The sequence below is a fragment of the Oncorhynchus keta genome, chromosome 30 (assembly GCF_023373465.1).
Source record: "Oncorhynchus keta strain PuntledgeMale-10-30-2019 chromosome 30, Oket_V2, whole genome shotgun sequence".
In the NCBI taxonomy this organism is placed as follows: Eukaryota; Metazoa; Chordata; class Actinopteri; order Salmoniformes; family Salmonidae; genus Oncorhynchus; species Oncorhynchus keta.
Window position 1 is genome coordinate 50,463,555 of NC_068450.1, and position 72,089 is coordinate 50,535,643.

Sequence of the window (72,089 nt, forward strand, 5' to 3'; positions counted from 1 at the left end):
GGTAGTCACCTGGAATGCATTTCAATTAACAGGTGTGCCTTCTCAAAAGTTAATTTGTGGAATTTCTTTCCTTAATGCGTTTGAGCCAATCAGTTGTGTTGTGACAAGGTAGGGGTGGTGTACAAAAAACAGCCCTATTTGGTAAAAGACCAAGTCCATATTATGGCAAGAACAGCTCAAATAAACAAAGAGAAACAACATGAAGCTCAGACAATCTGGTAAATGTCAATTACTTTGAACGTTTCTTCAAGTGCAGTCACAATAACCATCAAGTGCTATGATGAAACTGGCTCTCATGAGGACCGCCGCAGGAAAGGAAGACCCACAGTTACCTCTGCTGCAGAGGATAAGTTCATTTGAGTTAACTGCACCTCAAATTGCAGCCCAAATAAATGCTTCACAGAGTTCAAGTAACACGCATTTCAACATCAACTGTTCAGAGGAGTTTACATGAATCAGGCCTTCATGGTCGAATTGCTGCAAAGAAACCACTACTAAAGGACACCAATAAGAAGAAGACTTGCTTGGGCCAATAAACACGAGTTTGGAGTAATGGACACAAGACCGGTGGAAATCGGTCCTTTGGTCTGATGAGTCCAAGTTTGAGATTTTTGGTTCCAACTGCCGTGTCTTTGTGAGACTCAGAGCAGGTGAACAGGTACTCTCTGCTTGTGTAGTTCCCATCGTGAAGCATGGAGGACGAGGTGTGATGGTGTGGGGGCACGTTGCAGGTGACACTGTCAGTGATTTATTTAGAATTCAAGGCACACTTAACCAGCATGGCTACGACAGTATTCTGCAGGGATATGGCATCCCATCTGGTTTACTCCTAGAGGGACTATCCTTCTTTTTCAACAGGACAATGACCCAAGACACCTCCAGGCTGTGTAAGGGCTATTTGACCAAGAAGGAGACTGATGGAGTGGTGGATCAGATGACCTGGCCCTCACAATCACCTGACCTCAACCCAATTGAGATGGTTTGGGATGAGTTGGACCACCGAGTGAAGGAAAAGCAGCCAACAAGTGCTCACCAAATGTTGGAAGACCTTCAAGACTGTTGGAAAAGCATTCCAGGTGAAGCTGGTTGATGGATTGTCAAGTGTGCAAATTAATAAAAATTAAAAACATATATTTAACCTTTATTTAACTAGGCAAGTCAGACAATTCTTATTGACAATGACGACCTACCCTGGGGAAACCCGGACGGCGCTGGGCCAATTGTGCGCCACCCTATGGGACTCCCAATCACGGCCGGTTGTTATACAGCCTGGATTCGAACCAGGACTGTAGTGACGCCTTTTGCACTGAGATGCAGTGCCTTAGACCGGGAGGTGACCAAGAAACCAATAGTCACTCTGACAGAGTTCCTCTGTGGAACCTTCCAGAAGGACAACCATTTCTGCAGCACTCCACCAATCAGGCCTTTATGGTGGGGTGGCCAGACAGAAGCCACCCCTCAGTAAAGGGCACTTGGAGTTTGCCAAAAGGCACCTAAAGGACTCTCAGTCCATGAGAAACAAGATTCTCTTGTCTGATGAAACCAAGATTGAGATATTTGGCCTGAATGCGTCAAGAGGAAACCTGGCACCATGTTTTTTTTATCGTCGGGTACTGGGTGTTACGTTCCCCAGTTTCTGTGTTGTAGTTTGTGTATTTGAGGGTGTGTTTCAGGAGATGGCTTCCTGAAATTCCCCAAGCAGCTGATTGGTCGACTCCACGGCTAATTGGAGCTGACCCCACCCCCTCGTAAAGTTACAGCTGTATCCCATTAGACTCGTTCTCCAGTTATAAAAGCCAGTGTTCTGTTGTTTAGGAGAGAGATCATTGCTGGGAGGACATTGCTGGTTGGTTGTTTCTCAGGCAGTTGGTATGTTCTTTGTGAGTTTGTTGCTCAGTCAGAGCCTATTTGATGTCCTGTGTTTCTCAGTGTGTTTGTGAAATTGTTAATAATATTCTGTTTAATTTGTTCCCAGGGGGTAAGGGGAAGGCACCTAGGGAGTGCTTAGGCAAGAGGCCCGCGGGCATACATATACCCATAGTATATTCACAGTCTAGGCAGACTAGGAAAGACCTGGGCGGACCACCCTCTGTGTCTTGGTTAGCACACCACGTGGTGCTAAGTTTGGTAAGAGGTGGGTAAGACGGGTAAGGTAGGAGAGGGGGCTTTGATATTTACTTTCTTTGCTTTGGTTCCATCCAGACCCTTTTCCCCATATTACCGTGTGAAGGAATACATTCCTAGTAAACGGTAACTTCTCTGCTTTTTGTCATCCTTACTTGCACCTACAGTCCCATACCTCTTTCACTTCACGGAGAGTTGAGTTGTAGCAGGGTGTTGCGTTCTCTCTTCAGAGGCGTACATAACATAATGGGGGCTCATCCGGGATCATTCCATTAAACCCACCGGACCCTGCTGCACTGAGCTCTCTGTGATTAGTGATTGAGGTGTGATGGTGGGTTGTGAGTTTGGATGACTTGTTTAGTTTTTGTGTGTCCAGTAAATTGCTGTGTACAAGATGGCTGCCTCCGCCATCTCCAAGTTTTTTTTGAAGCGCCCTCTATTGATTGTTTGGTGAGGTTTCATAAAGTAGACCTTTTAGCTGTAGCTGCCCATTATGGATTCGTTATCCCTGAGAAATCCCTAAAGGCTGAGCTTTTGGTGCTAGTCAGGGAGGGTTTAGTGAGAGAACGAATTCTCTCGTTGCAAGGAGAGGAGATGGATAGACCTTCCGATGCCAAGTCGGAGGACAGGGCGGAGGAAGGGGTTGATCGTACCCCCTTTACATTGCCCCGATTTTACCCTTTATCTTCTGCTTCTGGTCGTTCAGGCGGGACCACTAGGCTGAAGGTCAGGCTGGCTCGGTTAGAAATGGAGCAAAAAAATAAAGAGAGACAGATGCAGTTTGAAATTGAAATTAGGAAAATAGAAGCTGACAAGGAGGTGAGGATCCGACAACTGGAGCTAGACGCTGGCTCCAGTGCGACTCCACAAGCTGCTCATCATCAAGCCCACTTCGATGTGAGTGAACATATTGCTTTAGTCCCTCCATTTCGAGAGTCGGATGTTGATTCCTATTTCTCTGCGTTTGAGCGTGTGGCAGCTGCGCTGCATTGGCCACTCAAGGTTTGACCGCTCTTGTTACAATGTAAATTGTCTGGGAAAGCCCAGGAAGTAGTAGCTGCTCTCTCCCTGGAAGACAGTATACACTACGATATGAGTTGGTGCCTGAAGCTTATAGACAGCGCTTCAGGAACCACAAGACAAGTCAGGATGGAGGGAAAGATTCAGAACAGAGCAAAGTACAGAGAGATCCTTCATGAAAACCTGGGGGCGAAGGTTCACCTTCCATCAGGACAATGACCCTAAACACACAGCCAAAACAATGCAGGAGTGGCTTTGGGACAAGTCTGAATGTCCTTGAGTGGCCCAGCCAGAGCTCGGACTTCAACCCGATCAAACGTCTCTGGAATGACCATCCAAACTCACTGAGCTTGAGAGGATCTGCAGAGAAGAATGGGAGAAACTTCCCAAATACAGGTGTGCCAAGCTTGTAGCGTCATAACCAAGAAGACTCCAGGCTGTAATCGCTGCCAAATGTGCTTCAACAAAGTACTGATTAAAAGGTCTGAATACTTATTTAAATGTGATTTCATTTTTTTTTTATATTTTTTTTACATTTGCTAAAATTTCTAAACCAGTTTTTGCATTGCCATTAAGGGGTATTGTGTGTAGATTGATGAGAGAAGGGAAAGAACAATTTAATCGATTTTAAAATAAGGCTGTAACATAACAAACTGTGGAAAAACTCAAGGAGTCGGAATAGTTTCCGAATGCTAACAACCCAACGCGCAGCCGTGGATGCATCATTTATCAGTAGACTGTACTGTAGTGTCTGTCAGCATGGGGGTTTAGGGTCTGCAGAGCCTCAAGCTTTGCCCGAAGCAAACATTTAATGTACGCTGTTTAGAATCATTAAGGAGATGGTGTCATTTTAAAGAGAGAGGTAACAAACAACCTCTAAATTGTCAAACGCCTGTTCTCTTTGCTACCGAACGGCAAGCAGTACTAGTGCACCAAGTCTGGAACCAACAGGACCCTGAACAGCTTCTACCCCCAAGACATAAAACTGCTACATAGCTAATCAAATGGCTACCCAGACTACCTGCATTGACCCTTTTTTGCATCAACTCTCTTGTGCTGACTCTGCGCACACACACTGGATCCTACCCACACACTCACACATACTTACACTGAAACCCCAACACACACTACCCCAATACACATGTATACTGATGCCAGGTCATTCCAAAGGGTTCACCACATACTTTTTCTTGCCACTGTATGTGCATAGCTCCTTCAATGAACTCGTATCCCTGCGCATCGACTCTGTACTGGTACTCCCTTTATATAGCCATGCTATTTTTACTCGTTATTGTTATTCATTATTCACTGTGTATTTATTCCTCATGTCACTATTTACTTTTTCTTTTTAAAAATCTTTATCCTAACTCTGCATGTGAGAGAAAAGGACCCGTCAGTAAGTAAGCATTTGACTGTTCGTCTACACCTGTTTTGCAAAGCATATGGCAAATAAAATGTTATTTTATTTGAAAGTTAGAGGGAGATTGTGATAGAGGAAAGAGAGAGGGATGGGAAAATAATAGATTGACTGCAATGAAGGGAATGAGTCAGACATAGAGAGGGGGAAAAAGGGGAGGATAATTAGCCACAGTCTAGCAAGCTTGACAGATCAGTTAGACTCCTCTCCTCTAACTGGCCACTTAATTACTCCACCATTCTGTTCTTCTTTCCTCTTCCCTCATTCTTTCTATTTCTCCCTCTCGCTTCCCTTTTTCCTTTTCTCTCTCTCTTTGTCTCTGCCTCTTTCTCCCTGCCTCTCTTTCTCCCTGCTCGACTACAGCAGCATAATCTGAACGCTCCATATTCTACTGACATGTGTAATGGAAGACTAACAAGCAACAGCGTAACATGATCAACTTATTCTGGTTGGAATTGACTGTATGATAGTTTAGTTACACCACATGGTCCTGTGTTCCAACCACACACACACATTTACAGACTTACAACACACATCTGCTTGCGAAACGCACCCATTCATTGATTCATTCATGCATATGGACACACAGCTTTGCCGACACACACTCAAACCCGCTCAGTGCTTTTGCTGCGAAGCCTTTTTGTAACCTAGCAACACTCCAGTCTAGAATCCAATGCTGCTGAATTATAGTGTGTGTGTGTGATGTGCACATGCTCAGTAGTGATGCGTTCTCCTCCCCCCTCACCTGTCAGAGAGGAGCAAGTTGATTATTAGGACTTCGATGGCAGGTGCGTCCATGGATTCGGTGTCACATTTGATTACAGCGACACTAGGGGCGGACCTGTGTAGAAAAACGCTTGTCAAATATTATTAGAGAAAAGGTCATCTAGTCTCTCCACAGACCAGGGAAAGGGAGGAGAGGGAGGAAAGAGGGAACAAAAAATAGTCACCTGAGGAGTTTCTTATAAAGCCATGTATCGTATTTCAATGTAGTTAAATAAAAAATATGAATGTCGGAATACAGAATGTACAGTTGAAGTCAGAAGTTTACATACACATTAGGTTGGAGTCAATAAACTCGTTTTTCAACCACTCCACAAATTTCTTGTTAACAAACTATAGTTTTGGCAGGTCGGTTAGGACATCTACTGTGTGCATGACACAAGTCATTTCTCCAACAATTGCTACAGACAGATTATTATTTAACCCAGTGGGTCAGAAGTTTACATACACTAAATTGACTGTGCCTTTAAACAGCCTTAAAAATTCCAGAAAATTATGTAATGGCTTTAGAAGCTTCTGATAAGCTAATTGACATCATTTGAGTCAGTTGGAGGTGTACCTGTGGATTTATTTCAAGGCCTACCTTCAAACTCAATGCCTCTTTGCTTGACAATATGGGAAAATCAAAAGAAATCAGCCAAGACCTCAGAAAAAAAATCTAGTCTGGTTCGTCCTTGGGAGCAATTTCCAAATGCCTGAAGGTACAACGTTCATCTGTACAGACAATAGTACGCCATGGGACTGTGCAGCCATCATACCGCTCAGGAAGGAGATGCGTTTTGTCTCCTCAAGATGAACGTACTTTGGTGAGAACTGCAAATCAATCCCAGAACAACAGTAAAGGACCTTGTGAAGATGCTGGAGGAAACTGGTACAAAAGTATCTATAGACACAGTAAAACCAGTCCTATATTGACATAACCTGAAAGGCCGCTCTGCAAGGGAGAAGCCACTGCTCCAAAACCGCCATAAAAAAGCCAGACTGGTTTGCTGCTGGAGGGACTGGTGCACTTCACAAAATAGATGGCATCACGAGGAAGGGAAATTATGTGGATTTATTGAAGCAACATCTCAAGACATTAAAGCTTGGTCGCAAATGGGTCTTCCAAATGGACAATGACCCCAAGCATACTTCCAAAGATGTGGCAAAATGGCTTAAGGTCAAGGCATTAGAGTGGCCATCACAAAGCCCTGACCTCAATCCCATAGAAAATTAGTGGACAGAATTGAAAAATTGTGTGAGCGAAGAAAGGAGGCCTACAAACCTGACTCAGTTACACCAGCTCTGTCAGGAGGAATGGGGCAAAATTTACCCAACTTAGTGGGACACTTGTGGAAGTCTACCGAAAGGATTTGACCCAAGTTAAACAATTTAAAGGCTATGCTACCATATGCCAATTAAGTGCATGTAAACTTCTGACCCACTGGGAATGTGATGACAGAAATAAAAGCTTAAATAAATCACTCTACTATTATTCTGACATTTCACATTCTTAAAATAAAGTGGTGATCCTAACTGACCTAAGACAGGACATTTTTACTGGGATTAAATGTCAGGAATTGTAAAAAACTGAATTTAAATGTATTTGGCTAAGGTGTATTTTAACATCCAACTTCAACTGTATATAGCCCTAATCCTAGACACTAGTCCATCTGCAACCTATAAGGACAGTATGCACTAGTGGTTTCAGTAGGAAAGACGGGGAAATGGTGTGGTTGGAGTTCTCCAGAACTATGCTGACTGACTCGTTGCACCATTGCCCTCTCAGCCACCATAATTGCAACGTTCCTCAACGGATGGTCAATACAGCACCAATTCGGTTTACTTAAACTTTCCTTCATTCTGTCCTGTCTTCTCTTTGATGTGGCCAGTCAGAGACAGTCCGAGTCCCAGTGGCCCTAGTTCAATGGCCAAGTCTCCCTAATTAGCCCTCCTGAGGTTGGACACATACACACACAGGTTTGACAAACATCCCTGAGACCAAAGGGAATGGAAGGTTCTGAAAGTTCTGGCTCCCACATCCCTCCCCCTGGATAAGAGGAAAAATAAATATCTTTACCCTTTACTGAACTTTCCACTGGTGCTCTGGGCTCCCTGGTGTCTGGGTGGCAAACGATGGGAAATTAGCTTCTGATGACAACCTGGTTTCGATGCGCACGCACACACACACACACACACACACGTGCCTGCATAGACATGGTGCATTTGGGTGTACCTGACCTCAAAGGCCAGCTGAATCACCAATTCTCTAATCTTAGTATTTCTGCTTTCTGCCTAAAGTGTATGCTTAATGGAGGAGTTATAACCTCCCACATTATACTGAAATGTTTGTATTCTGTTAAAAAGTTGACTGAAGTAAAGAACCCTCTGCCCAGTTCCCCACTAGGGTTAAATATTATTGACAATTGTTCCATCCCGAGAATAAATCACTTTTCTCCCAGATAACCTGGTATTTCCCGCCAAAACTGGAATTGTCCTTCAATTGTAAAGCATAAGAATAGGCAGATGTCCAGATTTGATTAGAGATTTGATCGAAATTCAAGCCTGACGCTACCTGAGCCTTATGAGCCCTACATTAGACATTTAATGAGGCCTTTAATGAGGCCAAGCCCAAATGATTGTGCCATTATCCAATATATATATTATATATGGCTACTGCACATTACACACAACAGGAAAAACCTAAAAGCCCATAGATGGAGCAAGCTATATGTTCTCTTGGGTAAACATTTTTATTAGGTCCAGGAGTCTCTCTCTCTCATATATATATATATATAAAATATTGTCAATCTAGAACAGGATTATTTAGTGTGGATGCAATTTGAATGCAGTTGATGGAGAGAGAAAGACTGTGTGAGTGCTCACGCGTGCACTGATATTCAAGCTGCAATAAAAATGTAAAATAAATTTGTATATATCATCTTTACAATTAATAAATAAGGTGACCCCGAAAGCCATATAGAGATGGGTAAATCAGACACGCATTCCGTCTTTATATTACTGCATAGACCATGCTGCAGAAAATGCAGGCCAACCGGTCACAAAAAAAGTAAGTTACCATGATGAGATGATCGGTCTAATGTACATGCATTGTGAACTGCGCTCCATACTGAGATGGGTTGTCTGTCCCCACCCTGAGCCTGATGATTCATCATGCAGAGGCCATAGAGAAGCCAGATTTAGACATTGCATGTAATTTAACAGTTCCATTTCACGCCATGTGTTCATATAAATAATTTACCCGTACCTCGCAGTTATTTGTCCTGTGAAAAGGGAGTGGTTTTGGGTGGCAAATCCCGGTTAATCTCGGTAGCTGGGTTCTCGCCATTCAACCATAGTGCTCTCTCTCCCCCTTGATACTTCCAGTAGCAGTATAGGTGCACTGACTTGTTTGGAATTGAAAACTGGTATGGAGAAATGCTGGATGCAAGAACAATATATTTAAGTGTCTTATTTATTTATTTATTTTTTACCCCCTCAATTTCGTGGTATCCAATTGTCTTAGTAGCTACTATCTTGTCTCATCACTACAACTCCCGTACGGGCTCGGGAGAGACGAAGGTTGAAAGTCATGCATCCTCCGATACACAACCCAACCAAGCCGCACTGCTTCTTACCACAGCGCGCATCCAACCCAGAAGCCAGCCGCACCATTGTGCCGAAGGAAACACTTGGCAACCTTGGTTAGCGCGCACTGCACCCGGCCCGCCACAGGGGTTACTGGTGCGTGATGAGACAAGGACATCCCTACCGGCCAATCCCTCCCTAACCCAGACGACGCTAGGCCAAATGTGCATCGCCCCAAGGACCTCCCGATCGCGGCCGGTTACGACAGAGCCTGGGCGCGAACCCAGAGTCTCTGATGGCACAGCTGTCGATGCAGTACAGCGCCCTTAACCACTGCGCCACCCAGGAGGCCGATTGTGCTTTATTAAACAAATTGTGAATAGGGACACCAAACTTCACTTCTGCAAGGTTTGTAATAATCTGTCACCCTCTAGATGGTGGAGCTCCCGAATGGCGCAGCTGCCTAAGGCACTGCATCTCAGTGCAGTGTCACATCCAGATGTGATTGGGAGTCCCATAGGGCGGTGCACAATTGGTCCAGCATTGTACGGGTTAGGCTGGGGTAGTAAATACTTGCCAAGTCAAATAAAGTTTTTTAATTTTTTTAATTAAGTTGTCACTCCACCCTTGTAGTTCATTGATAAATTAAGATCACTAATTAGTAAGGAACTCCCCTCGACTGGTTGTCTCGGGCTTAATTGAAAGGAACAACCAAAAACCCGCTGACACTCGCACTCCAAAACATGACATCAAGGCTGGGACCTGGGGGTTAAATAGACATTTGAACCGCCTTAATCACTTAACGACACCCATTACCGATTTTATGGCTCAGGGGCCCAGATGCCAATTACAAAGACTTGCTTTATAGTAACCTCTGACCCTAGAGATCAAATAGGTCCTAGATCATCAAAATAGGGTTCTTAAAACCTTTCTAGCGCAGGGGTTCCGCTAGCGGAACACCTCGACAACATTCTGCTGAAAAGAGGCAGTGCGCGAAATCCAAAAATATTTTTGAAAAAATATGTAACTTTCACACATGGACAAGTCCAATACAGCAAATGAAAGATAAACATCTTGTTAATCTACCCATTGTGTCCGATTTCAAAAATGCTTTACAGCTAAAGCACAACATATGATTGTTAGATCACCACCAAGTCGAAAAAAACACAGCCATTTTTCCAGCCAAAGATAGGAGTCACAAAAAGCAGAAATGATTACACTCATAGGACATCACGTTACACAATACATGTATGTTTTGTTCGATAATGTGCATATTTATATCCAAAAATCTGTTTACATTGGCGCCTTACGTGCAGGAATGTTTTGATGCCAAAACATCCAGTGATTTTGCAGAAATACTCATAATAAGCATTGCTAAAATATACTAGTGTTATTCACAGAATTAAAGATGGACTTCTCCTTAATGCAACCGCTGTGTCAGATTTCAAAAAATCTTTACGGAAAAAGCATAATCTGAGAACAGCGCTCAGAACCCAAAACAGCCAGAGGAATATCCGCCATTTTGGATTCAACAAAGTTAGAAACAACACCATAAATATTCACTTACCTTTGATCTTCATCAGAAGGCACTCCCAGGAATCCCAGTTTGACAATAAATGACTGATTTGTTCCATAAAGTTCCATCATTTATGTCCAAATAGCCACTTGTTAGCATGTTCAGCCCAGTAATCCATCTTCATGAGGCGCAGGCACTTCATCCAGACAAAGTCCTTTAGAAACATGTCAAACGAAAAAGCACTGGAACGAGAAGTAACTCTGTCGGGAGCGCACGTCATGAGCCCAAGGCTCTCTGCCAGACCACTGACTGAGGTCTTATGAGCCCCTCCTTTATAGTAGAATCCTCAAACCAGTTTCTAAAGACGGTATGAGACAATCTAGTGGAAGCCCTAGGAAGTGCAGCCTCATCCATATCTCAATGCCCGCTTTGAGGACAAAACAATGCCACTGACACGGCTCGCAACCAAAACATGCGGACTCTCCTTCACTGCAGCCGACGTCAGTAAAACATTTAAACGTGTTAACCCTCGCAAGGCTGCAGGCCCAGATGGCATCCCCAGCCGCGCCCTCAGAGCATGCGCAGACCAGCTGGCTGGTGTGTTTACGGACATATTCAATCAATCCTTATCCCAGTCTGCTGTTCCCACATGCTTCAAGAGGGCCACCATTGTTCCTGTTCCCAAGAACGCTAAGGTAACTGAGCTAAACGACTACCGCCCCGTAGCACTCACTTCCGTCATCATGAAGTGCTTTGAGAGACTAGTCAAGGACCATATCACCTCCACACTACCTGACACCCTAGAACCACTCCAATTTGCTTACCGCCCAAATAGGTACACAGACGATGCAATCTCAACCACACTGCACACTGCCCTAACCCATCTGGACAAGAGGAATACCTATGTGAGAATGCTGTTCATCGACTACAGCTCAGCATTTAACACCATAGTACCCTCCAAACTCGTCATCAAGCTCGAGATCCTGGGTCTCGACCCCACCCTGTGCAACTGGGTACTGGACTTCCTGACGGGCCGCCCCCAGGTGGTGAGGGTAGGTAACAACATCTCCACCCCGCTGATCCTCAACACTAGGGCCCCACAAGGGTGCGTTCTGAGCCCTCTCCTGTACTCCCTGTTCACCCACGACTGTGTGGCCATGCAAGCCTCCAACTCAATCATCAAGTTTGCGGACGACACTACAGTGGTAGGCTTGATTACCAACAACGAAGAGACTGCGACGTGAGGGCCCTCGGAGTGTGGTGTGAGGAAAATAACCTCACACTCAACGTCAACAAAACTAAGGAGATTATTGTGGACTTCAGGAAACAGCAGAGGGAACACCCCCCTATCCACATTGATGGAACAGTAGTGGAGAGGGTAGTAAGTTTTAAGTTCCTCGGCGTACACATCACAGACAAACTGAATTGGTCCACCCACACAGACAGCATTGTGAAGAAGGCGCAGCAGCGCCGATTCAACCTCAGGAGGCTGAAGAAATTTGGCTTGTCACCAAAAGCTCTCAAACTTCTACAGATGCACAATCGAGAGCATCCTGTCGGGCTGTATCACCGCCTGGTACGGCAACTGCTCCGCCCACAACCGTAAGGCTCTCCAGAGGGTAGTGAGGTCTGCACAACGCATCACCGGGGGCAAACTACCTGCCCTCCAGGACACCTACACCACCCGATGTCACAGGAAGGCCATAAAGATCATCAAGGACAACAACCACCCGAGCCACTGCCTGTTCACCCCGCTATCATCCAGAAGGCGAGGTCAAAATGGGTGCATCAAAGCAGGGACTGAGAGACTGAAAAACAGCCTCTATCTCAAGGCCATCAGACAGACTGTTAAACAGCCACCGCTAACATTGAGTGGCTGCTGCCAACACACTGACTCAACTCCAGCCACTTTAATAATGGGAATTGATGGATATTGATGTAAAATATATCACTAGCCACTTTAAACAATGCTACTTAATATGTTTACGTACCCTACATTATTCATCTCATATATATATATATATATATATATATATATATATATATATATATATATATACTGTACTCTTTCATCTACTGCATCTTTATGTAATACATGTATCACTAGCCACTTTAAACTATGCCACTTTGTTTACATACCCTACATTACTCATCTCATATGTATATACTGTACTCGATACCATCTACTGCATCTTGCCTATGCCGTTCTGTACCATCACTCATTCATATCTTTATGTACATATTCTTTATCCCTTTACACTTGTGGTAGTTTTGGAATTGTTAGGTTAGATTACTCGTTGGTTATTACTGCATTGTCGGAACTAGAAGCACAAGCATTTCGCTACACTCGCATTAACCTCTTGCTCCTATCTGACACGCAGGCGTCCCATCTAGACATTTGGAAATGCAAATGCGCTACGCTAAATGCTAATAGTACTAGTTAAAAGTCAAACGTTCATTAAAATACACATGCAGGGTATTGAATTAAAGCTACACTCGTTGTGAATCCAGGCAACAAGTCAGATTTTTAAAATGCTTTTGTGCGAAAGCATGAGAAGCTATTATCTGATAGCATGTAACACCCCAAAAGACCCGCAGGGGACGTAAACAAAATAATTAGCATAGTCGTCGCTACACAAACCGCACAAATAAAATATAAAACATTCACTACCTTTGACCATCTTCTTTGTTGGCACTCCTAGATGTCCCATAATCACTATTGGGTCTTTTTTTTCCGATGAAACCGGTCCATATATAGCCTAGATATCGATCTATGAAGACTGTGTGATAAACGGAAAAAAATAGCGTCTTATAACGTAACGTCATTTTTTAAAATTAAAAAAGTTGACGATAAACTTTCACAAAACACTTCAAATACTTTTGTAATGCAACTTTAGGTATTAGTAAACGTTAATAAGCGATCAAATTGATCACGAGGCGAAGTATATTCTTTAGCTGTCCGTCGGGAAATAATGTCCGGGTAAATCTCAACCAAAATATCCGGTCGGAGACTTGAACAAATGGCTTGTCTCTTCTTTGTTTGACCAAGAAACAAAGCCTAGGCAAATGACAATACTGTTGACATCGTGTGGAAGCTGTAGGTATTGCAACCTCAGCCCCATTTATTGTGGTTCGCCTTTATCAATGGGTTGAAGTGGCGGATGGATATATATTTCCATTTTCAGTGATCAGATTTTCCTGCGCTTTTCGATGAAACGCACGTTCTGTTATAGTCACAGCCGTGATTTAACCAGTTTTATAAACGTCTGAGTGTTTTCTATCCACACATACTAATCATATGCATATACTATATTCCTGGCATGAGCAGCAGGGCGCTGAAATGTTGCGAGATTTTTAACAGAATGTTCGAAAAAGTAGGGGGTAGGAGTAACAGGTTAACATCTGCTAACCATGTGTATGTGACAAATACATTTGATTTGATTTGTACTCGATAGGCCAAGCTTTGAAAAACGAAAACCTCAATGTCCCACTTCCTGGTTGGATTTTTCTCAGGTTTTCGCCTGCCATATGAGTTCTGTTATACTCAGACATCATTCAAACAATTTTAGAAACTTCAGAGTGTTTTCTATCCAATACTAGTAATAATATGCATATATTCCCATCTGGGACAGAGTAGAAGGCAGTTCAATCTGGGCACGCTATTCATCCAAAAGTGAAAATGCTGCCCCCTATCCCAAAAAGGTTAACAGAATGAATGGGGAGTCATTTAGTAGGTATGTGCTGAACCTTCACATGGACTGTGTCTAAATTGGCACCACCCTAGTCCCTAAAAGAAGTGCTCTTCATAATGCAGGGCTGCTCAACCCTGGAGAGCTACCCTCCTGTAGGTTTTCGCTCTATCCCCAGTTGCAACTAACATGAGCTTATCAACCAGTTAATTGTTAGAATCAGGTGTGCGAGATTAGGTTGGAGCAATAATTGGAATAATTCATTTTTTTAAATTCATTACGAGAGACGACATGCATGCTCAATCAAGATGGCAGCCCTAATGATGGTCCGAAGACCGCATGAATGGGTTTTTGAAAATGTCTTTATTTCTCTGCCCTGAATGTCCCTGCTCAGCTGCTGTAGCTACTGGGGTAGAAGGGGGATGGATGGAGGGGGGAGTTGAGTTGGTGATGGATGAAAGGATTGGTCCATATTTTAAACAGTGAAGTCCTCAATTTCAAAACAAATGACATCAACGATGCTACGTGAAGACCAAGGGTTAGTCTTCACGTATTCTTTTAGCACCGTGTTCTAATTTGGCCCTATTGTAAATTGCGCATTTAAATCAATGGAAGAATTAGGCGAGAACTCGAGTTATGCGCCTAAATTTCAAGTTGGTATTAGTCCCTGAGTGGCGGTAGCTGCAGGGTATTGCGTTTTGTGTGTGTGTCTGTTTTTGATTGTGTGGCAGGTGAGGGACTGCAGCTCTGTCTGTCAGTCTGTTCCTCTGTGTATTCGGCTGGGTTGGGTAGAGAGAAGACTCTGCATATCAATGGATGTCTGCCTCAGTCTGTCCCCATTGACAGGAGGTAGGACGATTTAGAGCAACGCATACACATCCTCTTGTCAGCGCACCACCAGAGCACCAGCCAGGCCTGCTAATTAAGGCCACGGTCATTAAAGGAACTTCTAGCATTTATGCCTGTGCTGGTTCCCCTCTAATGAAGCTCTCACTCCTGCCCCAGAATCAATACCTGCCTTGGGTCACATCATTAGTATGAGTGGGAGAGGTTGGGAGTCTAGTTTGTTTGTGGGTATGTGTGTGGGTATGTATGCATAAATTTGTATATTTGTGTGTGTGTGTGGGTTACCAAACTTGGTGAACTCCTGCTCTTTCTCTCGCTCATCTTATATTGGTCTGTCGTCTCTTTCCGTGTAATGCAGAGTGCATTCTACATATATGGTTCCTGTGTTGTATGGTTCCTGTGTCTTCCTTGATTTTATTGGAGCTCTATCAATTCAATTCAATTCAATTCAAGGGCTTTATTGGCATGGGAAACATGTGTTAACATTGCCAAAGCAAGTGAGGTAGATAATATATAAAGTGAAATCTCTCTCTCTCTCTTTTTGTTTCTCTTGCTCTCAGTGAGCGTGACCAGAAGCTCAGGAGAGAGCTCCAGCAGGCCTGTGCTGCGCCCGCTTACTAAGAGTTAGGGGTCATACGCCGCAGAGCCCTTGACCCACCACGAGTGAGTGTGGGGGCGTGCGTGTGCACGCACATGTGTGCTCGGACACATTATGCATCTGTGTGGGTGCTTGAATGTATGAGTGTGGACATGAATGTGTGTGTGTCCTCACTTGGAGTCCTCTGGCTCGCCTCCTGCTGTGCCTACGCAGATCACAGCGACTAGATTAACCACCACAAGTGGTTTACGCGCATCATCTCAGCAGAACATGGAGATTAAACTCCATGATAATCCATACTTCGAGTCCCTGCCCACTGCCTAGAGATATCAAGTGTCTATCTGCTTGCTTCCCAAATGGCACTCTATTCCTTAGAAAGTGCTCTTCTTTGGACCAGAGCCCGAGCTTGGGTGCCATTTGGGACAAACACACCCTGGCTCTGAGAGAAAGGAGATCCTAAGCACTCTATATACTGAGGGTACAAAACATGTCTCTTTCCATGACAAAGACTGACCAGGTGAAAGCTATGATCCCCTGTTGATGTCAACTGTTAAATCCACTTCAATCAGTGTAGATGTGGCTAGTATGTGTTAGACAGGTTTAAGCCTTGAGACAATTGAGACATGGATTGTGTATGTGTGCCATTTAGAGGGTGAATGGGCAAGACAAAATATTTAAGTGCCTTAGAACGGGGTATGGTAGTAGGTGCCAGGCGCACCGGTTTGAGGGTGTGAGGAACTGCAATGCTGCTGGGTTTTTCACGCTCAACCGTTTCTCCTGTGTATCAAAATGGTCCACCACCCTAGGGACATCCAGCCAACTTGACACAACTGTGGGAAGTGTTGGAGTGAACATGGACCAGCATCCCTGTGGAACGATTTCAACACATTGTAGGGTCCAAGCAGCGAAAGAATTGAAGCTGTTCTGAGGGCAAAAGGGAGTGCATCGATCCATTTTTTTTTTCTTAGAGCCTGCCTGGCTGTTTTATTTGTAGCTCTCTCTTGTTAGGATTAAGTGTTCTACAGTTGCCTCTTTCTCTCTCTATTTCTCTCTCTTTAAGTAAATAACCATTAAGGTGGTGACATTTTCATATGATCTTTTTAGCTCTACTGCTCAGCCCGAAACAAACATGCTCTCTTTCACTTTCCTCTCTTGCTCACTTCTGGCTGCGTGAGTGGAACCGTCTTATAACGTTATCCAACGTTATCCAAACACTGAGACAATTAAACCATCCTCATGCTCCCCGATTCTGTTTGATCCGTCAAAGAACATTATTCACACGCTGAAACAGCCTAACGATGCCTCTTGGAATCGGTTGTTGTGTGTTCCTTCGAATAGCCTTGTTCAAACACAATTAGGAGGCAGTGAGTGTGAGGCAACTCGCCATCCTCTCATTGTTAGTTGCTGTGGAAACACACCACGTCAAACAGCACAGCTGTAGGTGCTTCCCCTGAGGCAGCTGCTTATGGAACATTATCATTTAAACAGAGACTCCAATGAAATCACAGGCAGAGACCGAAAGCATCTTGAGACCTTATAGAAGAAGCATGTTAAACCTATTTACTGTATAGCCTATGTGGAATGTGTGAGGTAAACCTTGAGAACAAAATGTAAATACTGTAAGTTAAATGGGAAGAGACAGCAGACCAATCGTCACAATGTATACACAGAGAGAGAGAGAGAGAGTAAATCAAAATGTTTCAACGTTTCATTCACTCTGGCAATTGTTGCGCTCGTGTCTCCTATATTGTGCCTTCCTTTCAGCTGTCTGTCTTTGCTCTTTTCAGCAACCTAGTTTGGTAGCCTTGAATGTTTTAAGATTTAATGACACTTGAGTATTGCGCTGCTCATACGAGGTCACACAAGGCCCATTCTTCTGTTGTGCCTCATAGAGCGCTGGGAAAAATGTTTAATTGAAAAGAATATAGAGGAGCGTGTAGCATTTCGCCATCTTTAAATATATATATATCTACAGTGGGGCAAAAAAGTATTTAGTCAGCCACCAATTGTGCAAGTTCTCCCACTTAAAAAGATGAGAGAGAACTGTAATTTTCATCATAGGCACACTTCAACTATGACAGACAAAATGAGGGAAAAAAATCCAGAAAATCACAGTAGGATTTGTAATGAATTTATTTGCAAATTATGGTGGAAAATAAGCATTTGGTCAATAACTAAAGTTTATCTCAATACTTTGTTATATACCTTTTTTGTTGGCAATGACAGAGGTCAAACGTTTTCTGTAAGTCTTCACAAGGTTTTCACACACTGTTGCTGGTAGTTTGGCCCATTCCTCCATGCAGATCTCCTCTAGAGCAGTGATGTTTTGGGGCTGTTGCTGGGCAACACGGACTTTCAACTCCCTCCAAAGATTTTCGATGGGGTTGAGATCTGGAGACTGGCTAGGCCACTCCAGGACCTTGAAATGCTTCTTACGAAGCCACTCCTTCGTTGCCCGGGCAATGTGTTTGGGATCATTGTCATGCTGAAAGACCCAGCCACGTTTCATCTTCAATGCCCTTGCTGATGGAAGGAGGTTTTCACTCAAAATCTCACGATACGTGGCCCCATTCTTTCCTTTACACGGATCAGTCATCCTGGTCCCTTTGCAGAAAAACAGCCCCAAAGCATGATGTTTCCACCCCCATGCTTCACAGTAGGTATGGTGTTCTTTGGATGCAACTCAGCATTCTTTGTCCTCCAAACACGACAAGTTGAGTTTTTACCAAAATGTTCTATTTTGGTTTCATCTGACCATATGACATTCTCCCAATCTTCTTCTGGATCATCCAAATGCTCTCTAGCAAACTTCAGATGGGCCTGGACATGTACTGGCTTAAACAGGGGGACACGTCTGGCACTGCAGAATTTGAGTTACTGGCGGCGTAGTGTGTTACTGATGGTAGGCTTTGTTACATTGGTCCCAGCTCTCTGCAGGTCATTCACTAGGTCCCCCCGTGTGGTTCTGGGATTTTTGCTCACCATTCTTGTGATCATTTTGACCCCACAGGGTGAGATCTTGCGTGGAGCCCCAGATCGAGGGAGATTATCAGTGGTTTTATGTCTTCAGTTTCCTAATAATTGCTCCCACAGTTGATTTCTTCAAACCAAGCTGCTTACCTATTGCAGATTCAGTCTTCCCAGCCTGGTGCAGGTCTACAATTTTGTTTCTGGTGTCCTTTGACAGCTCTTTGGTCTTGGCCACAGTGGAGTTTGGAGTGTGACTGTTTGAGGTTGTGGACAGGTGTCTTTTATACTGATAACAAGTTCAAACAGGTGCCATTAATACAGGTAACAAGTGGAGGACAGAGGAGCCTCTTTAAGAAGAAGTTACAGGTCTGTGACAGCCAGAAATCTTGATTGTTTGTAGGTGACCAAATACTTAGTTTCCACCATAATTTGCAAATAAATTCATAAAAAATCCTGCAATGTGATTTTCTGGATTTTTTTTCTTCTCATTTTGTCTGTCATAGTTGAAGTGTACCTATGATGAAAATTACAGGCCTCTCATCTTTTTAACTGGGAGAACTTGCACAATTGGTGGCTGACTAAATACTTTTTTGCCCCACTGTACGTATATTTAGACATTTTCACAAACGTACAATAACAGCAAACATAAAATACAATAAGGGTACGTTTTTCTGTGTCCTTTCTGTTTAATTGTTTTTCACTGTTGTCTTTTAATGGTAGAAAGGGAGTACACAATCCTGCTTCGTTTACTCCTCAATAAAACATATTTGAGGCATAAAATACAATAAGGGAATTTAACCAACAAGATATTGTACCCCCTCCATCCCTGGCTAAAATATCTCCCAACTTATCTCAATAACATTCCACAGCTCTTTGAGGAGAAAAGCGCAGATTGTGAATTGGTGCTTCGTTCAAACCCTTTATCCACACATATATGAATATAGGTGTGTGTGTGATCCTTTTCTCGTCTTTTCTTGTTTGTGACTCCTGTATGCTCTCTCGTGTTCCCTCTCCTTTTCATCACATGTTCCCCTTTCTCTCTAGATTTGTCTTGACCAGTCAGTCTCAGTACAGACGTCAGTCTCAGTACACTCAGTACAGACGTCAGTCTCGCTACACTCAGTGCAGACGTCAGTCTCGCTACACTCAGTGCAGACGTCAGTCTCGCTACACTCAGTGCAGACGTCAGTCTCGCTACACTCAGTGCAGACGTCAGTCTCGCTACACTCAGTGCAGACGTCAGTCTCGCTACACTCAGTGCAGACGTCAGTCTCGCTACACTCAGTGCAGACGTCAGTCTCGCTACACTCAGTGCAGACGTCAGTCTCGCTACACTACAGCATACAGTTGAAGTCGGAAGTTTACATACTTAGCTTGGAGTCATTAAAACTTGTTTTTCAACAACCCCACAGATTTCTTGTTAACAAACTATAGTTTTGGCAAGTCGGTTAGGACGTCTACTTTGTGCATGACACAAGTCCTTTTTCCAAAAATTGTTTACAGACAGATTATTTCACTTATAATTCACCTTATCACAATTCCAGCGGGTTAGAAGTTTACATACACTAAGTTGACTGTGCCTTTAAACAGCTTGAAAAATTCCAGAAAATTATGTTTTAGAAGCTTCTGATAGGCTAATTGACACCATTTGAGTTAGTTGGAGGTGTATCTGTGGATGTATTTCAAGGCCTACCTTCAAACTCAGTGCCTCTTTGCTTGACATCATGGGAAAATCAAAAGAAATCAGCCAAGACCTCAGAAAAAAATCTAGTCTGGTTCATCCTTGGGAGCAATTTCCAAATGCCTGAAGGTACAACGTTCATCTGTACAGATAATAGTACGCCATGGGACTGTGCAGCCATCAGACCCCACAGGAAGGAGACACATTCTGTCTCCTAGAGATGAACGTACTTTGGTGTGAAAAGTGCAAATCAATCCCAGAACAACAGCAAAGGACCTTGTGAAGATGCTGGAGGAAACCGATACAAAAGTATCTATATCCACAGTAAAATGAGTCCTATATCGACATAACCTGAAAGGCCGCTCAGCAAGGAAGAAGGCACTGCCCCAAAACCGCCATAAACAACCCAGACTACGGTTTGCAACTGCACATGGGGAACAAAGATCGTTCTTTTTGGATAAATGTGCTCTGGTATAATGAAACAAAAATAGAACTGTTTGGCCATAATGACCATCTTTATGTTTGGAGGAAAAAGGGGGAATCTTGCAAGCCGTAGAACACTATCCCAACCATGACGCATGGGGGTGGCAGCATCATGTTGTGGGGGTACTTGGCTGCAGAAGTGACTGGTGCACTTCACAAAATAGATGGCATCATGAGGTAGGAAAATGATGTGGATATATTGAAGCAACATTTCAACACATCAGTCAGGAAGTTAAAGCTTGGCCGCAAATGGGTCTTTCAAATTAACAATGACCCCAATCATGCTTCCAAAGTTGTGGCAAAATGGCTTAAGGACAACAAAGTCAAGGTATTGGAGTGGCCATCACAAAGCCCTGACCTAAATCCTATAAAACATTTGTGGCCAGAACTGAAAAAGTGTGTGAGAGGAGGCCTGCAAGGTGGCCGACAAACCTGACTCAGTTACACCAGCTGTCAGGAGGAATTGGCCAAAATTCACCCAACTTATTGTGGGAAGCTTGTGGAAGGCTACCTGAACTGTTTGACCCAAGTTAAACTATTTAAAGGCAATGCTACCAAATACAAATTGAGTGTATATTAACTTCTGACCCACTGGGAATGTGATTAAAGAAATAAAAGCTGAAATAAATCATTCTCTGTACTATAATTCTGACATTTAACATTCTTAAAATAAAGTGGTGATTCTAACTGACCTAAAACAGGGAATCTTTACTAGGATTAAATTGTGAAAAACGGATTTTAAATGTATGTAAACTTCCGACTTCAGCCGTACCATCTGTCCAAGTACAGGGGCTACGTCCCAAATAACACCCTATTCTCAAAATAGCTCACTACTTTTGACCAGGCCCCTATGGGGAAAGAGGATACCTAGTCAGTTGTAAAACTAATTGCATTCTACCGAAATGTGGCTTCCGCATTTAACGCAACCCTTCTGAATCAGAGAGGTCCGGGGGACTGCCTTAATCGAAGTTCACACCATCTGTGCCCGGGGAGCACTTGTTTTTAGGGGTTAACTGCCTTGCTTAAGGGTTGTGCATTATATAGGGAATACTGTGCCATTTGGGACAATGCTCAAGAGCTTTTTATCCTTTCGAGACATGATAATGATTGTGTATATGATGTCATGTCGCCTCTTGGGCCTCCGTGTACAGACTGGCCAGTTTCTGGTATTTTTAGATGTGGCTGTCTATTTGCCTGCCACAGTAGCTGGCAGTGATGTCCCCTACCCAGTAAGCCACATGCATCTGGCAGCCATTTTGGAGCTCCGCTCTACCACAAGCATGTGGTATAGGCAAGGGAAGGGTGTGTCCAAAATGAGTCCTGGTTAAAAGGAGTGCACTATTTGGGGAATAGGGAGGCAGCCATACTTGGTCAAATCCAGACATCTTTGGTATTCGGTGAATGTCTAACCGACTGTAAAACACCCAACTAAATTAAATAGAATTAAGTGTTTTACAAGTCCTTTTCTGAAACGTCCATGTACCGAAGATTGCGATTTACAGCGGAAAATGGTCTTGACCATGGAAGATGGATAGAAGACACATTAGCTTTGGTCAAAAGCAGAGCACCATATAGGGAATAAGTTGCCATTTGGGATAAAACCATAATTGAAGTCATGAAGGGAGGAAAAATGAAGGAATGAGGAAGTGAACTGGCTACAAGAGACTGAAACTTGGATATCAGGGAGGGCGCTGGCGGGGCCGATAGCGCAGGAGGAATATAATCAACACCCTATCTCCAACGCATTACCCTGGGAATCACACACACAGGGGCAGTGTGAGTGGCACATTAACGAACACAAGTCACAGACAAGCACACGCGCACACACTCTATCAAATACACACCTACTCTATCGCACAAATACACATACTACCCACACTCCACCCTCCCACACACTCCACAAAAGATAGGACCCACCTCCTCCGGAGCAGCCCCCCCCCCCTCCCTCTGTTGTCGGGTGGACATCGATCACATTGATGATGTTTTAATGTCAGCTCCTGGGGGCAGATGATGCGAGCTGTGGCGGGCGGGCGTCGCTTCATAAACACCCTCCACATCATTAAGTAAACAAAAACCACCGCTGTCACAGTGATGGATGGCTAGCGTGCCTCTCGTCTGATGGTGATGGTCTACTCTACCCCCAGGAGCGCTGTGGGAGTGTGGGACGCCCAGGGGGCAAGAGAACCCCTAGAGCCACGCAGATGCCCAGGCATAACCATAATTGTGTGTGGTGGGTGTGTAGAGCCTAGTCTTTTTGAGCATGATGAGGGGTGGACGGGGCAACTCAGGGCCACGGTAACGGCAGGCTTTTGTTCAGGCCTAAGCACTAACAACTCAAACAGTGACTCGATCGTGTGCCCGTTCAATTTAGACCCCAATAAGTTTGAATAGAAATGTTATTAGAGCTGAGCTGGAGCAAAAGCCGACTCTACGGCCCTCCAGGACCGGAGATACCCGCCCATCCCCTACTGGAGTCTAGATTATCCCTGCTAGCAATAGTCGGACCATTATTTATTATCTAGTATATCAAAGCCTCATAGGAGGGAGCTAATGCTGTACTACAGAGAAGTGACCTGTGTTGTGTTTAGATCAGTGACTGATCTACCACTGACCAGAGATCAGTCTTGTTTGGGCTGACAGCCCAGCAGCACCAACACAAAAGGTGTAATGGATGAGCTGGTGTGCTTCTCCTGATGTGTGTGTGTGTGTGTGCTTACTGTGGGGGGTTGCTTACATACTGTAGCACAGTGGGTAGCCTACCACATAATTATATTGTGGACTGGAGGAGAGAGAGGGGAGGAGGCTGAGAGGGAGGGGGTAGAATGATGGGAAGCAGAGAGGGGGGAGAGAGATGAAAAGAAAGGCTGCTTTGTGGAGAAACTGGTGAAGAACAGGAAGGTGTAGCGAGAGGGAGAAAAGGGAGGTTTATTAACAGTGAGAGAAAAGGTAGAAGAGTCACCCCATGTCATTTCAGCAAGCCATGACACCCACAATCTTAGATTGTTATAAAATAATCATTTCTGTAGTTAGACACAGGTGAGATTAGCATTCCTGAAACATATTTCTTTTTGATCTCAGAGAAATTAACCTTATTGATTGCACTAATATTGTCCATTATAAATTACAGTGGGGCAAAAAAGTATTTGGTCAACCACCAATTGTGCAAGTTCTCCCACTTAAAAAGACAAGAGAGGCCTGTAATTTTCATCATAGGTACACTTCAACTATGACAGAAAAAAATTAGAAGAAAAAAAATCCAGAAAATCACATTGCAGGATTTTTTTATGAATTTATTTGCAAATTATGGTGGAAAATAAGTATTTGGTTTTGGGGCTGGGCAACACAGTTTTGCTGGGCAACACGGACTTTCAACTCCCTCCAAAGATTTTCTATGGGGTTGAGATCTGGAGACTGGCTAGGCCACTCCAGGACCTTGAAATGCTTCTTACGAAGCCACTCCTTCATTGCCCAGGCGGTGTGTTTGGGATCATTGTCATGCTGAAAGACCCAGCCACGTTTCATCTTCAATGCCCTTACTGGTGGAAGGAGGTTTTCACTCAAAATCTCACGATTAATTATTTCCTTTACACGGATCAGTCGTCCTGGTCCCTTTGCAGAAAAACAGCCCCAAAGCATGATGTTTCCACCCCCATGCTTCACAGTAGGTATGGTGTTCTTTGGATGCAACTCAGCATTCTTTGTCCTTGAGTTGAGTTTTTACCAAAAAGTTATATTTTGGTTTCATCTGACCATATGACATTCTCCCAATCTTCTTCTGGATCATCCAAATGCTCTCTAGCAAACTTCAGACGGGCCTGGACATGTACTGGCTGCGTAGTGTGTTACTGATGGTAGGCTTTGTTACTTTGGTCCCAGCTCTCTACAGGTCATTCACTAGGTCCCCCCGTGTGGTTCTGGGATTTTTGCTCACCGTTCTTGTGATCATTTTGACCCCACGGGGTGAGATCTTGCATGGAGCCCCAGATCGAGGGAGATTATCAGTGGTCTTGTATGTCTTCCATTTCCTAATAATTGCTCCCACAGTTGATTTCTTCAAACCAAGCTGCTTACCTATTGCAGATTCAGTCTTCCCAGCCTGGTGCAGGTCTAACATGTTGTTTCTGGTGTCCTTTGACAGCTCTTTGGTCTTGGCCATAGTGGAGTTTGGAGTGTGACTGTTTGAGGTTGTGGACAGGTGTCTTTTATACTGATAAGTTGAAACAGGTGCCATTAATACAGGTAACGAGTGGAGGACAGAGGAGCCTCTTAAAGAATAAGTTACAGGTCTGTGAGAGCCAGAAATCTTGCTTGTTTGTAGGTGACCAAATACTTATTTCCCACCATAATTTGCAAATAAATTCATTAAAAATCCTACAATGTGATTTTCTGATTTTTTTTTCTTATTTTGTCTGTCATAGTTGAAGTGTACCTATGATGAAAATTACAGGCCTCTCTTGTCTTTTTAAGTGGGAGAACTTGCACAATTGGTGGCTGACTAAATACTTTTTTCCCCCCACTGGATTCAGATAATATTCAATAAATAAACCCAACATCCGATTTGGACCAAACTTTCAGGAATGATAATCGTGTCTTTTCTGAAATCGTTTCTGTAGTTAGTAACAATCTGAAATTATGGGTTTCGAAATCCTCTTTTGCTTTTTGAGGTGGATTGGCCCAGAAGGGAGAAAAGGGAGGTTTATCAAGAGAGGGAGAATGTAGAAGTTAGTAGATTTCTGTAAAATATGAATCCCTTAATTTCAATACCGGAAATCATTCATATTTATTTTGAGTCCTTGGAAAAACTGCCAAACTCGGAAGTGCATATATAAAGTGTTTAAAATCAAGATATAGCTACTATGCAAGGGATCTCCCAAAAAAATTATGACTCTCAGGACGCACGCCAAGTAGGCGATAGCATTGTCGAATCGCACAAATTTTCTAATCATACAAACGACAGTCAAACGACAGTCAAACGACAGTCAAGATCTATTAACGGGGACCCGACTCTGTTTAAGAAAATATCCATATCTACTCTCCTACCGTTGATCACACATTCTCTACTCATGCGAAACAGGAGTTAGGATTTTGGGTGTCAGTGGGATTGGGACTGGGTAGGAAAATAGCCAAGGCTCTATATAAGCCTTCTATGTTTGTGCAGCAATGGATCAATTAACCTCTTGCTCCTACCTGACACGCAGGCGTCCCATCTAGACATCTGGAAATGCAAATGCGCTACGCTAAATGCTAATAGTACTAGTTAAAACTCAAACGTTCATTAAAATACACATTTAGGGTATTGAATTAAAGCTACACTCGTTGTGAATCCAGGCAACTAGTCAGATTTTTTAAATGCTTTTCGGCAAAAGCATGAGAAGCTATTATCTGATAGCATGTAACACCCCAAAAGACCCGCAGGGGACGTAAACAAAATAATTAGCATAGTCGTCGCTACACAAACCGCACAAATAAAATATAAAACATTCATTACCTTTGACCATCTTCTTTGTTGGCACTCCTAGATGTCCCATAATCACTATTGGGTCTTTTTTTTCCGATTAAATCGGTCCATATATAGCCTAGATATCGATCTATGAAGACTGTGTGAGCAACGAAAAAAAATAGCGTTTTATAACGTAACGTAATTTTTTTAATTTAAAAAAGTTGACGATAAACTTTCACAAAACACTTCGAAATACTTTTGTAATGCAACTTTAGGTATTAGTAAACGTTAATAAGCGATCAAATTGATCACGAGGCGATGTATATTCTATAGCTGTACGTCTGGAAATAATGTCTGGGTAAATCTCAACCAAAATATCCGATCGGAGACCTGAAGAAATGGGCTGTCTCTTCTTCGTTTGACCAAGAAACAAAGCCTAGGCAAATGACAAGACTGTTGACATCGTGTGGAAGCTGTAGGAATTGCAATCTCGGCTCCAGGTAATTTGCTTTCCCATAGACAATATATGCAAGTGGCGCATTGATATATTTTCCAAATTTCAGTGATCAGATTTTCCTGCGCTTTTCGATGAAACGCACGTTCTGTTATAGTCACAGCCGTGATTTAACCAGTTTTATAAACGTCTGAGTGTTTTCTATCCACACATACTAATCATATGCATATACTATATTCCTGGCATGAGCGCTGAAATGTTGAGCGATTTTTAACAGAATGTTCGAAAAAGTAGGGGGTAGGAGTAACAGGTTAACCAAATATACAGACAGACTCCGCTCACAAAATCACAATGATTGAGTAGCTAAGTGAATATTTTATAATAAAAATAGAATTATTTATGACAATATACACACTTTTTTGGACAATTACCATACTTCAACAGCCTAGTTTTTTGTGATGGGTCGTTCATGAACCGAATCGCATCAGTGAAAGAGCTGTTAATTTGGCTCCCTGATTTGCATACTGTTGCTACTGCTTTTTGAGCTCAAAACAATGTTTTTCTGCAGATAATTTACAAAATAATTATCTAAAGAGGGTTAATCCTCACTGCAGAAACAAATAGTGGGGGTAACATATGGAATTGTTTTAAGGTGGTCATACCAAGGATCATTTTGATATTTGAATTTTAGCACCCCTTCAGATATAAAAAATATATATATATTTGATGAAACATTGAATTTGGCCTTACTGCTATTAGCCCATAGAAATGCATTGAATACCAGATTCATACATGGATAAACATAGTCAAAAGAAAATCTAAAGAACCTTTGTTTTGAAGTGTCTGTCCTATATCTGAGAGGTATATGAGAAGATCAGGAAGCTGTCAGAACAGCCTAAATTCGTGGGGGCATGGCCTCTACGAGGTGTCAAACGTTCCACACGGATGCTGGCCCATGTTGACTACAATGCTTCACATAGTTGTGTCAAGTTGGCTGGATGTCCTTTGGGTGGTGGACAGCTTGATACACATGGGAAACTGTTGAGCGTGACAAAACCAGCAGCGTTGCAGTTCTTCACACAAACCGGTGTGACTGGCACATACTACCATGCCCTATTCAAAGGCACTTCAATATTTTGTCTTGTCCATTGGCCCTCTGAATGGCACACATACACAATCCATGTCTCAGTTGTCTCAAGGCTTAAAAATCCTTCTTTAACCAGTCTCCTCCCCTTCATCTACACTGATTTTAAGTGGATTTAACAAATGATCTCAATAAGGGATCATAGCTTTCACCTGGATTCACCTAGTCAGGTGGTCTTAATGGGGGTCTTTTTAACTGATACCGGGCTACCGTCAGGCGAGTCTTTTTGAGGCTGGTGGGCGTCCTAGTTGCAAAACTGCAAACTCTGCCCATCTGGCTCTCTAGGCAGGCTGAGGCAAATGCTACAATTATTTCAACCCAGGTCTGTTCTCTCCCTTCTCTCGTTCTCTCCCTTCTAAGCTCTTCTCATGTCAGCGTGTCTATTGGACACTTTGGTATAACTGACTGCCCAATATAACTGATCATAGTCTCCCTCCCTTTCCTAACTATGCCAGTCGCTCAGTTATTCCTGGAGTATGAAACAAAGACTAACTTCTAACAGACCCATATAATTACATAAGCTGCAGTATAATTGAGAAGTTCAGCCCAGCCCAAATCAAAGGTGGGGACTAACACTAGCCTTTAATCACAGTAGCTATAGGCTGTAACTGAAGCCGGCCGTGGCAGTGGCCCTCGCTCCAGCCCTGTAAGGTGTGTGTGCGTGGACTGTGGGTAAGTTGTTATGGGGCAGGGTGGGTCGGGAGGCTTGGCCCCTTGAAGAGCACTGAACTCGTAACTGTCTTTGGTCTGCACATATTTGAGGTTCGATGCCCTTGGATAGTGTGTGCCTATGTGTGAATTGGTATCTGGTGGGGTTCTAAAAAGAAAAAAACGTATCACCACACAAACACACCTAGGTCATCCTAGTGCACGTTTGTGCGAGTTTGTGTGTGTACGTATGTGCGTGTGTGTGCACGTATGTTTATCTAAGGCTTAGCTGAGATTGGACTGAACGAGAATGACACAAAGGAAGGAGACAGAGAGCTAGAGAGGTGAGAGAGAGAAAGAGATGCTTGCTTTCCGTAATGACAGAAGTAAACTATATATATTTTTAAAAATGTGGACATCCCTTCAAATTACTGGATTCGGCTATTTCAGCCACACCCGTTGGTGACAGCTGTATCACATTGAGCACACAGCCATGCAATCTGCATAGACGAACATTGGCAGTAGAATGGCCTTACTGAAAACCTCATTGTCTTTCAATGTGGCACTGTCATCAGATGCCACCTTTCAAATAAGTCAGTTTGTTACATTTCTGCCCTGCTAGAGCTGCCACGGTCAAATGTAAGTGCTGTTATTGTAAGTGAGTGGTAGGCACACAAGCTCACAGAACGGGACCACAGAGTGCTGAAGTGCTCTGCATGTAAAAATCGTCTGTCTTCGGTTGCAACACTCACTACCGAGTGCCCATCCAAACTGCCTCTGGAAGCAACGTCAGCACAATAACTGTTTGTCGGGAACTTTATGAAATGGGTTTCCATGGCCGAGCAGTCTCATACGAGCATAAGATCACCATGCACAATGCCAAGCGTCGGCTGGAATAGTGTTAAACTCGCTGCCATTGGACTCTGGAGCAGTGGAACGTGTTCTCTAGCGTGATGGATCACGCTTCACCTTCTGGGAGTCCGAAGAACGAATCTGGGTTTGGCCGATGTCAGGAAAACACTATCTGCCCCAAGGCATAGTGCCAACTGTGAAGTTTAGTGGAGGATAAATAATGGTCGGGTTGTTTTTCATGGTTTGGGCTAGGCCCCTTAGTTCAAGTGAAGGGATATCTTAACACTACAGCATAGAATGACATTCTAGATGATTCTGTCTTTCCAACTTTGTGGCAACAGTTTGGGGAAGGCTTTTTTCTTGTTTCAGCGTGACAATGGCCCCGTGCACAAAGCAAGATCCATACAGAAATGGTTTGTCGAGATCGGGGTGGAAGAACTTGGCTGGCCTGCACAGAGCCCTGACCCCAAGCCCATCAAACACCTTTGGGATGAATAGGAACTCCGATTGCGAGCCAGGCCTAATCTCCCGAAATCAGTGCCCGACCTCACTCATGCTCTTGTGACTGAATGGAAGCAAGTCCCTTCAGCAATGTTTCAACATCTAGTGGAAAGCCTTCCCAGAAGAGGATGTTTTAGCAGCAAAGAGGGGACCAACTCCATATTAATGCCCATGATTTTGGAATGAGATGTTCGACGAGCAGGTGTTCACATACTTTGGTCATGTAGTGTATGTTAATTGAACTGGAGACCAATGGGTCTGGCCAAAGAGAGACTGGGATCTTGCACCCCGGATGAGCAGCATTAGAGATTGAAGTTAGACCTATGCACAGTGTTCTTCCCTCACATCCCTAACCAGTTGTTTCCCAGATGGTATAGCAGTCGGACATGTGTTTTGTCCTGTCCCATGTAAATGTCGTTTTCCTCATTTTTTTCCGTATATTTTTTGTGTATATTTTAATCTCACTTTCCATCTATGGACTGAATATACTTTCCTTCAACTCGCCTCACCCAATGTGGTACGCATCTGCTTTTTATACTTTACCGGAACCTCATCAGAAACTAGCAAGCTAACAAGCTAGTAGTCAGTAAGCCACTGCTAGCGGTCTTCACCATTAACTCGGACACCAGCCAGCCTCAACTCGATCAATACCTGCCAGTCCACACAGCGCGATATCAACACAGAGCATATCGGACTGCTTTTTCTCTACCACATCTCCGGATTCCTACCGCAAGCTTTGAACCTTTACACCGGATCATCACAGCCAACTAGCTGCAAACCGAGTGGCTAACGTCTCTGTCCCGAAGCAAGCACCAGTTAGTCTTGAGCTAGCCTCGAGCTAGGACCATCTCCCGGCCAGCCGAAGAGGTCCACCAGCTAATTCTTGGGCTACAAAACCTCTTTTGCCAATTGGCCCGGACCTTTTACTGCCGACACGGAGCCCCGCCGATCCATCACGACTGGTCTGCCGACGTAATCGCCCAAGGTGGTTTCTGCAGGCTCTTCCGTTGCGACGTCGCCGAAGGCCTTTCTGCTAGCCCCGGCCCGCTAGCTGTCTGAATCGCTGTGTCTCCAGCTCGCCTAGCATAGTAGTGACTCCTGAATCGGCTTCATGACTCAACTATTTCTGTTCATTGGACCCTATGATCACGCGGATACACATGCCTCTCCCTAATGTCAATATGCCTTGTCTATTGCTGTTTTGGTTAGTGATTATTGTCTTATTTCACTGTAGAGCCCCCAGCCCTGCCCAATATGCCTTAGATAGTCCTTTTGTCACACCCGCCACACATGCAGTGACCTCATCTGGCTTAACTGGTGCCTCTAGAGTCAAAACCTCTCATCGTCACTCAATGCCTAGGTTTAACCTCCACTGTACTCACATCCTACCATCCTGTACATTATGCCTTGAATCTATTCTGCCACGCATAGAAATATGCTCCTTTTACTCTCTGTTCCAAAGCACTAGACGACCAGTTCTTATAGCCTTTAGACATACTCTTTTTCTACTCCTCCTCTCTTCCTCTGGTGATGTAGAGGTTAACCCAGGCCCTGCAGCCCCCAGCACCACTCCCATTCCCCAGGCGCTCTCATTTGTTTACTTGTGTAACCGTAAAAGCCTTGGTTTCATTCATGTTCACATCAGAAGCCTCCTCCCTAAGTTTGTTTTATTCACTGCTTTAGCACACTCCGCCAACCCTGATGTCCTAGCTGTGTCTGAATCCTGGCTTAGGAAGGCCACCAAAAATCTTGACATTTCCATCACCAACTACAACATTTTACGAACAAAATAGAACTGCCATAGGGGGCGGAGTTGCAATCTACTGCAGACATAGCTGGAATTCTGTCATACTTTTCAGTAGAGGTCGACCGATTATGATTTTTCAACGCCGATACCGATTTATGGGAGGACCAGAAACCCGATACCGATTAATCGGGCGTTTTTTAAAATTTTTATTTGTTTATTTGTAATGACAATTACAACAATACTGAATGAACACTTATTTTAACTTAATATAATACATCAATAAAATCAATTTAGCCTCAAGTAAATAATGACACATGTTCAATTTGGTTTAAATAATGCAAAAACAAAGTGTTGGAGAAGAAAGTAAAAGTGCATTATGTGCTATGTAAGAAAGCTAACATTTCAGTTCCTTGCTCAGAACATGAGTACATATGAAAGCTGGTGGTTCCTTTCAACATGAGTCTTCAATATTCCCAGGTAAGAAGTTTTAGGTTGTAGTTATTATAGGAATTATAGGACGATTTCCCTCTATACCATTTGCATTTCATTAACCTTTGACTATTGGATGTTCTTATAGGCACTTCAGTATTGCCAGTGTAACAGTATAGCTTCCGTCCCTCTCCTCGCTCCTCCCTGGGCTCAAACCAGCAACACTATGACAACAGCCACCTTCGAAGCAGCGTTACCCATGCTGAGCAAGGGGAACAACTACTAGAAGGCTCAGAGCGAGTGGCGTTTGAAACACTATTAGCGTGCGTTAACTAGCTAGCCATTTCACTTCGGTTACACCAGCCTCATCTCGGGAGTTGATAGGCTTGAAGTCATAAACGGCACAATGCTTGACGCACACCAAAGAGCTGCTGGCAAAACGCACAAAAGTGCTGTTTGAATGCATGTTTATTTGGTGCCCAAAAATACAGATTTCCGATTGTTATGAAAACTTGAAATCGGTCCTAATTAATCGGGCATTCCGATTCATCGGTCGGTCTCTAATCTAGACGGTTCTGACTTAGAATATGTGGACAACTACAAATTCCCAGGTGTCTGGTTAGACTGTAAACTCTCCTTCCAGACTCACATTAAGCATCTCCAATCCAAAATGTAATCTAGAATCGACTTCTTATATTGCAACAAAATCTTCTACATTTGCACACACTGTACATAGATTTTTCTATTGTGTTATTGACTGTACATTTGTTTGTTTAACTCTGTTGTTTTTGTCACACTGCTTTGCTTTATCTTGGCCAGGTCACAGTTGTAAATGAGAACTTGTTCTCAACTGGCCTACCTGGTTAAATAAAGGTGCAATTAAAATAACCATAAGAGGGTATAATGACAAATTGACCTTAGATCAGCATCTAGAGACTAGAGTCATCTTCAACCCTCAATCTGTCATCAGCTTCTTTATTCTGTTTTGTTTCTAAGTTTCGTTGGTGGCTTAGCTAGCTTACCTCCCGTTGTCTTTGGAATGGCTTTTGATAGGGCCTTTTTTCTCCTGTCCACTCTGATGTTCCTTTGATGAATGTGTTTGCAAACACCTTACATGTAATGTGCAATACACACACACATTTTTAAGGTGTCGCATCAGTTCTCTCCAGAGTTTTCCTCCACGCTTTTCAAAGTCACAATGAGTCATTCCGAACACGGAACCCCTCTCCTCTCCGTCCTCGTTCCCCCGCGCCGCCTCCTCATCCCCTCAACCCTGACACAAAGAGCTTCACTTCTCCTCTTTGTTTTATGTCGGTTCATTCTGAATTCCGTGAGCACAGTCCAGACGAGGTTATCTCTCCGAAGGCTACCGGGACTGATTTGGGCCTCTTTATCACCGAGGCTTGAAAGCTTGTCTTTGACCAACAGGAGAGTGTGTGTGATCTGTTTGCAGTTTAAACTGCAATCGAACACAATCCCGATTCCCCACACTCTCGCCTTCGCTTGGGTTGGTACACATCACCTCATCACCTTTCCCTCAGTTTTTATTTTATTTTTTGTGTGTGTGTGTGTGTGTGTGTGTGTGTGTGTGTGTTGAGGTCATAATTTCCCATCTTTGATGTTGGCAGGCTCCCTGGGTGTGCATGCTGCCATGACTTGACAGAATACTGTAATGCTCATAGTACTGGAAGCACTCTGTGTGTCTAGACTATGGGGGACATTTTCCTCTCACAAACAAACGCGCTGTGAGCAAACATTTTAAATAGATGGGAGATCCGATACTGCAGCTCACCTGGAGCCAGGCAAGGGGAAATACCCCAAATCCTCATCACCTCCACCAAAATCACTGGTCAGACCGTTTGTGGAATTTCTTCACACCCCTACCTACTCAAAGTTGTAACCCTGAACATGTGGAGAACACCACTCAAACCCACAGTTGTGCCAATACATCCTCCTGGAGATCTCCCTCCTGCAGGCTTTTGCTCCAACCCCAATCTAGCACACCTGATTCTCCTAATCAGTTGCTCACCGGGACCTTGATGACCGGTATCCAAACCAGTGTGTTACAACAGGATTTAACTAAAACCATGCACCTACACAGCTCTCCAGGGGGAGGGCTTCTTTGGCCAACCCTGTCGTTGAAAAGTTACAAGTCAATCAGAGACCAATTGGACTGCACACACCCCAAGGTCTACAAATAAGTTTATATGTAAATGACTGAACCTCGACCCTGCCCCTTTTACCCACCATCCCACCCCAATTTCCCAAAACAAGTTAATACAATACAGGCAGATTGTACCATGTACTTGCACTGATCAAGCTAGCTCTCCACTCCACTCAGTTTGGAAGTAACCTTACATGGCTGTATGGGGAGGCATGACTCGGCCCCAAATGAGCCAGTCTTACCATCTGCTGCTAACGAGCTCTGGGAGTATTTAGGGGACAGTGCTGCATGACTGTAGCAGTGAAGCGTCAAACAGACCAATACCACACAAGGGGTAGGGCCAGACATAAGGGAGAGATCCGCAGAGTGAGATTTAGAGACTGACTGAGGACAGTTTGTTTGTTTTACGAAACACCAAGAGCACCATGAGCACAGTTTGAGTTAGTAGCGAGACACAGTGTGAGTTTTGTGAGACACAGTTTGAACAAAGTAACACAGTTTGAGACTTCAGTCCCCCTGAAAGCCCCCACCCTCCTGCCACTGCTAAAACTGTTCCCTCAGTGCCAGTTTGTTTCCCGAGTGGAAATCAATGGAATCTCATTACGGAAAATTATGAGGAAGTGCAGATATTGGATGGATCTCACCCGCCGCTGCTTCATGCCAGCCGACTGCAGGCGGACACGTCCGCTGCCAGCGGGGGGTGCCAGGCTGCGATTCCTCACTGAGAGATGCGGCTAATTAGCATCAGAGATGGATGGATGGCAGAGAGAACACAAGCAATTACTCTGTTCAAAAAGAGAGGGTGCGAGAGAGGGGCTCAGAATATTATTATTTTTCCTCTCGTACCTCCGTTTTACCATGAAAGCATTCCTCGTATTTTATGTCAAGACATTCAGGCCGTCGTTTGAGGCTTATTGTACGCACGTGACTGTAAATTGCTTAGGGGAGTGAAGTGCTCCAGGAAACTCATTTCCTGTATATGCACAGTATTTTTGATGAATGCGACAGCTGGCTTTAACTACTTGATTGGTGTGTTTTTGCAGCACACTTAGTGGCACTCCAGACGCTTAGTTTTCTGGGGAAAATGAGCGAGAGAGGGTGATTTTCGAGCTTGAAAATCAACTCGCCCTTTACTCAAAAGCCCGTGTTCTTACTGTGTGGTTCTCCATTTGGCTGTGACGTTTGTCTTTTACTGTCAGGGAAAGTAGTCCGTCAGTCTTGTATGGCAGTCTGTAGTTTTAATTTCATACGACGTAAAGGTCGTCCGTGGTGGGAAGAGTGGGCTGCCACATGGCGCACTTAACTTTCTCAGTGCAGGAGGGAGACCCCAACCTCTCACAATGCCCCATGGGCTGCATGTGGCCTGGCCTCAACTGCTTAGTGTGTCCAGAGAAAGGCTGGTCCTCTGTAAGCTACCCTGCCTGTAGAATACATTAACACTGCCTCTGCGATCCACAGCAACACACACACACACACACACACACACACACACACACACACACACACACACACACACACACACACACACACACACTTACACGACATCATCAGGCTCATAACCAAAATGTGCGTGAGTTTAATAGGAAACAGAATTTAATATGATCTACTCTGTTTTGTGTCCAAAATATTTATACTCTACCCCGTTGCCATGGTGAGCAGATATGCTTGGGATGGAGGTTGAGGGGTCAGACTCCAGGAACTGTTAACCACCACCACCCTAGAGGAGTCGAGGCCTTTCGGCACACACTCTTTTCTGGTCACTATTCATAGATTGACAGTAACCCGCTCGATAGCTACAACATGAACAAAATGATAAAGTATATAATTTTATATTCTTGTTTGATAGTCCACTAGTAGTCCACTGGCCGATGATCAAATTCACCCATCCAACTCTGTTACTAAAATGTTTGGAGTGAATTTCGGCTCTCTATGCTGACATTCTCTCGTTGTCTTTCTTTCTCTTCCTCTTTCCTTCTCTCTGTCTGTCGCTCTCTTTGTCTCCCTGTCTCTCCCTCTTTCTCTCCCCCGCTTTCTCTCCCGCTCTTTTGCTCTTCTCTTTCTTTGCTTCTCTCTCCCCTCCTATCCCCCTTTCACTCTCTCTCTCTTCCTCTCATCCTTTCTCTCCCTCTCTCCTCCATCTCTCCCTCTTCCCCAGAGGCACATATGTCCAAACTTAACATGCAACCGAGCGGCTCTAACCTGAACCCTGGCCCCCGGCTTCCCGCTCTCCCTGGCTTCGTCCCAAATAGCACCTTATTCCCTATAGTGCATTACTTTTGACCTGGGCCCATAGTACCAGCTCGTAGGGCACTGTTCAAAAGTAGTGCACTATGTAAGGAATAGGGTGCCATTTGGAACATGGCCGACGAGACAAATGGCACACAGCGACGACAGCCATTACCCCGCACCTCTTTGCATAATGCCTTTAACCTTCACACAAAGATTGAGCGGCTCAATACTCAATACCCAAATGGCCTACCCCTCGGCATAATGTGGTTTATGCTCATGGTTTCTGTCTAGCTCGAGACATGGAGGGTTGGCGGGTAGCCTAGTGGTTAGAGCGTTGGGCCAGTAACCGGAATGTTGCTGGATGGAATCCCCGAGCTGACAAGGTAAAAATCTGTCGTTCTGCCCCTGAACAAGGCAGGTAACCCTCTGTTACCGCCACCTCTCTGATTCAGAGGGGTTGGGTTAAATGTGGAAGACACATTTCATTTGAATGCATTCAGTTGTACAACTGACTAGGCATCCCCATTTCCCTTTCTACATTCATTTTCAGATGAGAGTTATGGGTATGGTGGTATGGTTAGGAAAGCCTTGTCGTAGGTAGTTACAGTTGCAGCCAAATACAGTATATTGGCACCCTTGCACTTTTGTTAAATAATTCCCCATTTGTTCTAAAATAAGTTGAAAAAAGGTTTGGTCTCCACACCTTATTGGATTTTCAACATTGCAGAACCAGTTACATTTTTGTTTACGATTTGAATTACAGTTATTGGCACCCCAGAGCTACCAACAACCAAAAAAGCATTCAAAGAAAAGAACACTCTCCCGACAATCAAACATTAGAGGTTCAATAATATTGTGGAGTTGCATTACTGCCTCTGGTCCTGGAAGCCTTAAACGTGTGCAAGACATTAGGGAATCAGCCAGTTATCAAGGTGTTTTGGAGTGCAATGTTCAACCCACTGTCCAAAAACTGTGTGTGTGTGTGTGTGTGTGTGTGTGTGTGTGTGTGTGTGTGTGTGTGCAGCCCTGTGGATAAATTGAAAATATACAATACCAGTCAGAAGATTGGACACACCTACTCATTACATTCTTTATTTTACCTATATTCTACATTGCAGAATAATAGTGAAGATATCAAAACTATTAAATAACACCAATGGAATCATGTAGTAACCAAAAGTGTTAAACAAATCAAAGTATATTTTATATTTGAGATTCTTCAAAGTAGCCCCTGCCTTGATGACAGGTTTGCAAACTCTTGAGTAGGTGTGTGCAAGCCTTTGACTGGTACTGTATAGCAAATGAAATTGTATTTCTCATATGCTTCGTAAAGAACAGGTGTAAACTAATTGTCACGTCCTGACCATAGAAAGCCTGTATTTTCTATGATAGAGTGGGTCAGGGCTAGGCATTTTAGTCTAGTTTATTATTTCTATGTGGGGTTCTAGGTTTATTTTCTATGTTGGGGTTTGTGTATGATTCCCAATTGGAGGCAGCTGATAATCGTTGTCTCTAATTGGGGATCATACTTAAGTTGCATTTTTCCACCTGTGGGTTATGGGATATTGTTTAGTTGCCTGTTAGCACAGAATTGTCGTCACGGTTCGTTTATTCTTTATTGTTTTGTTTTTTCTAAGTTTCACTGTTTAATAAATGAGGCACCTTGGTCCGTCTATACTAACGATCGTGACACTAACAGTGAAATGCTTACTTACGGGTCCATTTTCAACAATGCAGAGTTTAAAAAAAAATATATATATATACATATACACTGCTCAAAAAAATAAAGGGAAAACTTAAACGACACAATGTAACTCCAAGTCAATCACACTTCTGTGAAATCAAACTATCCACTTAGGATGCAACACTGTTTGGCAATAAATTCCACATGCTGTGGTGCAAATGGAATAGACAACAGGTGGAAATTATAGGCAATTAGCAAGACACCCCCAATAAAGGAGTGGTTCTGCAGGTGGTGAGCACAGACCACTTCTCAGTTCCTACGCTTCCTGGCTGATGTTTTGGTCACTTTTGAATTCTGGCGGTGCTTTCACTCTAGTGGTAGCATGAGACAGAGTCTACAACCCACACAAGTGGCTCAGGTAGTGCAGCTCATCCAGGATGGTACATCAATGCGAGCTGTGGCAAGAAGGTTTGCTGTGTCTGTCAGCGTAGTGTCCAGAGCATGGAGGCGCTACCAGGAGACGGGCCAGGACATCAGGAGACGTGGAGGAGGCCGTAGGAGGGCAACAACCCAGCAGTAGGACCGCTACCTCCGCCTTTGTGCAAGGAGGAGCACTGCCAGAGCCCTGCATAATGACCTCCAGCAGGCCACAAATGTGCATGTGTCTGCTCAAACGGTCAGAAACCGACTCCATGAGGGTGGTATAAGGGCCCGGCGTCCACAGGTGGGGGTTGTGCTTACAGCCCAACACCGTGCAGGACGTTTGGCATTTGCCAGAGAACACCAAGATTGGCAAATTCGCCACTGGCGCCCTGTGCTCTTCACAGATGAAAGCAGGTTCACACTGAGCACATGTGACAGACGTGACAGAGTCTGGAGACGGCGTGGAGAACATTCTGCTGCCTGCAACATCCTCCAGCATGACCGGTTTGGCGGTGGGTCAGTCCTGGTGTGGGGTGGCATTTCTTTGGGGGCCGCACAGCCCTCCATGTGTTCGCCAGAGGTAGCCTGACTTCCATTACGTACCGAGATGAGATCCTCAGACCCCTTGTGAGACCATATGCTGGTGCGGTTGGCCCTGGGTTCCTCCTAATGCAAGGCAATGCTAGACCTCATGTGGCTGGAGTGTGTCAGCAGTTCGTGCAAGAGGAAGGCATTGATGCTATGGACTGGCCCGCCCGTTCCAAAGACCTGAATCCAATTGAGCACATCTGGGACATCATGTCTCGCTCCATCCACCAACGCCACGTTGCACCACAGACTGACCAGGAGTTGGCGGATGCTTTAGTCCAGGTCTAGGAGGAGATCCCTCAGGAGACCATCCACCACCTCATCAGGAGAATGCCCAGGCGTTGTATGGAGGTCATACAGGCACGTGGAGGCCACACACACTACTGAACCTCATTTTGACTTGTTTTACGGACATTACATCAAAGTTGGATCAGCCTGTAGTGTGGTTTTCCACTTTAATTTTGAGTGTGAATCCAAATCCAGACCTCCATGGGTTGATAAATTTGATTTCCATTGATCATTTTTGTGTGATTTTGTTGTCAGCACATTCAACTATGTAAAGAAAAAGGTATTTAATAAGAATATTTAATTCATTCAAATCTAGGATGTGTTATTTTAGTGTTCCCTTTTTTTGAGCAGTGTCCATTGTTTCTGTACACTATAAGTATTCATATATATATAATTATTCATATAATTATATATTCACACACACTCTGCATATATATATATATATATGAATACTTATAGTGTCACGGGAATAAATACACGGTGAATGAATTGTGTGAGGAGTGGAATGTGGTGGTAAAAAGCTCTTTTCAGGGGATTGCATGTTTTTGTCGTTGTCCCCGCCCACCCTCTAACCATGACTACAAACCCTACCCTGACCTTTTTTTACAAGGAGCATGTGTGCACATAAGTTGAACCATTATTAACCCTTACCCTTATAGCTAACGCTAACCTTAAATATGAACCTTAACATTAAGCCGGCTTAGCTAGTGATGGTGGAGAGAGAGAGAGACAGACAGACAGACAGATGTGTAGTAATAATATTAACCATTATGTGCCCCTCTCCTCCACAGATGGCCGTGAGAGGACCTGATACCCGCCCGGGACCCTGCTATGAGGACGAGGAGCGACAGTACGCAGCCCACTCCAGGTAGGTTCATTTCAGGAAGTACATTTTAATTACAATTCAATAATCGTAAAGAAGGCATTTGTTATTTTCAGTGACTGCTGTTTATTTGAAAAGTTTTTTACATTTCTGAATTTATATTTCAAATCACTTCCTGAATTGACTGCCTTCAATTTGAATTGAGCCCAACCTTGGCGTGTGTGTGCATGCACGTCTGTCTGTGTGTCTGTCTGTCTTCTTATCTGTTTTAGGCCACCATCAATACACACACACACACACACACGGCAGCAGAGAGAGTAATCCTCTTTAGAGCTTATAATTAAATCTGGAGTGTTTGCCTTGGGAAAGCCTCCTCATCCCGGGAGTAGCCCTGATCAGCTCCTGGGAGACGAAGAATAGACGGGGGATGGATCCTTTCTCTGCGCCACAAAGGTCCACCTAGATTATGCATGAGCATGATGCGGTTCTGTGCAGCTCTGTTAGCGGAGCACGGCCCAATGCCAAAGTCGCAGGTTCGATTCCGACTGGGACCACCCATACGGAAATGTATGCATGCTCTACTGTCAGTCGCTTTGAATCAAGGGTCTGCTAAATGACATACATTATATTATATAACACCTACTACGTTTCTCTCTCCAACTGACTCAACATCCTCATGTCAGATGGCACTTACACACGTGCACACATGTAGACTTAGTACCTGCTGTACACATACTCACTCACACACTCTTCCCCCTCTATTCCCCCCCACACACACACACACACACACACACACTCTGCTGTGTTAAAGTCCCCCAGCGCTAACCAGGAGTGTGGTGGGCCTGGGAGACAACCAGAGCACACAGTGGAGTGGTGCGGAGAGAGCTGTCATTTCACGGGTTATTGCTCCGGCTGACATGGGGGGCACCAAGGAGAAGGGAGTGGAGCCACGCTGACTGAGATGCACTAAAACTGAACAGAGCATCCACTGAAAGGAGCAGTGTTCCTGACTAGGTCTGGACTGTGAGCTAAAGCCTAAGGCTTTCTGCATGTAGGCCCTTCCTGAGCTAATGCTAAGCTTATGCTAACACATGTCTCAGATGACGTAACTTATGGTTACTCACACTCGACCGGCGTCGAATCGCGGGCGGTTAAATGAACTGTCGAGAGAAATGTCCGAGCTGTCGCTTAGCCCTCTCTTCTGATTTTAGTTAGAGGTGTCAACCCCACAAGCCTTTGTTCAAGTCTCTGTGTGAGACGACGGTACACAGAGTGACAGAGCATTCAACTGCTGGTGGGGAGCAGCACGTCTTCAGCACCAGAACAAAGAGGGAGGAAAGTGCCGCGCACGCTGCCTCCGAATGAGTCATTCTAAATCTTATATGTTTGCTCTCTTGTTTTAGATGTTCACTCGAGGATGAAACGAGCCCTGTACCCCAGAAACACTACATCTCCCCGAAGCGTCAATACCAAGACGGGGGACCTAAATTTATTCCAGGAATTTGACAAAACAGAGAGCGAGAGATTGGGGGGTGTAATTTCTGGGTTTTGGAGGGGAAATAATACAGAAAGAGGGAGAGCGATATGGAGAGAGGAATCGAGAGGGAAGTGAAATAAATGGGTTTTTCAAACCAAGCTGAACTTTGTGCGAGACCCCCCCCCCCCGGGCCCAGCTCATTGAGAGTCATTTCCTCACAAATGAGTGTGTCTCTGCTGTGCGGCTGTGTACCATTAGCATACATTTGGCCTGTCTTTTGTGAGGAAGGAGCCTGCACTTGCTGGGGATGCGGCTGGGCTGCACGTCTGGAAAGTCCAGTGCCTTAGGGGGGAATGGTGGTACCCCTCTATTCCCCCCATCCCAGCCCCATCTCCTGTAGTGGGGATCAGCTTTTCCCTAGACTGGGGTGTTAGTGCTCAGGGGGAGGCAGAGGAAGGGAGGGAGGGAGGGGTAAAACACACACTCATTCTACCCCATATGGAGCACATTAAGGTCATTACTGTTCTGAAGCACTGGGTCATGGGCTCCACGGCTCAGCCCCAGGTTATCCAGTCTGAACGGCCCATGACCCCATAGGTGATTGGATTAGGCCGCTAAGCCGAGGTTGTGTGCGTGAACAGTGGTCGCTGGGCTGATAATTGCGTGATTAATGTGCAGCCGGTGGCCAGTGCTTCAGATGGAGGACTGATATTACCCTCATCAATTTTGGTCTGCAGAAGTGTGTGTGTGCGTGTGTGTGTGTGCGTGTGTGTGTGCGTGTGTGTGGTCTGAATGGCACATTTAACTCCAGAGCTACTGTAGTAATGTAAATGTCTTCACAAGGCTACGCTACTCTTGAACACATGAGGACCAGTCTGACCACACATACACTCTGTTTAACCTTCCCTGGTCTCAGCTCAGTAGTTTTGTTCCACAGCACCTATCTCCGACCCACTGATCTGTGGTCTCTTCTCTCCTGCTAATGATCCGTGATTGGAGCTGTGTGTGTTGGTGTGCGTTTTCTCCCTTGTGAGCATGGCTTCGCTCTCCGACAGATGGCCACGTCAGCACGGTATGTTGCTTAAACAGGTGCATGCTGGGTAAATGTTTGATCAGCACATGAGCGTTGGTCTCTCACTAATCTCATCCCTTACCTTTCATTTCAATTCAGATCATTTCAATTCATTGACCTTTTTATTGGTATGCTAAAGTCATTTTATTTTTCTCAGACCCAAACGCAGACTTTCCGTACCGGCTTCCTCATTCACGATGCTCCTTGCTGTATGTATCAAGCGTCTCAGAGTAGGAGTGCCTTATGATCACAACGAAAGAAATGACATGGGTGAACTGATTCTAGATCAGCACTCCTACTGTGGGAAACGTTGAATACGAGTCCTGGTTTGTTCTTCAAATCTCTGCAAATCTCTACCTGTTACGAAGTGATTGGACCTTTTTTTGTTTGGCGCCGCCACTTCCTTGCTCCTTTTTGTGGCAGTGTGTTGCCGTTTCGGTTCGGAGTAAATGCAGGCCGCGGCACTCTTTTCCCCCGCTAACTCTGTTTTCGATGAAACGGGCCCGTAATGAAATCAGTATTTTGGAAATTAAACTGGTTTAGCCGTTGGGCTTCCATAAAGGCATCGCGTCAATGGGCTCTGGCTGCTTGGAGAGGTCACGCTCTTTCTGTCTCCCTCTTTCGGTCTCTCCCTCTCCGACAGACACCGAGGCAGGCACAAGCATTTATGGAAAATTAAATCATGGATTTATAAATAAAACAAAGGATAAACACACACTTAGAGAGAGACTGAGTGAGTGAGGTCTTTGACCGCTGACCAGTGAAGTCACAAAACAGACTGTCAAGTCTGACACTGTATTTTAGATCTGAACCAGTTGAATTACCAGTAGTTAAATCTGGAATGTTTATTTTGACTTTACAGATGGCCACTTAGTCATTGGCCACCAGGATATCTGATAGAATTGTTGGTGCTATTCAGTCTCATTTTAGTGCGTGTTACTCCTGTGTAAAGGTCTCAGTGGGATACAGTGCTGCAAAGTGTAATTCATACTGTACTCATTATAGAGTAGACAGAGTGATGGAGAACGCAGAGACATTTTGTGTGTGGGTGTGTGCATGCATGTCTATGTTTATCTAGGTTGGTTTCATTAACACAAATAACCTCTCTCCATTGCAGCCTAATGGTTTTCCTTTAAAGGGATACTTTGGGATTTTGACAATGAGGCCCGTTATCTACTTCTACAGAGTCCGATGAACTCGTGGATACCATTTGTATGTCTCTGCGCCCAGTATGAATGAAGTTAGAGGTAGTTTTGCGACTAGCGCAATGAATGGAAATCTATGGGTGTCTAGTTCTGGGGAAGTAGATTAAAGACTGCATTGCCAAAATCCTGAAAGTATCCCTTTAATGTGAAACCAGCCTGGTCTGGCCTGTTTTTAGCACTCTCGTGTGTGTGTGTGTGTGTGTGTGTGTGTGTGTGTGTGTGTGTGTGTGTGTGTGTGTGTGTGTGTGTGTGTGTGTGTGTGTGTGTGTGTGTGTGTGTGTGTGTGTGTGTGTGTGTGTGTGTGTGTGTGTGTGTGTGTCCGTTATTTTGGAAAATCCATAGCACAAACTGAAACACTCGCACATATACACACACATATGCAGATTGTCAGTAAGTGCTATGGACCCTCCAGAGAATGGGTTAGATCCCCTCCAAGCAACCCCTCGGTGGCCTCCATGGCTGCTATCTACCAGCTGTGTTCCCTCACACCAATGGAGTTTATTGAGGGTCAGGTAAGAACCACAGGGCCTAATTTTCCTTCCGTTTCCTTGGGCAGGTGCAAATAGTCCCCCCTCACTCACCAGGGCCAAATTCCTCCTTGTCGTAAGGTGGAAACTATGCCCAAATGTCATTGCGCACACACAAACGCACAGTGCATACACATAACACACACAACAAGCCACATAGAGTCACACAAACCACATAAACACACACCACATGCACCTTCTCCCCGTTTTCAGGCCACATCTCAAGGGCTGTTTGCATGGTGTAGGTTGTCCCAAAATGTAAGTAGCACCCTATACCCTACATGGTGCACTACTTTTGACCAGAGCCTTATGGTCCCTGATCAAAAGTAGTGCGCAATATAGCGAATAGGGTGCTATTTGGGATGCAGCCATAGTGTTGACAGTTGAGAGGTGTGAGTCTGATTTATTACATGACATGTTATTAGTAGCGTTCACTTGGCTCATGTGGATAGGATCACACTTCCCTCTGTCAGGTTGTATTACATGACCAAAAGTATGTGGACACCTGCTCATCGAACGTCTCATTCCAAAAGCAGTTTGTGTCCGCCCTTTGCTGCTATAATAGCCTCCACTCTTCTGGGAAGGCTTTCCACTAGATGTTGGAACATTGCTGCTTCCATTCAGCCACAAGAGCATGATGTTGGGCGATTAGGCCTGGCTCCCAGTCGGCGTTCCTATTCATTCCAAAGGTCTTTGACGGGGTTGAGGTCAGTGCTCTGTGCAGGCCAGTCAAGTTCTTCCACACTGATCTCGACAAACCATTTTTGTATGGACCTTGCTTTGTGCACTGTTGCCACAAAGCACAGAATCGTCTAGAATGTCATTGTATGCTGTAGCGTTAAGATCTCCCTTCACTGGAACTAAGGGGTTAGACCGAACCATGGAAAAACAGCCTCAGACCGTTATTCCTCCTCCACCAAACTTTACAGATGCATTCAGGCAGGTAGTGTTTTCCTGGCATCGGACTGCCAGATGGTGAAGCATGATTCATCTCCAGAGAATGCGTTTCTACTGCTCCAGAGTCAAATGGCAGTGAGCTTTACAACACTCCAGCCGACGCTTGGCATTGCGCATGGTGATCTTAGGCTTGTGTGTGGCTGCTCGGTCATGGAAACCATGAGCTCTTCAGTAAGGCCATTCTATTGTCAGTGTTTGTCTATGGAGATTGCATGGCTGTGTGCTGAATTTTATACACCCGTCAGCAACGGGTGGGGCTGAAATAGCTGAATTCACTCATTTGAAGTGGTGTCCACATACTTTTGTGTATATAGTGTGTATTACACCCCTTACACATACTCGCATACACTCACAAACATGCACACACACACGTACATATACATACATACATACACACACATCCATTATACTGACATGCATTTAGATACACCCGTAATCACCTATAGACTCACATGTATTAGCCAGGCCTAATCGCCTAGCTAGCCTAGTGGTTAGAGTGTTGGACTAATAACTAGTAAGGTTGCAAGTTCAAATCCCCGAGCTGACAAGGTACAAATCTGTCGTTCTGCCCCTGAACAGGCAGTTATGTATGCATGGAGTTTGAAAGCCCTCTTTGCGCCTTTCTCTCTGTCTCTAGCTCTCCGAGAGTTAGTGAGAGTAGAGCTCTCACTGTCCACTCACAGGCGTGCTCAGTGTGACAGCTCTGCACCTGTTGACTGTGCGCCATAACATGTTGTGTATGTGCTTCCCTTGGGAGATCTCTATGGTGTGTGGGGCAGTGGGCTAGGCATGCCAGATATCAACAGCATGTGGTTTATGTAGACTTGACCACCCAAACACGGACAGGTGGTCCCTTATCATTCAGCACCGGGGGCCCTATGATCTCACTAAGGGCCCAGAGAAGCGATAAGCAGGGAGAGAAAGGGAGCGAGAGATGGAGAGTGAGAAAGAAGTGGAGAGAGAAATGAAAGCCAGATGTTTCATCACTAGTGATTAGCAGCTGGCCAGCAGGGGTTTTGAGGGAGGGGAGAGCACCTGAACCTTCACCCCAGCTCAAGGCCTCCAAACAGGCTTTCACCTCCACATCCTTCTCCATTTTCCCACTAGCCTAAACATCTTTCCACCAGCTTACACAGGCCAAATATGCCCCCGAAATGACCCTTTCACAACATCACATCTATTAATCTATCCCTTTATCCGTCTCTCCATCCAGAGATTGAGGGATGGCTGAATTGATGAATAGATCGACATTTATTGTCCTCAGAGGATGTAGAGCTGGCGGGTGGGATGTGGTCATGTGTGTAATGCTTATTTGTGTGTGTGTGTTTGTGTGTGTATGTGTGTGTGTAAAGCAAAGCAAAGCATGTTGGTATCACAAACACATGTATGAAAATGTGCAGGGAATTTACCAGTGCAGTTTCCCCTCTATCACCTCTATCTGACCTGGGAGAAGGCCTAGTTTTGGGATTTGGTTCTGGTTGTTGGCTGTGTGTGTAACTTAGCCCAGGCAGGGCAGGGCGTGAGCAGGGAAAAATGTGGATGTGGCTGTGAAAAGTGATCCACCCTGCCTCTGTGAGTCGCCCTGCGTGTCTCCTTACCCCAGGAGCTTAGTCCCCTAATCACCCCACAGTCACTGGTAGGGAATCAGAGACACCCAGCTGCCTGCAGCCTCCTTACTGCGCTACCCCCCGGGTCACACACACTCAATCAGATATGTGCATTTACACACAAGCTTATGCACACACACAAGTTGACTGGGGGGGGGGGGTGGAAAATAAATGTCTACACTCTCTAATATGATTCTGTCCTCTGTGTGTGTTTGTCGCAGGAGAGCGGATCCGAATGACTACCCCACCCAGTCTAGGACAGCACCCGGTTACCCCGGCCGAGGCAACTACTACCCCCCTAAAGAGGCCCAGCCCCGCCCCTCTAGCCAGCCCCCTGGGCCACTACAGGTGGACCCCAGGTACTACCCATCCTCGCCCCACCGGGCTGACCAGCACCAGGATGTGCCCCCCTCACCAGGCACCCGTGCCCCCCGCTACGAGACAGTGGGCAGGGACGGTTACCATGACGCCAGCCCTGAGTGCTACGGCGGCGGCTACAGGGACGGCAGGCAGCCAGACCCAGGCCAGAAGAACAGCATGATCGGAGCGGTGTAGGTGCCATAGCTAGATGGACTGAGACTGGGATTGCAGAATTCTGGTAACTTTCCCCAAATTTTCCGGGAAAATCCCAGTCGGAAGATTCCCTGGTTTCTGCCATATTTCTTCTTGATTCCTGGAATCTTCCAACCAGGATTTTTGGAAAACCTTGGAATTTTGGAAAGATTACTGATTACTCCAACCCTAAATCAGACCCACTCATTGCTTCTCTACAGCCCCCTGTCTGAAAACATCCTCGCCCCCCTACCTCATTTGGTGTCTGCAAATCTGAAGGAATCAGAGTGGTGTAAATAATACGGCTCCAACTAGACGTCCAATGGGCGTGAGCCATACTGCTTACACCTATCCAGGTCTTTGAGATCTACAAACATCAGCAGTAGGGGAAGGGTTGCGTCCCAAATGGCATTTTATTCCCTTTCTAGTGCACTTCTTTTGACCAGGTCAAAAGTAGTGCACTATGTTGGGAATAGGGTGCCATTTGGAAGGGGTGGTTTATGGACCAGGCCATCATCAGAACACTCCTCTCAGCTGCTGACATGTTTTAGAAGCAGTAAAGGTCGATATGTGTACTGTATGTACAGTATGTATAGAGACATGTTTAGAAATGTGTGTTTCTTTATGCATGTGTGGAGATGTAAATGATGTATTTTTGATTCATAGGAGTCCAGAATGACTGGAGTTAGACATAATGTACAGATTGGAAAGAGACTTTTAATTGAATACCAGCCAAACTCTTGCAGGGTTGCTGGCTTGCACAAACTTTTTGCACAAGCTTAAAAACAGGCCCCTCCCCTTCTGGAACAACAGTGAGAGGCCAGGGATGGTGAAGTTGGGGTTTTGACTCAAAAGGCACCCTATTCCTGAGATAACGGAAGACAACTGGACAAGAAGTTGACACTGGACAGGAAGTTGATCCTAAGAAACAAGGTCAGAGGAACAGGAAGTAGGGAACAGGAAATGAAGTCCACATCAAAGCGTTTTTGCCCGCCTGCCGTGTCCCTTCCATCCGCATTTTAGATGTGGGTGTCTTTTGAAAGTGTTTTGTTTTAGTTGTGGCCTTTGCTAAAAATGAAAAAAAAACTTCCATCAACAGTTTTTTGCCTATAACAAATTTCTGCTGCCCATAATGTGCTTTTTTAAGTAAAGTATAATGTGTGTTGTGATTGATTTAAACGGCTGTGTCAAATTTAGGTTATCATAAAGACACTGTGGTCCTTCTGTGGCTCAGTTGGTAGAGCATGGCGCTTGTAACGCCAGGGTAGTGGGTTCGATTCCCGGGACCACCCATACGTAGAATGTATGCACACATGACTGTAAGTCGCTTTGGATAAAAGCGTCAGCTAAATGGCATATATTATTATTATATTATTATTATATATATTACTGTTTAACAAATTAAAATGTATGCTCTGTGTTGACTAACTATATTTATTCATCACATGGGCTGTATCCCGAATGGCACCCTATTCCCTATATACTTTTGAGCAGGACCCTAATGGGCTGTGTCCATAGCCTTATGAACCCTGGTCAGAAGTAGTGCACCACATAGGGAACACGGTGCCATTTGGGGCACAGCCACAGTCTCCTAGTGATAAAGGCCTAAGAGAGACATTTATACATGTTACTCATATGCACCGGGATTATTATCCTTTCTCGCCATTGATCTCATTTCAAGTCAGTTAACCCACCATTCCTAGGCTGTCATTGAAAATAAGAATTTGTTCTTAACTGACATGCCTAGTAAAATAAAGGTTAAATAAATCAAATAAATGTCCCTTGTGTGATGGTAAAGAATCACAACGCTGACCATATCATGTCATATTGTACGTTGATGACGATACATTTGAACCTTTGTTTGTAAATGCATGTTTTTATATTATGCCGTGCATGAAATAGACATTGTAAATTATCATATACAATTTGCCAAGATTAATTAATTTATTGTTCACCAATTTAGCTGTCTCATTTTACAGGATGATGAAATTGCAAAGTTATGCAAATTGCCCCTGATTATGAGTCACCAATATGATGACTCATCTCGCCCAAATGATTCATTAAGATTTTCAACCCAGTTTAGCTTTCCCATTTGAGATAAATTAGCCCTCTACGATAACAGAGAGGCCCAGGCTGCTTCCCAAATGGCACCCTATTCCCTACATAGTGCCATACTTTTGACCAGGGCCCATTGGACCAGCTCATAGGGCTCTCGTCGAAGTATTGCACTATTTAGGGAATAGGGTGCAATTTGGGACGTAGACCCAGTCTTACTGCTGATAAAGACTGAATCACCCTCAACAATTAAGACTGAGGAGATCTCTGTGCTGAAGTGATTACCTCCCAATTTGCTCCCACGGAAAAGTAAGATCTGGCTGATTGGTGGAATTAGAGGTTGAAATTAGGATAATTAGAATCTGTTGAGAGCTCATTTTATCAGTTAGTGTTTAATTACCGCCGAGGCCAGTCAGTGTGTTTCAGACTTCATCCCAAATGGCACCCTATTTCCTACATGGTGCATTGCTTTTGACCAGGGCCAGTAGGGCATATTGGGGCCGACTCTAACCCTCTATAATTCCCTTTAATGCACTCTCTATGCGCATTCTGACCTTGAACTTAAGCATGAGAATAGCATGCTGTTCACACGCTATTCATTTTGGGTGGAGATCTAAGAAATAAAGGTGTGTTTGAGGTGTGTCTACAGATGTATTCTGACCTTGACGCACGAGGAAACCATGAATAATATATGTATTGTGGCCCATTTTCCTCAGTGAAGTAGGCTATAAATAGCTATGCAGTTATTCAAAAATTGTATTGTGTGCCCTCATAATGTGTGTATGCAATTTGGATTACCAAACTATAGGTTTATGTAGGGCTGAATCTGCCGAGTTGATGTATGCGCTTTAAAATGTTTTAATTATATAAGCTTTTCACCATTTTATTTTACAATTTGTATCACGTTAAATATTAGCCACTATCAGGAGCCACCGTCAGTAATACCCACAGACATTTATACACCAAATAAAAATATAAACGCAACATGTAAAGTGTTGGTCCAATGTTTTATGAGCTTAAATAAAAGATCCCAGAAATATTCCATTCTCACAAAAAGCTTAATTCGCTCAAATTTTGTGCACACATTTTTTTTGGCCCTGTTAGTTAGCAATTGTCCTTTGCCAAGATAACCCACCCACTTGACAGGGGTGGCATATCAAGAAGCAGATTAAACAACATGATCATTACACATGTGCACCTTGTGTTGGGGACAATAAAAGGCCACTCTAAAATGTGCAGATTTCTCACACAACACAATTCCACAGATGTTTCAAATGGGCGTGCAATTGGCATGCTGACTGCAGGAATGTCCCCCAGAGCTGTTGCCAGATAATTGAATGTTTATAAGCCACCTCCAACGTCATTTTAGAAAATTTGGAAGTGCGTCCAACCGGCCTCACAACTGCAGAACACATGTATAGCCTTGTGTGGGCAAGTGGTTTGCTGATGTCAATGTTGTGAACAGAGTGCCCCATGGTGGAGGTGGGGTTATGGTATATTGCATTTTATCGATGGCAATTTGAATGCACAGAGATACCGTGACGAGATCCTGAGGCCCATTGTCGTACCATTTATCCGCTTCCATCACCTCATGTTTCAGCATGCACGGCCCCATGTCGCAAGGATCTGTACACAATTCCTGGAAGCTGAAAATGTCCCAGTTCTTCCATGGCCTTCATACTCACCAGACATGTCACCCATTGAGAATGTTTGGGATACTGTGCATCAACGTGTACGACAGTGTGTTCCAGTTCCCACTAATATCCAGCAACTTACCACAGCCATTGAAGAGGAGTGGGACAACATTCCATAGGCCACAATCAACAGCCTGATCAACTCTATGCGAAGGCCATGTGTCACGCTGCATGCAAATAAATTCATTAAAAATCCTACAATTTGATTTTCTGGATTTTTTTTCTTCTCATTTTGTCTGTCATAGTTGAAGTGTACCTATGATGAAAATTACAGGCCTCTATCGTCTTTTTAAGTGGGAGAACTTGCACAATTGGTGGCTGACTAAATACTTTTTTGCCCCACTGTATCTGTATTCCCAGTCATGTGAAATCCATAGATTAGGGCCTACTGAATGTACAGTATTTATTTATTTCCTTATATGAACTGTAACTCAGTAAAATCTGTATTTTTGTTCAGTGTAACTGTTACTTTAGTGTTAGTTTTCTTAGATTTGTAGCTTGCATTTTGCATCATTCCGTTCCGTTTACCTTTCCTCTGTCATGTCTGTGTAATTGTTCCTGAGGGTCGCTATCATTAGTCGGTCTTATTAGGCTAACGTGCAATAATTTGGGACATGTATCCTATTTGATTCATTATGGAACTCAGACCACGCGTAGCAGGTTAAACCTGGAGCCTGGCACACAGTTCACTGGACCGTTTTCATACATTTCCATGATTAGGGTAGATTTATAGGACTACTGTTCAACCCTTATTGTACACTGTTTTTCCACCTTCCCATAACTCATGGATTGAACTTGAATGTAACAACTTTCAGAATGAATCAAACCACTGTATTTTTTGATTCATCAATATATTTTGTGCGTAAAGGCTCTCCAAACCTTATGATTCATTCATACCTAACCTAAAATGTGCATAAATAAGGGAACCATGCCAGCAAAGGTCGTTACGCACCTGCTTAAGGTAAGTCTAAATACCAACTACTGAGAAGTGTGTTGGAAAGGAATACATTTCTTAAGTCGGAATCGGGCGCATAGGGAATAGGGTGTCATTTGGGATGCATCCTTAAACTTCCACAGATCACTGTGTACCCAGACTATGGTGAAGCACCTTGACACCCTTCACACCACCTGGTTCTTGTTCATTAGTGCACACCGTATCAAAACTATTTGCAACAGAAAAATACATGTGCATTTAGTCCAGGTAGTCCCTTCCTGTTTCAATCTAATTTCTTCTGTTTGATGCAGACTGGGTTGAAACACCCTAACCCCTTTACCTTACCTGGGTTGTGTTCATTAGTGTTTTGTTCAAAATGTTCTGCAAAGGAAAACGATAATCAGCTTTTCCTATTGGATAAGTCCAGTTAGTCCATTCCTGTTTCAGGCCATTTTTCTGCATTTGGTGCCGAAATGAACTTTATTCTGACAAAAAAAGTGATTATCCAGACAAGTGACGTATCTGTGTAATGCATGTTATTTATGCATGTCTTTGTCTCTAATCTTTAAGATATACCATATAGGATACAGAGAACCTCAAAGATTAATATGATAAGCATCAATTTAAGGGGAACTCCAAATGAACTTAAATATGGCTGCCAGGCCTCACACTATACAATACTTTAAATTTGAGCGTCTGTCCCATTGTACTCATTCTACTTCTGAGAGCCAGGACTGTTAGTCTGTGCGAGTGCGTTGTCTGTGTAGTCTTTGTCTGACTGTCTGTAAGAGTGTGTGTCTGTCTCTCTTCCACTCAGGCACGGTCACTGACGGACACAAGAAATCCTCTATCACGCCGCATGACAAATCCACTGTCACACCCCATTATATGGAGTCGGCCATGTTCACAGGGTCACAATCCCTCATTTGGCGCCTCAGCCATCTTATCATGCTTTATGTCGGGTTTGTTTGTAATCTTCATGTCAAGGTCTTATCATTTCCCCACTTTGAGACAGAAGTCGTCTCACTCAAATAAAAGGCCCATCACAGGATGCCGTATCTGCCGAGTCACATTTTGACTCCGTTTTCTACTCCCTCTGTCAGTTCGGAATACCTGGCCTTTTTGTATTTTTGATATCCTAGAAATTCAGCTAATTTCTTTCTGTTTTTCCCAATTGTACTTTCTATTTGTCAGTTCTGAATGTCTGGTCTTTCTTTTTCTTCTCCTCAATTCTACAAATGTATTTCCGTTTAATATATGTTTTTACTTGTTTTCTTATTCGGGGCTAGCTCGAAGGGGTGATGTTAATTCATTTGAAACCTCCTAATTTCACATTCTGTGAATCTCCAAAAAACACGGAATCCTAAAAAAAACAAGCCTCGGAGTGCTCTCGTCGTTTCTCAAAAACAGCAAATAGGCAGACGTGGTATTCCCTCACTAACTTTTACAGGTCAATGCGAGGGCACACGGGGTGGCAGGGTAGCCTAGTGGTTAGAGCGTTGGACAAGTAACCGGTAGGTTGCGAGTTCAAACCCCCGAGCTGACAAGGTACAAATCTGTCGTTCTGCCCCTGAACATGCAGTTAACCCATTGTTCCCAGGCCGTCATTGAAAATAAGAATTTTTTCTTAACTGACTTGCCTAGTTAAATAAAGGTAAAAAAATATATATATATAAATAAAAGTGCACAATTGAGAGCATCGGGCTGTATCACCGCCTGGTACGGCAACTGCACCTCCCACAACCGCAGGGCTCTCCAGAGGGTGGTGCGGTCTGCACAATGCATCACAAGGGGGTAAACTACCTTCCCTGCAGGACAGCTACAACACCCAATATCACAGTATGTTAAAAAAGATAATCAAGGACAACAACCACCCGAGCCACTGCCTGTTCACCCCGCTATCATCCAGAAGGTGAGGTCAGTACAGGTGCATCAACGCTGGGACAGAGAGAGAGAAGCTGTTTCCAATCTCAAGGCCATCAGATTGTTAAACAGCCACCACTAGCACAGAGAGGTGGCTGCCTACCTTCAGACTTGATATCATTGGCCACTTTAATAAATAGAACACTAGTCACTTTAATAATGCCACTTTAAGAATGTTTACATATCTTGCATTACTCATCTCATATGTGTATACTGTATCCTTTACTATCTATTGCATCTTAGCCACTCTGTCACTGCTCATCCATATATTTTATACTTATATATTCTCATCCCATTTCTTTACTAGGTTGTGTGTATTAGGTTTTGTTGTGGAATTGTTATATATTATCTGTTAGATACTGCTGCGCTGTCAGATCTAGAAGCATAAGCATTTCGCTACACTCTCAATAACATCTTCTAACCATGTGTATGTGACCAATAAGATTTGATTTGATTTGAGCTTCCCTGTTCCACCAGCGCCTCCTAGCACACCTTAGATTGTTAACATGTGTCAATCAAAGCCCTACTCTGGAGAGGGTGAAGCGGGAAACAGTTATCACTCCCATGCAGCCCCTAAAATAAATGATAGAGCTGAGCGTTCAGGAGCATGTAGGAGTCCCGTACGCCCTCTCATTGACCGAACCCGCGACACAGACGAGTTCTCGATGTCTTCAGGACCTCACCCTCTTTATAAAACCACATTCCGATGCATTAAGCCCTATTCCATCGTCCATCACCGCAGTCCCGCATTCATTTCAACCCCTCCTTATCATGACATCATGAGCTCCGTATCAGAGCTAATCAGACTTCACTGTGTAGCCTGAGTATATTTCCTCATTTCATTATATACTCCATTATAAAGCCAGAGACTCATGGGCTGGGTCCTAAATGTCATCCTCTACCTATATGGTGCACCAATTTTGACCAGAGCAAAAAAGTAGTGCTCTATGTAGGGAATGGGGTGCCATTTGGGATGCACTACAGTCTTGGGGTTATACGGGCCATGGGAATAGGAAAGTGGGCGTAGAGTTAAAATGGGGACGTTTAAGTGGGTGCTTCAATGGAGATGGGAATGACGGCTGATGAGTTAGTCATTGACTGGACCTTCACCTGTCCTTATACCCATTGGACTAACACAGCCGGCTGCAGAAAGCGCTGTGGCTTTCAGCTGGCTCCGGGGAGAAATTTTCCCTAGGTACAGATCTAGGATCAGCTTCCCCTCCCCTAATCTAAACCTTAAAGCAAAACGTAACTCAAGATCCAACTTCTATTGTTGAAAACAGCATATGTGACATCGATAGTAGTCAGAAACATTTCTTAATGCATGAACTTGCATTTTTTTACTTAAGAAATACCTCACCAAATATCTTCGCTAGATATAAAATTGCACCCCTGAAATCTCAGCAAAAATGTATATTTATTAGAGATATCTTGAGTTATCATATATTCATTCTATTTTGGGGAAGTGATACTGGGACAAACATCAGTAACTGCCACATCGAACCAGTCCCTCAAGACTGAAATCTTGTTTTTCTTAATGAGCAATAGAAATAGTTCAGTCGCTCTTTAACCATTAGTGGGGAAAAGCAAAACTGACCCAAGATCAGCGTCTAGGGCAGGGTTGTTCTAATTCATTTTTTTGTTTCTAACTGGTTGGTTGGTCCTTGATCAGAAGGAGAGGATGAAAATGAGTGTTTTGGCTCTTCAGGACTGACATTGAACAGCCCTGGTCTATGGGTAACTTCACCCAACTTCATACTTATTTTATTTATTCGGCTGACTTGTTTTGTGAGATTTCTCCTTTGAATCAGACTTTAAATAAATAAAGTAACCTGGTCACATTTTACCCTAAAAGCACTGGCTGCTTCCACCTACTTTCAGTCAGTCACACACGAAAACCATCCACCATCTTTTTCAACTGACCGTCGTCATAGCAACGCCGTGGCTCCTGGCACAGCATCCCTCACTGTGGGGGCAGGGGGCTAATGACATTGCCGTGGCAACACCGAGATGGGTTCCACACGCCAACGTTTAGCAAATGAACATGCTAGTCTGTTTGTCATTCAATACCTCAGAGCAGAGTTATGAGCTCAGGTGTTAGCATGTGGCTAACATAACCTATACAAGTTTGCACTGCGACTCAGTGATATGACGTTGCATCAAACTAATCAAATAGCGTTTGGAGTTTCTGTCTGGTTTGTGGTATTTTACACCGAGTGTTACGACAGATTCACTACATCACATTACGACAGATTCACTACATCACATTCAGGACTTTCTTCTTAACAGAGTTAAGAAACAGAGTTAAGAAATAACTTTTTTTTTTCTGGAGGGAAAATACTTTTAAATTCATGGGAACTAAACCATGGACTGTATCTCAAATGGCACCCTATTCCTTATTTAGTGCAATACTTTTGACCAGGGCCCAAACACATGAGCAATGGTGATGTGGCTATGGTGTGTTGAAACTCAACAACTGGATTCCATGGCTTGGGAGCCCATCCATCTGCCATTCAACACCAGGCAGGCTCTAGGGGACACGTTTCCCTTAGGTACATACCTAGGATCCTAACATTAACTATTCGTGGGGAGAATGCTAAACTGACCCATGATCAACGTCTAGGGGAAACTTCAAAACTAAATTTAAACTGCCAGACCCCTGCTCTGAAGGAATGTAAGCATAAAGGAGATGCTTGATTAGTGCCTGACCCAATCTCATACATTAGCATTTACACACCCACATGCATGCACATACACTCAGTCTGCATATACACACACACACACACACACACACTGACAAATATCCTACACACGTACACTGCACTGCGTTCCATGTGAGTGACCGAGACTTCGCTGACAGCTTGGCACAAGGTGTGAAATTGGCTCCCTTTCCAGAGAAATGCCAGATGTTTTTGTTGGCAGTCACGGGGGTGCCAGGGTCAGAAGTACTAGGTTGCCCTGTGATGGCATGTCAAGTATTCCTGTTAGCTTAACACTCAGATTGATGTGCCTGAGGTTTGCCGTGATCAGTTAAGGCTTCTGCCCTTGGCATATGTGGCAGGAGGATAGCCTGGAGGTTAGAGCTAGTAACTGAAAGGTTACTGGTTCCTATCCCGAAGTTGACAAGGTGAAAAAATATGTTGCTGTGCTCTTGAGCAAGGAAGTTAAGCCTCCAAGGGCACTGGAAAATAGTGACCCTGGTTGTGACCCCACTCTCTGTGGGTGTCTCAGGGGGAGTTGGGATATGCAAGATACACATTTCAGTTGGCCTTGATGTCCTTATGTTTAAAAATATATATATAATTATTTTTTGCGTTGTTGTTTGCTATTTACTTCTGTCTTTTCCTTTCTTCTCTTTAGTTCATTATCTTGGTTGTTGGTGCATTGGGGGTTCTTGGGAGTGGGGAATGGAATTAATTGTATTTTTTCTGGGGGGGTACTGTGGGAGGGGTCTCGAATGGTTGAGGGACAGCTATTGCGGATCTTGGAGGGTTCGGGTTTCACAAGATTGTGATCATGAAAAAGGAAACTATGACATATATTTTATATCACTATCATTCACACGCACCCTGACACATAAGGATGGCTCTGTTGCAGAAAGACTGATACATGGCATATATTATGTTTGATAGTGTCTTGATGCTGTATTGTTTGTCCTTCATGTTCTAATACTTTAATGTTTCCCCTTGTGTTTTTTGTAATATTTTTTTTTTAATTCAAAAAAAGATACACACTTGTACAAGTGTGTAATGGAAATGTGTAACAGGACAAATATAAGCACCCAGCAATGTATTATGATAGGTAGACCTCTGCCGGCTTGGGATCAAATCCTGGTCCCACGGCACTTCTACACAGTATGCCCTCTATCGCTCTCTACCCCTTCATTTAATCTCCCTGTCAATAAAACCCCATCACTTTGTTACTGAAAAGTCTTGTAGTGATTTCTATGTTGATGTAAAGAATATTTGTTGGTCCGTGGTGTGTAATTATGTGCAAACAGATGTTGCACTTGACACATTTATGAAATTGCTTATTCCAGTTACTATAAAGCATGCACCCATTAAGAAAATGAAGATGAAACTTTATTGTCATTGAACAAGTACAAGTACAGTACAAAGAAATGCAGTTAGCATCTGATCAGAAGTGCAAATAATAGTGCAAAAAATGTACAAGTAAAACAATTAAGTACAACGTATGATATTAAGTGGGATGTATAAATGTGCAATGAAGGCAAATGGCCAGTCTAAATGTGCAATGAAAGCAAATTGAAAGTGCAAGGAGGCATGCAACTGAAATGCAGGGATAGCAGCAAAGAGGTTTCCACGGTAGACATGTACAACTGAATAATGTCCTTAATCAGACTTTGCAAAGCAATATCAGAGTCCAGTAGTATTGTGAAGAGTGCAAAGAGAGTAATGTAACAAGGTCCCTGAGAGGCAGTACTCAGTGGTGGGCGGTTAGATATGGCTAGTGCCGAGTCAGAGTTCAGCAGGGTTACAATTGCTGGAAAGAAACTGTTCTTGAGCCTGCTAGTGCGGGAACGTGGAGACCTGTACCGCCGGCCTGATGGTAGGAGGGTAAACAGTTTGTGACATGGATGTGAAGGGTCCATCATGATGCCGCGAGCCCTACGCAGACTGGAGATCTACAATGGCAGGGAGCTGAGCACCAGTGATCATCCGCCAAACCACACTGTGGCGCAGTTGGTCAGAATGCTCTCGACCGTGCAGCGGTAAAAGTTCATCAGGATCCTGGGAGAGAGGCGGGCCTTCTTCAACCTCTTCAAAAAGTACAGGCGCTCCTGCACCTTTTTCACTAGGGTTGAGACGTTGAGGGTCCAGGAGATGTCATCGGAGGTGTAGACACCCAGGAATTTGAAGCTGGGCACACGCTCCACCTCAGTGTCATCAATGAGAACTGGGGCGTGGCTGCAGCTTTTAGACTTCCTGTAATCGACAATGAGCTCATTGGTTTTCTTTGCATTGAGGGCTAGGTTGTTGTCAGCTCCCCATGCAGTCAGGTGCTTGACCTCCTCCCTGTAGGCTGACTCGTCATTGTCACTGATCAGACCTACCACCGTGGTGTCGTCTGCGAACTTGACAAGGGTGTTGGAACTGTGTACAGGAACACAGTCGTAGGTGAAGAGGGAGTACAGGAGGGGGCTCAGCACGCAGCCCTGTGGCACACTGGTGTTCAGGTTGAGGAGGTGAAGTTGTCTAACCTGACAGACTGTGGTCTGTTGGTTAGGAAGTCCAAAGTCCAGTTAGAGAGAGGCGCTGATCCCTAAGTCATGGAGTTTGGTGACCAGCCTAGAGGGAATGACCATATTGAATGCTGAAGTCTATGAACATCATTCTCATAGGTGTTGGTTTTGTCCAGGTGGGTCCAGGCAGACTGTAAAGCTTTGGAGATGGCGTCCTCTGTAGACCTGTTCGGTCGGTAAGCAAACTGGTGGGGATCCAGTGTTGGAGAGAGGCAGGGCTTAAGGTTGGCCAAAACAGTCTTTCAAAGCACTTCATGATCTTGAGGTTGAGTGCAACAGGTCGGAGACTTGATGTGGTCGACTGCTTCGGCACTGGCACAATGGTTGCGGTCTTGAAGAACATGGGGACAACTGCCTGGGACAGTGACCGGTTGAAAGTGTCAGTGAATACCTCGTCCAGCTGCCCAGCACATGCTCGAAGCCCACGACCGGGGACGCCATCAGGACTAGCAGCCTTGCGTTCATTCACCCTGATCAGTGCAGATAACAAATCTGCGACAGATCGTCTGAGGGGGAGGTTGTCTGGGGGAGCTCCACTTTGATGGCTGGATCTTTTTTGTCCTTCTCTCTCTGCTCTGATGGACATGAACTTGCAACTCTCTCTCCATCTTTCCAGCGTTGCACTTCATCATTTATTTAAAATTATTTAATATACCCATCAGTTGTTTTTTCCTTATAGAATTTGACTGTAATGTGTCAGCATATTAATTATTTAAATATGTAAAGTTCCCTATTTAGGGGACCTGCATGGTTCTGGTACCGATTCCAACCATAATTTCAACAAAAGCAAACAAGAGAATGCTCATCCAGAAGCGGCACTCCTAGTGGCCGGGGACTTTAATACAGGCAAACTTAAATCTGTTTTACCTCGTTTCTACCAGCATGTCATATGTGCAACCAGAGGGACAAAAACTCAAGACCAGCTTTATTCCTCACACAGAGATGCATATAAAGCTCTCCCCCGCCCTCCATTTGGCAAATCAACCCATAATTCTATCCTCCTGATTCCTGCTTACAAGCAAAAACTAGAGCAGGAAGTACCAGTGACTCGCTCAATACGGAAGTGGTCAGATGACATGGGTGCTACGCTACAGGACTGTTTTGTTAGCACAGACTGGAATATGTTCCGGGATTCATCCAATGGCATTGAGGAGTATACCACCTCAGTCATCGGCTTCATCAATTAGTGCATTGACGACATCGTCCCCACAGGGACCGCTCATCGGATGTGTCAGGGCTTGAAAACTATTATGGACTACAAAGGAAAAACCCAGCCATGAGCTGCCCAGTAATATGAGTCTACCAAATGAGCTAAATGCCTTTTATGCTCACTTCGAGGCAAGCAACACTGAGGCATGCATGAGAGCACGGACGGCTGTTCTGGACGACTATGTAATAACACTCTCGGTAGCCGATGTGAGCAAGACCTTTAAACAGGTCAGCATTCACAAAGCCCTGTGGCCAGATGGATTACCAGAACATCTACTCAAAGCATGCGCTGACCAACTGGCAAGTGTCTTCACTGACATTTTTAACCTCTCCGGGTCTGTAATACCTACGTGTTTCAAGCAGACTATCATAGTCGATGTGCCTAAGGAAGCGAAGGTAACCTACCTAAATTATTACCGCCCGTAACACTCACGTTGGTAGCCAGGAAACTGGCTGGTCATGGCTTGCATCAACAGCATTATCCCGGATACCCTAGACCCACTCCAATTCGCATACAACAGATACACAGATGACGCAATCTCAATCGCACTCCACACTGCCCTTTCCCACCTGGACAAAAGGAACACTTATGTGAGAATGCTATTCTTTGACTACAGCTCAGCGTTGAACACCATTGTGCCCTCAAAGCTCATCACTAAGCTAAGGACCCTAGGACTAAACACCTCTCTATGCAACTGGATCCTGGACTTCCTGATGGGCTGCCCCCAGGTGGTAAGGGTAGGCACCAACACGTCTGCCAGGCTGATACTCAACACTGGGGCCCCTCAGGGGTGCGTGCTTAGTCCGCTCATGTACAGATTACAGCCTATACAGATTACAGCCTGATTACAGCCTATAGGGAGGAGGAGTGGTGCCAGGACAACAACCTCTCCCTCAATGTGAGCAAGACAAAGGACCTTATCGTCGACTACAGGAAAAGGTGGGCCGGACAGGCCCCCATTAACATCGACAGTGCTGAAGTGGAGCGGGTCAAGAGTTTCATGTTCCTTGGTGTCTGCATCACCAACGAACTACAGTGGTTGCTCAACTAAAAGTTTTGCGGTTGTGCTGCAGGAATTTATGGTTTAGGAGGGTACCCTGTGTTGCTACTTTATTGCTCCAGACCAGCGCACGGGGGAGGTAGAGCACTGATTATGCTTTTGGGTCCCAAGGCGTTACTGTGTCTCTAAAAATACACTTATTATTTTGTTACTACTCGTCAGTATTACTTACTAAAACTGTTGTAACACTAACGTTTTTATTCTAGGAGAAACTTAGACTACAATTAGGGTGTGGAAATGTTAGGATTATTTTGCTTTTACTGTAGTACTGTAGCCTACTCCCGACCGGTCACGTTGTACAGCGCCCGAGTGGCGCAGCGTCCTAAGACACTGCATAGCAATGCAGACTGTGTTGCTACAGATGCTGGTTCAATATCTGTGCCAGCTGTGACCGGGAGACCCACGAGGTGATGGTAGCCTAAAGGCATCAGTCAAAAGCTATACTTAAATCCGAACTGTTTTTTTAAAAATGACATGAAGAGCGCACATTTGTAAATCCCAAACTCTAAAAGTAATTGGAAAGGTAGATACAAATGTTGTGGTTGCAATAAAGACCTAAACAATATGCTGTGTTTTTATTTACAGTAGTGATGGACAGCTGGAGGCATTTTGAAAACAGGATTTCTAACACTTGTTTTTCACAAGTGTACTGTGGTACATGACTGATGCAACCTGTAAAAGCATTAAAGACAGAGTACTTGAGGTCACAGAGAAATTCTGGACATGGCCTGCTCTCCCTTATGTAAGGAATTAGGCACTTTACCATGTTTACTACAATATGTTCTGTAGGCTATGTTACTTGTCAGACTGCACAGTAACCTAATAAATAAACGCAGGTGCCTTCTATCTTCAAAATGCTTTATTATCCAAATGTTTAAAGTGCGTATGGGCGACCTCATGCAACCGCAAAATGTTGGATAAAGCATATACTGTACAGTACTGTATTTCTTAATCAGCAACTTTATGCTTTTGCTATTAAAATAATTATAGAAATGTTCTTTCAAAATGCAGATGTTTATTTAGTTATGGATCCATAACTAATTACTATGGGAATAAATATCACTGAATGACAGAAATATTAGAACAAAGTAGGCTAATGAAGGTAAACAAATTGTTTCTTACTGGAAAATACTATTTTAAACACACATGGTCACGTTGTACAGCGCCATTATGGCTATTAGCAGGGCTATTAGCAGGGCAATAGACTTGCCTAGAAGGAGGGTAGTGGTAGTGTATTTCTTAGTTAGGTTGCAATTTCAGTTTAATCCACCAGAAAAGACAGAACAAATAATACACCCAATATTGTGGTTGAACTCAAATATACTAATTGATTGATTTAACATTATCAATTGGAACATTTAACATGTGGAAGAGGGAAAAAGGCTACCCTGCCGCCCCAATTTTTCAGTTTTTGATTTGTTAAAAAAGTTTGAAATATCCAAAAAAATGTCATTCCACTTCATGATTGTGTCCCACTTGTTGTTGATTCTTCACAAAAAAATACAGTGTTATATCTTTATGTTTGAAGCCTGAAATGTGGCAAAAGGTCGCAAAGTTCAAGGGGGCCGAATACGTTCGCAAGGCACTGTACATACAAGATGTGTGATGCAATATTTACATACTGTACTCTATACTATGCCGCTATATCTTAATCCAATGCCGCGCCGGGATATATGTATATATATTCTTTAGCCATTCCTTGCTTAGATTTACGTGTATTTTGGGTATATGTTGTGAAACTGCTAGATATTACTTGTTAGATATTACTGCACTGTCGGAGCTAGAAGCACAAGCATGTCGCTACACCTGCAATGATGTATGTGACCAATAAATTGGTATTTTATTTGGTATGCTGCTCCACTAATTGCAAAACAATTAGTGGCTAATTGAGTAAAAACAAACTTAGATGGTTACTCTGACTCTCCAGCTTTGTGCTCCATGTGTCGAAATCTTGACAAATTTACAGAATAGAATCTCATATTCAGGTTTTCTTGGGGGTTTATTTGGCACAGTATAGCTCTTGGGAATCGGAAAATAATATATTTGAGAAGTTTCAGTTTGTGTGGTCTAGGTGTTTTTACTACAAAGATTTTGACAGCGGTTAAACATGGACCTATTTCAGATATTTTTCCACTAAATGGTCTTTTGACAAAGCACATCAGATCTTTCCACATCAGATATTTTTCAGATCTGATTTGTCAGAAGACCAATCAGTAAAAAATATATCAGAAATGGGCTGCCTGTGTCAACGCAGCCTTTGGGACACAAGAAACTGAAAATGTATCTTTGCGGACGTGTTGAAATATCGGATCTCTATCAGATTTCTTTAGATGGTGAAATTATGCAATTTGTAGAGTAAACATACAAGTGTTTAGTTAAGAGTATACACACACACACACACACACACACACACACACACACACACACACACACACACACACACACAGACAGATGTGAGTGTCTCATTAGTCAAGTTCCTATGTCTACATTGTATTCTTCTATACGTTCCCTAGAGCTCCCAGACATACCAGTCCACTAACTTCCTTGACCCATCTATCAATGCGCGCACACACACACACCTCCCTTCACATCTCACTACGGCACCCTGTCGTAACCAACTGCTGCTTCTCACTCATCTCCTCCACACAAGTTTCAATACCTCCATCTCCCATCCCCTTCCACCTCCTTCCCTCACTACCTTCTCCAGTTACCTACAGCCGTAGACAACAAGCAAGATTCCCAGAGCTAGCCATGCACACAGAGGATTGCAAACACACACACACACACACAGAGTTGATTGCACACATACAGTACACCAACGTTGGGCACAAAATTAGGAGAGAGGGGGCTTACTCTTTCACATGTCTCACACACCGCAGAGACGCATACACTCTCCCTCACACTCACTCATAGGTTTGACACACAGTTGATAGCAGATGTACACAACATTATTAATATCACACGCACACAAATATACTAATCTCCTCACACATGGCACACACATACACAAAGGTTTGAACCAATGAACTGAGAATACACAGACAGTTGATAGCACACGTACACAAATATTATTGCAAATATTATTGATGGCACACATACACAAATATACTTACCGCCTCACACTTAACACACACACCCACATGCGCACACACACACCTGTCTGTGTATTCCACCCTGTTCTTTGTGTGGTTTGGATGCCGGGAGTCCAGAGCAGTGATTTATTTGTGTTGCTCCTCTGATTGTCTGAGCCGTGGTGGTTCACTGCCATGGGAGTGCCCTTTGACCTCTATCCCACATCAGTGCATTCTCACCGGTTGGAGGCACTTGATGAGGTGAGTCCATCCTAGTTTGGTGCTAATGAGTTCTGTTGAGTCAGAGGCCTCATTATCTGGAAGCAGTAGGACACTTGGCAAACAGTGGTTGTGCTTCTGGTTACAGTGAGGCATATGATCTATCGTGACCTAGAATAGTCAGTTCTTAGTGTTGGCTCTCTGAGACACACACACATAAACACATTAAGACACTCGCACTTTGGTTTGAGAGATTTATACATTTTCCACCAAACAATCCTTGATTTCTGAGCCCAGTTTTTATTTGTTTGTATTTTTAATCTGGATAACAATTATCCTGTAGTCCCCTTTTTTCAATCCAGGATCATTTATCTTATCTGATTTTGAGGCAGTTTTTCAGAAAGGATCGAATAGGATCATTCTGATCCAGATGCCTCAATATCAAGATTGCAGAATTGAATAGGGCCTACACCTTGCCATCTACTGGACAGGTTTTGTTACTACTTCTACACTGTCATAGGGAAACAAAGATGAGTAAACTACATGAATGAAGGGAACTATAAATAAGAAATAGAGACTGCATTTCGCTTCTAAGTAAGTACATGCATTTATATGACACTCAATATAACGACTGACCACACACCTATACAGCAGTCAATTTAACATAATGAAGCTTTGTTTTTTTAAACAACCTCTCCTTACTTTGAAGGAGTTACTTTGAAATATCTTGCTTGTTGTGTTTTCACCTTTCTGAATCCACCTTTCCAGTGGGGTCAAGATTATCTAGATGTTCAGCATCAAAACTATCCTAATCCCTACCATTGAGTTTAGAAAAACGCAAAATCAACATTTAATCCTGATTACAGGTCAAGATTGGATCATCAAATCCATATCCGGAGGATCAGAATCTAATTTTTCAGTCTTCAAATACACAATTTATAGTTCCCTTCAGAAATGGTTTGAGAAACTGGGCCCAGATGACTCTCCAGCCTAAGTTTAGAAAATAAACCCACTCACACCCTCCAATACACACATTCTATAAACGCTTTGGATAACTGACCTGGCCCCTCTGACCACCCTGTGAGTGGGAGTCATTATAGCAAGCCTTATCTCAAACCACACACACACACCCATGGGAAGGGGATTGCCCTTCTGCTTTGGTTGAGGCCCAGTCCCAGCACACACAAGGCCTCTTGGAGAGAGACAGACAGTGCGAGAATAATGTTGCCATTGTAGCCCCCAGTGCGTGTAGCCACCCAGGCCCCATCCTGCGCTGAGACTACAGCCACACGAAAGCCAGGGGCAGAGACGCTGGCCTGATAAATGTCTCACAAAAGATTCCCTCTAGACACACACACACATTGGAGCCCCCAGCATGCACACACACACACACACACACACACACACACACACACACACACACACACACACACACACACACACACACACACACACACACACACACACACAGGGTGTCCATAAGGGCTAAGGGATCTCTTCTTGTCCTCTCTCCGAACCCTTTCTATGTCCAGTCAGGAGGCAGGGTGCGAGGCTCCACTCATGGCTATTGAGGATGAGTGAGTCATTGCAGGGGAATTTGATACTACTGTGTTACTGTACGCAGTGATCGCTGCTCCTCTTTTCCAAGAATACAGGAAACATGGTACCACACAGCACCTTTCTTGTAGTTTGAATCTGGGATTCAAACTGCAAGAAAGTAGTCACCCCTGCCATGTTTTTGGTAAACAGCTGAGTGATGGTGCTGGAGAAATATAACCACTCAACTGTATAGACAGAGCTATGGATGCAAGGACTGATCATCCATGAGATGAAAATGATGGGTCCATACTTGCGAACATTAGAAAAAGTTCAGTTTAAGCCTTATCTCAGTCTCAAAATGTGCATCAGCCAATTAAAATAGTTGATGTAGTTGCATGTGATACAATGATGTACATCTTAGCTGTTCCCATTAGATAACCTGACACATTTAGCCCTTATGCTAACCTGTAACAAATGCTGCATCAGCCTATCAAAGATCTTCGACTTTATATCCACCGACTAATGGCATTTCTTAAAATAGGTCAACTTGGGCACCAGAGGGATATCTTAAACCTCAAAAGTGGCATTTTTGTTTTACGCAATAAAAAGAAGACAAAATTGATGAAGGATGATGTTTGAGGGCAGGGTTTTGTTCTTTCTGGATTCCAACTCTTACAACTCCGTCTATTGATTCCTGCAAGATACTGTTATTAATTATGCTACCTTTTTTTTTGCCAAACTTCTAGTTTACATGGAGAAAAACAAGTGTATATTTTGGATTGTGATGGAGTAAGACAGTTGCATTAAGTTCTTCAAGAATCAATGGCTATTTAGAACTTATTTAGAAGTCCACAAATGGATGTACCAATCCGAGATCGCCTCTTTCAAGTGAGCTTCATATTTGCTTCCCTTTGTTGTGTTGAGTTGAGAGTCGAACCTTCTTTGAGTTATGATCCCAGAATCCTATTTTCAATCTAACACTGTGAGAGAGAGGGTTTGGCCCGTTCACATGTCAAATCATTACTTCCATCATGTGTTTGTGTACCGGCCAACGGGGATCAATTGTCTGCTGCCCTGTGTGTGTGTGCGTGTGTGCGTGTGTGTGTGTGTGTGTGTGTGTGTGTGTGTGTGTGTGTGTGTGTGTGTGTGTGTGTGTGTGTGTGTGTGTGTGTGTGTGTGTGTGTGTGTGTGTGTGTGTGTGTGTGCGTGCGTGCGTGCGTGCGTGCGTGCGTGCGCGCGCGAGATGTGAACGAGATGTGAGCGAGATAGTGTGTGTGCCCCTGTGCATATGCATGAGCGAAATAACCTTATAAGCATCTGTACACAAGTGAGAGAGTGTAGAAGCCGGATCCCAATCTGAACTAGATAATAAGACACCCTTAAATATATAATGCTCCTATGGTACAGTCCAATCCCTTCAATCACTGGGGATAACATATGGAGAAACGCCTACTGGAGTTAGACAGCTGGACAACAGCCAAAGACTGCAACAGTTTAAAATATCATACCTATAGGATGACTATGGAAACGTTGAGCACAGTAACTGAACCTTGAATGTAGTCATCAGAGTGGTGTAGGATTGACACAATTAGCAGTCTTATTCTGGGATCTGTGTGGACTTGGGAGGGGGGGGGCACAAAGGATATTGAGAGGAGAGAGACTTGTCTACATTGATATCATCATTGCATTCAGCGAGAGCGAGGTAAATGGAGAAGGAAAGAGAGTCAGCGAGATGGGAGGAGAGAGAGAGAGAAAGAGAGAGAAGAGAGAGAAGAGAGAGAGAGAGAGAGAGAGAGAGAGAGGCAGGGAGAGACAGGGAGAGACAGGGAGAGAGAGAGAGAGAGAGAGAGAGAGAGAGAGAGAGAGAGAGAGAGAGAGAGAGAGAGAGAGAGAGAGAGAGAGGTCATTGAACTAGGTCAATCAAATGTATTTATCAACCGATGTCACAAAGTGCTGTACAGAAACTCAGCCTAAAACCCCAAACAGCAAGCAATGCAGATGTAAAAGCACGGTGGCTAGGAAAAACTCCCTAGAAAGGCAGGAACCTAGGAAGAAACCTAGAGAGGGACCAGGCTCTGAGGGGTGCCAGTCCTCTTCTGACTGTGCCAGGTGGAGATTATAACAGTACATGGCCAAGCTGTTCAAACGTTCATAAATGACCAGCAGGGTCAAATAACAATAATCACAGTGGTTGTAGAGGGTGCAACAGGTCAGCACCTCAGCAGTAAATGTCAGTTGGCTTTTCATAGCCGATCATTCAGAGTTAGACAACAGGTGCGGTAGAGAGAGAGAGAGAGACGAAAACAGCAGGTCCGGGACAAAGTAGCACGTCCGGGACAAAGTAGCACGTCCGGTGAACAGGTCAGGGTTCCATAGCCGCAGGCAGAACATTTGAAACTGGAGCAGCACCACGATCAGGTGGACTGGGGACAGCAAGGAGTCATCAGGCCAGGTAGTCCTGAGGCATGGTCCTAGGGCTCAGGTCCTCTGAAAGAAAAGGGAGACAGAGAGGGAGTTAGAGGGAGCATACTTAAATTCACACAGGAAACTGGATAAGACAGGAGAAATACTCCAGATATAACAGACTGACCCTATCCCTCCGACACACAAACTATTGCAGCATAAATACTGGAGGCTGAGACAGGGGAGGGCGGGAGACACTATGGCCCCGTCCAACGATACCCCCAGACAGGGCCAACCAGGCAGGATATAACCTCACTTCACTTTTCCAAAGCACAGCCCCCACACCACTAGAGGGATACCTTCAAACCACCAACTTACTATCCTGAGACAAGGCCAATGAGAAATGAATAGCTAGGGCATTAGGGTACAGCTTGTCAATCATTGGTTCTGGATGTGAGCTGAACAGGTGAGCTCGCCCCTGACTGACAGAGTCTAATGAGTCAATTAGAGAGCAGCATGTTAGAATGTCACGCCGTCGTGGACTCTAAACCTGGGCTTAGTATCCAAACAGCATCACTGGGCACTGGGGAAATCCACCAGAGTGCCTCATCTCCAGAGGGTAGGAGTGTGTGCAACGTGCATACGCGCACACACACATGCACACAATCACTCACACACCACACTCTCTCTCTCTCTTTCAGAATGATGAAGTGGCTCCATTTGCTATTCTGGGTGCTTCTCTTTGTATTTGTTTATTCCAAGGAGGCTGTACAGCGCTGTACTTAGCTACAGCTGGGAATGGCAGGATAATGAGCTAGGCTCCTAAATAATGAAAGAAAGGATGCTGTGCATCAATTAAGAGCCATTTACTGCATCTAAAATGTGTGTGTGTGGGGGGGGGGGGGCAAGCTAGAGCGTGTGTGCTAAATACCTTTTTCTAAAGTAGATGAATCAATATGGAAGACAACTCGTGCTTGTTTGATAATGAAATGAGCTGTCCTCGACCACATTAAATTCATTGTCAGCCTAATTGCTCATTGATGTCCAGCCTCTCTCACCACACACAAACATTGAATTGCTTCCAAATGTTAATGTTTACGTGCAACAAATGTCATTAGATGTCAACAGTGAACCGATAAGTGGGAGAACATCGCTGTGCTAACAATTATGACTCTGAGGCTATCCTAATATGGACACCGTAATTCCAACTGTTCTATATCCAGAGGTGTGCTGGTAGATCAGGGGCCATTTTTCTAGGAGTGAAGTAGTAAGGAAATGGACAACATGTTTTTTTTCCCCCTCTACCTTGCTATGTGACGGAGCCTACGATAATTTAATGTGGCTAGTGGTATTAATGACTATGGCATAATGGTGCTGTTGGTTTAACCTTTTAGCATTGGCAACAAATGGCTAGCTGACCTCAGAGCGGCCATTAAGAAATAACCTATCACATGAACCGGCTGACCCCAGAACAGTGTTTTGAAAAAATAATGAGCAACGAAACACTCATTTACGTGAGCGAGTGTGCATGTCTGGGCATGTATTTGATCAACAAAGTCGTCATGCTGCAATTTTGTGTCATTTTGCTGGGGTGGGTGGCAGCTCATGGAGAGAAGATTGCATTTGCATAGAACTGAATGTGGGTTTGATGGCTTGTGTTCAGTCCGGAGATTAAGATATTATTTCAAGCACCTCCAGTTGTCACACCACCACGGCGTCACCAGTTCTTTGTTGTCACCCCATAGCATTTGATCATTCGCATGCATAAAAAATAAAAAAACTGTACCCTGCTAAGTTTTTATTGACAACATTGCTAATACCCAAATATGAAAGATTCATAAAAAAAAAAAAACACAACACCCCCCCCTACACACACACACACTTATTGCCATCGCCATGGCAACTCCAATCAGAGAAGCACCCCTTCCCTATCACCACTGTGCCATGACAGCTTCCATTGAGTCCCCCGCTCCATCCCTCCCCTCACTGGTGTACTCATCTGAATAATTGTTCAGAAGGCCATTCAAAGGGGTTTAGTCTCACCCAAGACAACATCAAAGGGCTCTCACCTAGTTAATGTTGGTGTATGTGTGAGATTGAGAGTGAAAGAGAGAATGTTGTCCAATCTTTTTTTTAACCAATTGTCCTTTAGCGTTGACAACGATGTTAACATTGTTCATGGCAATCATTCCATTTCCAATGTACGCTTTGGAAATATGCACATTATGTCATGCCAATAAAGCCATTTTAAAATAGAAAAATGTCAAATGTAATGACAGAGAGAGTGAGTAGAGAGAGAGAGAGGGAGAGTAAACGAGATCAGCTTGCCTGTACACACTGCTTTTGTGGCGTTCCTGTAATCAATGTATTCGTGAGGTGATTGACCAACTATTTAAAAAAAATAGTATATCCCTCTTTCTGTATCTCTGTGTTTACAAATCAACTTCATCACCCAATCTGTTTTACTTGGTCGAGCCCGGGATCACATGTAGCAGGGGGGTGACTGCTATCGATTTGTTATCTCTCTCTCTTTACTCTCTCTGTTATCTTGGTCACTAGCCACCTCTGGGGGTGATAGCACATACCACCATTAACTCGTTCCCTCTGTTCCCTCCAGTGTGTGTGTGTGTGTGTGTTTGTGTCTGTGTGTGTGTGTGCGTGTGTGTCTATATGATGTGGGGGTTAGGCCTACGAAAGCTGTGGTACTCGTTCCTCAATGAACATGTTTGTTTTGTTTACAAGACAACGTAAATCCCCCAATCTGTTTTACTTGGTCAAGCTTGGGTTCACAAGTAGCAGGGGGTGACTGCTATCTCATTACTATCTGTGTTATCTTGGTCACTAGCCACCTCGGGGAGTGATGGCACATACCACTGTCAACTCGTTCCCTCCAATTTACACATTTCCTGAAACTGGAGACATAGGAACCGTCCCAAATTGTGCCCTTTTCCCCATGTAGTGCACTACTTTTGACCAGGGCCCATTGAGCTCTGGTCAAAAGTAGTGCACTACTGTAAATTGGGAATAGGGTGCCATTTGTGAAATAGACATTGAGCTTTGATAAACACTGTCAGTTGAGCTGAAATATATTTATGACTGACGGTTATTGGAGTGGCAATGCTTATTTGTTTTTGCACCGAGTGCAATTGATTGGCTATAGGGAAAACCAGGAAGGTCTTATTGAATTACCACTCAGATAGATTGAGTGGTGGT

The 72,089-nt window shown here is 44.1% G+C and overlaps 1 protein-coding gene across 1 annotated transcript; it reads left to right on the plus strand.

Moving 5' to 3' along the window:
- Positions 1–1,816: 1,816 nt before the first annotated feature.
- LOC127914013 (partitioning defective 3 homolog B-like) lies at positions 1,817–48,923 on the plus strand. The gene is made up of 4 exons (XM_052488498.1): positions 1,817–1,869; positions 40,077–40,153; positions 47,175–47,504; positions 48,172–48,923. Exons 2-4 carry the CDS (start codon positions 40,077–40,079, stop codon positions 48,182–48,184), a joined length of 420 nt encoding a protein of 139 aa, XP_052344458.1. The 5' UTR covers positions 1,817–1,869; the 3' UTR covers positions 48,185–48,923.
- The last annotated feature ends 23,166 nt before the right edge of the window (positions 48,924–72,089 follow it).

What these genes read in the sequence shown, in the direction of transcription:
- LOC127914013 (XM_052488498.1), top strand. Translation starts at nt 40,077, where the DNA reads ATGGCCGTGAGAGGACCTGATACCCGCCCGGGACCCTGCTATGAGGAC. An exon ending in CAGTACGCAGCCCACTCCAG is followed by an intron (nt 40,154 to 47,174) that starts GTAGGTTCATTT and finishes TGTTTGTCGCAG; the next exon opens with GAGAGCGGATCCGAATGACT.